The 71,630-nt window shown below is 38.9% G+C and overlaps 3 protein-coding genes across 5 annotated transcripts in view; all 3 read left to right on the forward strand.

Moving 5' to 3' along the window:
• The window catches only part of CCDC126 (coiled-coil domain containing 126), a 14,204-nt gene extending 8,361 nt beyond the window's left edge, over positions 1 to 5,843 (forward strand). The window contains exons 1-4 of one of the 3 annotated variants that reach the window (XM_027895923.1): positions 198 to 1,867; positions 2,452 to 2,581; positions 3,207 to 3,607; positions 4,252 to 5,843. In XM_027895923.1, the coding sequence (XP_027751724.1) occupies positions 3,370 to 3,607; positions 4,252 to 4,433 (420 nt within the window). In that variant the 5' untranslated portion in view covers positions 198 to 1,867; positions 2,452 to 2,581; positions 3,207 to 3,369 and the 3' untranslated portion in view covers positions 4,434 to 5,843. Of the gene's footprint in view, positions 1 to 197; positions 2,582 to 3,206; positions 3,608 to 4,251 lie in introns of those variants that run through there. The other 2 variants (XM_027895932.1, XM_027895916.1) reach the window with 2 other exon arrangements.
• Positions 5,844 to 12,085: 6,242 nt separating this feature from the next.
• FAM221A (family with sequence similarity 221 member A) lies at positions 12,086 to 20,375 on the forward strand. The gene is made up of 7 exons (XM_027895944.1): positions 12,086 to 12,200; positions 13,754 to 13,927; positions 14,393 to 14,583; positions 16,660 to 16,866; positions 17,674 to 17,784; positions 18,471 to 18,559; positions 20,274 to 20,375. Exons 1-7 carry the CDS (start codon positions 12,145 to 12,147, stop codon positions 20,334 to 20,336), a joined length of 891 nt encoding a protein of 296 aa, XP_027751745.1. The 5' UTR covers positions 12,086 to 12,144; the 3' UTR covers positions 20,337 to 20,375.
• Positions 20,376 to 24,671: 4,296 nt separating this feature from the next.
• Positions 24,672 to 57,565, forward strand: STK31 (serine/threonine kinase 31). Its single transcript, XM_027896630.1, is given in 20 exon segments — positions 24,672 to 24,727; positions 24,926 to 24,994; positions 26,371 to 26,470; positions 26,684 to 26,730; positions 27,491 to 27,524; positions 27,526 to 27,603; positions 29,041 to 29,190; positions 30,895 to 31,009; positions 31,012 to 31,061; positions 33,951 to 34,097; positions 42,579 to 42,700; positions 43,311 to 43,372; positions 45,943 to 46,048; positions 46,050 to 46,170; positions 48,608 to 48,729; positions 49,731 to 49,847; positions 50,322 to 50,451; positions 53,547 to 53,641; positions 57,371 to 57,420; positions 57,423 to 57,565. Coding segments are annotated over 20 exon segments (1,914 nt in total).
• The last annotated feature ends 14,065 nt before the right edge of the window (positions 57,566 to 71,630 follow it).

Consider the following 71,630-nt stretch of genomic DNA (forward strand, 5'->3'; position numbering starts at 1 on the left):
ACTACCTCTGAATTACTGAAAACAGAGGTCCATTCTGAGGACAGGGTTTGTTTTAAACTGTAATGTTCAGGTAGAAAAGTGCTGACCCTTCAAGGCAACAAGAAGTAAAAGAATATTCCAATCCATTCGTCTTACTTGTTGTGCTCTTTTCTTCCTAATATGTACACCTGCTGCTCCAATACTCTTTTTTTCCTGCTTTGAAATCATGTGAGTATAAGCTTACTTTTGTTTTTTTGTTACTTCATACTGTGTACTCTTGTAAGGGTTGTGCACGGAGTGTGTTAGGGGTCACTAGAAGTGCGTGCTTCAGGGGGAAAGAGAAGACCAGATCTCCCAGAACTTTGAAATTACAGTGGAATTCATTATGGGGGAACGGCCTTTAAAGATACTTAGGAAAAGTACAGATGCCTTCATTTTGGTACACCTTGCTCCCAGTTCCTTTGCCCAGGGTCAGTATTTGGGTATTATGCCATTTTCCCAGCAGGTTGAGTCCTTGATTTCCGTTGGTTTCAGTAGTTAGTGTGTGCACTGTGAATCAGATACACAAGGCAAAGGCCCAGCCTGCAATTACTGCTGCTCCTTGGCAGGAGTTTATTCAATCTGTTCCTCTTGGCTAGACCTCTTATCCTGTCTTTGTGGTCTTATTTACGTTGTGGTGGCAGAATTATTTCCACTCCAAAGCGCTGTAGTGATATTGTCTGAATGCTTCAGGATGAGATATGGCTAAGGATCTTTGGAGAGCTGAACTTAATTTAAATTCTTCAAGAACTATCTGTTATTTTCAGTCTTTATTATTATTATTATTATTATTATTATTATTTTAATTAATAGAAGATGCAGACTTTTTGGAATGATGGTGGAAACTTGTGTTCTCTTCTTGAGAAATATTGTTTAGTCTTCTGAGCCATCATGTGAATGCCCTACTCCTGGGCCTCATATGTAAATATTTTCCATCATATTTGATACTGTTCACGGATTATGTAGATGCATAATGATGTGGGTGCAGTTTATGTTTTAAAGTCTGAGTGCAGAGCCATGGATTTGGCAGAGAGCTAGGGAAAAGTGCATATTTAGGGAGGATCTGTTTCAGGAAATCTTAAACCACACAATTCCAAATATTCATGCTGTAGAAAGTAAGTTTTATTGTTTTCTCTCTTATTTTTTGTACTTAAGACAAATTTTTCTCTTAAAACAGTTTTTTGGGGGATAAACACGTTCCTTGAAGAAAGTACATCCCACTGAATTTACAGTGGGAATTCAAATTATTGTTTGTTGGCTGTCTGTCCATATGCATGGTTGTATCCCACAGTGGAGGTGAAGTGAGCTATTCCTCATTCAGTGATTTATGATTTCCGCTTGCATTAGTGCACCCAACAGTAAAAGTAAGGGTTTATATACTGTCATTTACTATAGGGCATTTTACACACAGGAGCTTGTTACTTTACAGCAGCTGTGGTGTCAAAGTCCTAATGTTGCCCCTGCCTGGGGTTAATAATTTTCAGAATAATTTAGATACGTGTGTTGATTTTAGAGCGCTTCAAAAATTTACCACTTGAATCAGGCGCGTTGGCCTGCCTGTTGAGAGGATTATCTGAATAGTGAAGGTGAAGGGGAAGTGACAAGCCCTGCTGGCAGTGACACTTGTGTTTGCAGCAGACCGTGGTGTGTTGGCATAAGACCGCTTGAATGAGTCAGTGGAGGAGATGAAAAATGCTTTGGAGGCGGAGCTGTTTAGAGGAGAGCTCAGAAGCATGAGAAGTTCAGTCTCAATATTCTGATAAAAACAGAGACCGAAGTACCACTATAGAAAGTCTGGTGAGGAGCTCTATTCAATGTGTAACTTTAGTCTAAAAAGTGCTCGTGACAGGTAATACATGGGGAAGAACAGGGAGTAACATAAACGTAACAGGGAAAAACGTAACTATTGCATAAAATGAGTGGCTTTATCCAGAGTATGTTAAATGGTAGAAACTGTCATTGAAGAAAGTATAAAATAATTGGAGTAGTTTCAGAGATAGGTAAAAAATGAGAAGTATAAGGTGTATGCATGTAAAGAGACTGAAAAGATGGGATGTGTTTGAGGGGTAAAAATTAAGAAGAGAATGATGCATATGTAAATACATGTGCATTTTACATATATGATGAATCTGGACCATCTGCTGTCACTGTCTTATAACAGAAGAAGGAAGAAATATTGAGTGAGATTCTTACCAAGTTTTCTTTTAAAACTGTGTTGAAGTCAGTTACTGGGCATTTATATGTATGCATATATAGTAAAATGGAAATTAATTCTCTCTTCTTCCCTAAGAATTGCTTCAAGTTAGGTTTAAAAATCTATTTCTGTTTTAAACATATGTGGCTTGAAGCCCTCAACTTCAACCACTCCACGAGAAAATGAAGATCTCTTCACTTTGTTTTGTTTAAATCTTTTTTCTTTTTCCCCTGTTGCAGAGCTCCCTGAAGATATGTGGCTCATACTGCCTCAAACTATCTGGACATTTGTTGTTTAACTGCTGAAGCTTTCCTACCACTTAATAAGTGAAGCCTTAAATCTATTGAGGGATCAGATTTGGCTGCTATGGTAAGACATTTTTTCAAACTGTAGTAAAATGCTAAATGTGGGTGCAATATGCCAGTTTATTTTGGTTTTATTTCTTTATTCAGTAGCAAAACACCAAAACAAACAAAAACTCTTAATGGTGTACAAAACCAGAAGAGGAGACTTTGAACTAACTAACCAGCCAAGAAATTTTATGCTACATGTTTTCTCTTTATACTTGCCCTGGGCTTTTAAGTGAAGAATAAGAATAATGTGAATCATTCTACAAGATCTTTTTCTTGTGTGTAGATGTATGTGTATAACTCATCAAAATGTTGTCTATGAATGTTTTACAAGTCTCTTCTAGATACTACATTTTGTATGAAATGCATGTGGGTTTAACGGTAGTTTAAATTACAGTATTTAAAATACTTAAGGTGATTTGTAGAAGTTCTAATTTTTGGAGAATAAAAACTGGTAAAAATAGGAAGAGGAAATGCTGTAAATAACAGGTGAGATAGAAATATGATTGAACCTCTAAGTAGATAAAAATCCACAATTGTTTGCTAGATGATGATATAGTACTCTATGTAGGAACTGATACTTGTCCCTGATCTCAACAACTGCAGCAATTTTGAATAACCAGGTGATACTTTACAAATTTCAGGAATCAAGACCAACTAAAACATGAGGAGATGTAGTCAAGATGATCCAGCCAGAAGATTCACTTCATAGAAATCTTATTTTTGTTTAATATGTAATATAATTTGACAAAGCCAAATTCAGTTACTTTTCTTGAAATTAAGACACGCCTGTGGCCTTCATCAGAAATGTTTCTAACATTTTCAAGAAAAAATATGTCCCAGAAACTGAGTATGTTTTTACTAGTTTTTGGAATCATCTGGGGTTTGATGTTGCTACGCTACACTTTTCAGTATCCAAGACGCCAAAGCAGTGCTGAGTTGCGTGGACAGATATTAGATCTCAGCAGAAGATATGTCAAAGCATTGGCAGAAGAAAATAAAAATTTAATGAATGGTGGTGGTGGAGCATCTATGGCAGGATACGGTAAGAGGAAAAAGCTATACTAGTTATCTGAATATCTTCTTTTTTAAATGAAAGCTGTAAAGTTATGTTTTTTCTCTTTCAAAGTAGTACACACTGCTCTTAAATAGAAAAAACTCTTGTTTTTCAGTCAGCAGAGGCGTAAATAGATAGATTCATCCTCCTCCCCCACTTCACAGCTTAAATAATAAGCGATAAGATACTGTATCATAGCAGTTTTTCTATGGGCTAGATCTCTTATTTAGGGGAAAACTATTTAATACCTTTTTTATGTTGGAAAGTATTTAAATATGTTGTTGTCCAAGGCTAAGAGATGTTATAACTGTGTGTTCTAGTACTATTGACTGAATGAATTTTGCAATACTGCCTTTGAGTAGTCACTTCTAATGCTCCAACTAGTGATTTTGTTCTTACACTCAAATATTTAATTGTCTGCTTCACAGTTCCCTATTATGGTGGTATAAAATAACAAAGAAATGGTATTAAAGAAAAATCAAGCAGCTATACTTGTCTATCAATCTTCATTCCTTTCCAAAGCATACAGTAGGGAGGATAGCAAGCCTTAAGATGTGAATATGTTGAAATAGCAGTTCTTTTCCACACATAGTAAATAATAGTCTCTAATTTGTTTTTTCCATTATCTTTAGCTGATCTTAAGAGAACAATTGCTGTTCTTCTGGATGACATCTTACAACGCCTGGTGAAATTGGAAAACAAGGTCGATTACATTGTTGTGAATGGCTCAGCAACAAATACCACTAATGGAACTAGCCATCAGGCACCAGTAACTTCAAATAAACGTGTAAAACCAGCCAGCAACATTAGATAGCAAACAGGGCCGCTTTGCATTGCTACATCTGCGATGGGTAATATTTAAGATAAGCTTTTTATATGTGGCTAAGGCAAAACAGTAGTTGACTCTAAAAGAAGCATAAACTATGCTATTATACAATGTGCTGGATCTGTGTAGGCCTAACATATGTGCTTAGGTTCTCAAAGCATTGTTTCATTGCCTTTGAGCAGTACTTCTGAAGTGATCTTTGTCGTCTTTAAAGATATTTTGATATCATGATTTGATGTAGTATGCCATTGGATAATAAAACTATGTGGAAAGCAATGGGGAACTTATAGGTAGGTTTATAAATATATTTATTTAAGTATGAATATAACATATCTTTTGGATAGGTGAGAAGCATTGTAGCTTATTAATTTTTTGTGATCTGCATTTAAGCTGAGGTAACTGAAGAAAACGCATTGTTAAGCAGATGTTAGAAAATGTGTATACTTAAAATATTTTGTTACTTAATTACTAAACAATATTAAATTGAGGATAGCATTGGTGGTAATATTTTAAAATTGCGACCCAAAGAATGTCTTTATTTGCACTATCTGTCAGAATAGTTAAAGCGAATTTACTGTATATTTAAGGAAATTAATTATAATAGGAGAATATTCTAGGTAGTAACACTGTCCAGGTTTATCTTTGTGCCAGAGTAAGGGCAGTTAGATTGTCAAAAGCAAATCATAATCTGTGATATCTTAGATCATTGTTTCTTACAAAGATATTTAAGTGTATGTATTTTGTAATTGCAGATGAAATTATTTAAGTGACAGAAATAAGTTTTGGATATGCGAATACGGTTTATTTTTATTTGTTGCTGTTTGTTTTAACAATTTAATACCTTGCAATTTGTGATGAGTATAGCACACAACCTCCTTGAATTGCTTTCTTGATCAGAAGGAAAATCAGTGAAGGGAAACAAGGCATCTCTGCATTTAACAGAGTTGTATATACTAAGGTTGTCTAGTCATGGAGTATTTGAGAGGTAAGGTAATATTTGCCTTATGTCTAAGTCTTACAGCAAAGTGAAATGCATGCAGCATGGATGCACTGTATTTCAAAATGTTCCTGAAGTCATATTTAAGTGCCACTGAACCTGTTTTTTAAAATGTAGTGAATGTTTGGTGGGGACAGAGGATATATTCAGGGACTTTTGCCAGAAGTGTCCTGCGAGTGGGGTTTTGGGGGTGGGTAAAACCAGAAGTGCTGGATGATATACCATCCAAAGTTATGTGTTTTTTCTTTTCTTCTGTTTCCGTGCTGATATTCTTGATGGTTATAAAAGAAAATACACTTGCAACCTTCCTTAATGTCCAGAGGATTTTTTTGGTCACATTGTGTGTAAACATGTACTCACTTCAATGCAGAAAGAGAAATAAATTTTTAATTGTACTTGTAGATGTTCCTGTTTTTCTTTTTTCATTATTATTATTAAACAGTGTTGTCATTTTTGCTACATGTGCTCTGTTTCTGGATTGGGAAGTTGTGTGTCTCTGAGGTTTAGTAGTGGTCTATCTGGTATTCTTCCTTCCGAGTCACTGAGTTCTTCTGCTCTTTAAATTCTAATGCCCCGAAACTTTTTTCAGGTTAGACCTGCAGGAGGAAAGAATTGAAAATAAAATAACTAGTTTCCATCTGTAATGGTTAAGACTTTGGTTAAGCTCTTTAACCTAGGAGTAAAGAAGATAGGTGCTTAACTTCTTTTGAGTCTGCAATTCTCTAATGACGGTGTGAAGATAAGTTTTTATATGTCTGTCTGTCTGTCTATCTGTCTGTATCTATCTATCTCTGATTTTATTTCCCAGATACTTGACTGCTACCAACCAGAACCTTGTTCTTGTATACGTATACAAAACTGACTCTTTTTTCTTGTAAGGGTATGTGAAACAAAGTTATTGAGGACTGTTAAACGAGCATAAAAAAAACTTGCAAGGTGAGTATTTATCATTATGTGCACAGGCAGGTTATTTTATGCAGGGATTTTGGAGACTGATACATACAGTCATGGTAATTTATGGTGCCATTAGCAAATAGTTGCCTTTTTTTCAGGTTTCAGTAGCACAATGGCTCATGGGAATTAGCTTATACTTGACAAATACATAGAGAAAACTGCAAACTACCTCTGTTTTATGGCACAAAAGTTCCATTCATGAATATAGTTGAAAGAACTGTTTGCCAAGGAGCAAGTTAAAAATGGTCTAGTAGCATCCTACTTCTCACTTTGCCTGAAACCAGCATTATTAGGGGTTGATACAGCATTACATCACTGTCCATGATATATCTCGCCCCTCTTTTTGTGGCTAGTCTTGTTCTGTGCTGTATCGCCATGCCATGCCTCTGACTTGAGTTCTCCCTTCACCAGCTACCTAGCACACTGCCATGACTTCTGTGCTCCAGCAGTGCAGAGGATAGAAGCTGAGCTTTATCCTTTTTTGCTCAGATGACAACACTTTTCAGAATAGGAAAACCAGGAAAAGAAAGGCAAGGAAGGGATAAAGGGGGAAGGTCTTGGCTGCCTTTCCTATTAACAACAGTAGCAGGAGTACATCTGCGTGTTCTGGCCTGCAGCCTCCTTTATGGGACATGTGAGAGGTGTGGCAATGACAGGAGGTTGTGTAGAGAACTTGAGGGCTTGGGTGAAAAAGAAGCAAGAGAAAGCCTACAATGTACCCCGGGTCCAAAATGCTTGATAGTTTCACAGGATTTGTTTGTGTTGCCAAATGTATTTAATTTTTTTTCCTGAGAAATATGTAAGTAGTGTTTCTACTGTGCTACAGTTTTAATGATGCAGCTGTGCATTTCCCATTTCAGACAACATCACAATCCCCACCAAAGCGACCTGCTTCAATTTTTGTAATATGGAATCTTCTTAAAGCTGGTTGGTTCTTAGGCTGGATTGGGTTTGGTGGTTTTTTTCCCCCCCCTTTTCTTTGGAGGGCAGGGGACCATATAACACCTTATATAAAGAACTGCTGATTTGAGGGAGTGGGGAGTGTTTTGGCCTTGAAATCTTTCGGTAAATTATGAGTCTTAAATTTTCCCAGCTGTAATTTGTCTCCTGAGTGTTTATCAGCTGATTTCACCAGGTAATTGTCAGTACTTCTGTGCCTGAGAATGATTGCTTAACATAGGTAGCAAAAAATGTTCAAGATCCACTCCCAAACAGAAGTTCTAATGAAGAAAAATGGAAAGAAAAGAGTATATATTGATTGCTATCTAAACAGACAGTTCTTTTTGTTGCTTTCTTCATCTAAATAAATAATTTTGGAATTTCACCATATAAACCGTAACGTAATTAGGATGTCCAAGCATTGTCTAACAATTATTTGGGAACAAGAAGTTTATTTAGAAAAATGATTACATAAAATTTAACATTGCAGTTTATTGTGTTTTCTTAAAATCTTTTTAACTCCTAAAAACACTCAAATTTATTGAATAAACTAAATGTCTTGAACATTCTTACTTAATTGGTGTAGTATTTTTAAAGGTGATGTAGAGTGTCAATTGATGTCTTTAACAATTAATCCAAAGATTACCCTCCTTACCTGATGCCCTTTCGTGAGATTGTACTTTACAAAACAAAGCAGTCTGCTATCTGTGGGGTTCAATTTAACATATCTGATAGTATGCTGCCTTCAAAGGCAAGAGTGAAATGGGAGACTTTGCTTTATAGTAGCTAAATAAGCGAATTAGGCTTTTTTTATATTTTTCATTTGGAAAAGATGTTTACTGAATTGGTACTTCACTAACCTCAGTTTGTCAGGAATGATGCGCATAGGTATTTGTATCTGTTTAGGTTATTAAAATTAAGCCCAAGTTAAAAAAAAAATCACGTTATGTTCATGGAATCACCTCTCTTAAACACTGGTGGCATCACATGCTGCTGAATTATCTCTAAGTGATCTTAATTACTACAAATTTCCCAACTATGTTTGTCAATACCTGCTGCAAAAACATTTCATTATTAATTGGCCCTTACTTGTACATGAGCTTCCATATTCCCTTTGACATTCATCAACTTTTTCTGTTTGTAGATGTGTAATCATTTTCTGTTTTTCTGATAGTGAAACTGAAGAGAAACATGCTGTCGTTTTTAAATACTGTAAATTAGGATTAATAATACAAAAACTAATTTTTATTGTAGCATAATGTATAGTCATGGTTAGAAGTTTATAAAAGTAAGTACAGCTTCGATTTGCCTTCAAGTATATCAGAATATTGGTTACAAATATGGATGGAGGGAACAATTTAATGAAAATTGTTTATGTTATTCTTTTTGCCACTTTAATTCTCATTTCCAGAATAGTTGATTAGAATAGTCATTGACCAGATCCATAGAAATAGAATGACTTACTACTACTTCAAAATAATGACTTGAGGTCCAAAATATAACATTGTTTTCCTAAATTATTCATTCTTGCATTAATAAAGTGGCTATCTTCAATTTGCATAGGTATTTCACTGAGAATATTTTTAAGCACTTGTCAAAATTGTAAGGGTTTCAAAAAATTTAAAGGGTCACACATTTTATTGTTAACAGAGGGTGTTGAGAGAGACTGTCAACACCCCATGCAGCATTAAGCTGTTGCCTTTGATGTGTAGGCAGTACCTTAGGTCTCACAGAACTGTACTGTAAGTGAGTGTCCATATGTTCAACCCACTTTGATGTGTTCAGAGATCTTGGGCCAGCAGCATCCGTATGCTACATCACAACCACAGGAGGTAAAACATGCCATCTGGATTCCTGTTCCTTTTACTTACCTTGTGTCATGGCTTCTTCATGGGACCAGAAAGCCTTTTCTTTTTCTTCCTTGCTACTCAAAATTATTTGGTAGTTTAGCATGAAAAATCAGGTTTGACTCAGTCTTTAATGAATTTTGAATTTATATTTTGGATGTCTATTAACAATCTCTTAGAAGAGATGAGAGACGGGAGAGGCTTTTCTGAGTCCAAAATGTACTCCTATACTCATGCTATGACAGTAAAACAGTGAGTGTTTGAAATACCTTTATTAGCAAAGAACTCAATTTCTCAATTACAAAGTCTTTCACCTTTCATATCTGTTCCCAAGTAAGTCTACAGATGCAGATTTGAATTCAAGCAGATCTTGAGTGGGGTCTTACTAGCTGATAAGACCTGGGTGCTAATAAGCTGAACACTGTCTGTATTGCATAAAACGCTTGCTGTGATCAAATCCAGAAATAAATCCTCAATTTTTGTGATGGGAGGTAGTTCATAGGACAGATGCCTCACAAAAAATTGACTTGATTTCCTGCTCTCAGTAAGTTCTCACTGACTGTTCACAGGTAATCTGATGCTGAAGTGCAATATAGACTAACATTTGGAGCCCTCACTGAAAGCTGCCTTATTCAGAAACCTGGCTCTGCTCTCCAAACCCAAACGGAATTTCAGAGCACTGTTTTTAACAAAGATCTTGCACAGATGAGGCACATCAACCCATGCCATAGGAGCTCTGCTCATTCTGCATGAACCAGGCTTGCCAGAGCTCTTTCCACCCCTTCCCCCCTTTACTGACAGTTCTGGGATCTTTGGCACCAGCAAAATGTGCATACAGACAAGGTATCTCAAAGATCTTCAGTTTTGTGCTGTTCCTGTGCAGCAGTGTGTGCCTTGTTATGTTCAAACTCCCTGTCTGCAGAGCTTCTTGTCCTGCTTTCAAGGTCCCCTTTCCCCCATCTGTTTATTTCTCAAAGTTATGGTCAGAGGAAGAATTTTCCCTGGAGAAATAATCCTGATTTTTTTTTGGTGGGATTTTATTTTCTTCTATTAGCTTACTTGAAGATATATTAACTGCAGTGAGGACTTGCTCCCATATAATTTCTGCCTTTAAGAGTGACCTGTTCATGTTCAGATCTCAGTGTGACAGAAAGTGTGTGTTGTTTTGCAGTGCTGTCTCCTCTGCTGAAATTCCTTATACATGTGGCATAGCCACAGGACAAATGCCCAGACCATATGCCCTGTCACCTTATTTGGATACTGCTGGACACCTGAGGGCGTCCCTGTTGTTTCATCTATCTCTGGGGAATGTTTTGGCAAAACACTACCATCGTCCTTGTGACATTCCTCTTCACCTTCTGCTTCATTGCTTGTGGCTTGTCCAGTTCAAAACAATCTGGAGACTTCCCTGAATTGCTGTACCTTTTTATTGCCAGGCAAGTGTCATTGTATGGAATGGAAAAAGCCTCTTCTTGTGGGTCTCAATTGGACAGTCTGAGGATTTGCAGCTCATGCTAGCAGGCAGAGCACAATTTAATGACCAATTTCCTAAAGCTCATAAAGAAAACATATTACATATTTTCCTCATATATTTGGTCACTTTGTGGCCAGATTGTTTGTAGCAAGGTGAAGCAGAAATTTACACGGATAGAGCAGTACTGTGGTGTATTCACTGCAGCCCTCAAACACATCAGAGGAGTTGCTATAATGTGGTGGCATTGCTTGTGGCACATGGAGAGGAATTGGGAATTGCAAATTGCCAGTCTAAAAACCGCCTTTGGTTAGCAGTGTTTCCCAAAGTTAGCCTCCTGTTGTCTTGAACTATGAAAAAACACATTTTGCAATGGAACATATATTTATTTTGTAATGGGAGAGTGATGGGGAATCAGTGGCCAACCAAAAACACCTGTCACTTGCTCACCAGGAATGTAGTGGTCTAAATAGCAGCAGCAGCTGAGGACAACGCGAGTGCAGAGCAGGTACCTTGAGGGCTTGCATGGACACAATGTGCTGCATGGTTGGTGGCACCCGTGATTGTGGATGCTTTTCTGAGGCACCTCAGGTGCACGGATCTGCACACACACATCTGTGGATGTGCATGTACCCGTGCCCCGGCACTGCCGCTCAGGGAAGGTGTCCATCTCAGAGGCATGGGGGATGACTACCATTCCTGGGGAATGTGTGCACCATGTATATATATCCTGTCCTTGATATCAAGCCCCTCAAGATTTGAGCTGCTCCAGACTTGAATCAAACTTTGCAATTTTTTTGTTTGTTTTTTTGTTTGTTAATCAGTAGCTGTAGCTAGACAGTTATGATTAAGCAATTGCATTGTGAATGTTGTATGTTTGGTGAATCTTTTGTTTTAAGGAAAAGAGAAGACAATCCCAAGATGAATGGGTCGTCTGGACAAGAGCCACCTGTAGTGAAATCAGCAGAACTGAGCAGTAGCGCCGGGAAAGGTAATTCCAGCAGTGCGATCGTGACCACCTACTCAGAACAGACCCCAGACTGAAATGGAGAGAACTGCCCCTGTAGGCTAATTCTCATGACAAGAGAGAGATGTAATTAACAAATAGGGGTTTGAGTGTTAATAGACAAGTTATGTAACTTGTAACCAGTGAATGCTGATGCCCTTGTTAAAGTGTATAAACAGTGTAAAGTCTTGATGACCGGTAAGCCTTTTGGGGGTTACCACCGAGCTCCCTCCGTGGCGCGAACGGGCTCGCTGTGCCCGTGTACGCTGCACACGCACCCCGTACTTCCACGCACGTTTCTCAGCAACCGGTGCGGTGCGTGCTGCGGGCGACCCGCCCGCCCTGCCCTCCCGCCTGCCCTGCCCTCCCGCCTGCCTCCCCCTTGCCCTGCCCTCCCCCCTGCCCTGCCCTCCCGCCTGCCTCCCGCGCTCCGTGCGCGGGCGGCGCCCGGCGCTCCCGGCGCTCTGACGGCGGCTGGGCCGGTCATGGAGCGGCTGCAGGTGGAGCCGGAGGCCCTGGAAGAGTACGCGGAGTACCGGCGGTGAGGGCACAGGGGCGGCGCGGTGGGGGTCGCTGGGGCGGGTGCCGGCGGCAGCGGTGCCGCATCGCCCGCGTCCGGCCCGCGGCCCGGGATTCCTCCCGAGGAGATGCTCGCGCTCGCCTCCCGCCCTCCGCTTCGGGTTCTGTGGCGGCTGCGTTGGGTCACATCCACCGCCCGCCGTTCACTGTCGCAGCCGGAGGTGCCGTGGCTGGTGTGCCCCGGTGCGGGCATGGCGTAAACCTTGTATCAGCAGCGAAGGAACGCGTCGTTCATCGCATTCAGGCCCGCCCGGCAGCGTGTCTATGTGATGTGCTGTGAGAGGCCATATGGGCTAGCAGGGAGGTTGGAACTAGGCGATCTTTAATGTCCCTTCCACTCAAGCCATTCTGTGGTAATCTGACAGCTGTATTGCTCTTTCACAAAACGTGGACTTCCGTGCATCGTGAGTTCTAGTTTTGCACTCTATAAACCCCTCGTACTACCTTGTGCGTCTGCTAATCTCGCCAGCACTCCTCTCGAAAGGCTGAGCAAAAATAAACATAAACACAGTCATTGTGCTGAAATGCAATCTTAGCTTAGGAAAACCTTCAGTAAAACACGAGAGGAAGGCACAGTAGTATTTCTTATATAAGACATACAGTGATTCAGTGGGCGTTGGCTGGGTTGATGTGCAAATCCCAGCAATATGTTGGCACATTATTCTGGTGCTGTACAGTACTGGCAATGCACAAATCCACAGAATATTTGACACATTCAGTGTGTTTTAGCGCACCCAACAAATAATAACTGAAATATTTACAGACATTAATTAACTTCTAGCATAAGTAAGTGCTGCAATTAAGTCTTAGTTGTATTTTACAGGTTTTGCTTACTGTCATCAATTGTTTCTATAAATGCAGAATGTGGATGCTGCTCTGGAGTTCCAGATATTCAGTGACCTTGAATTTGAACATAATGATAGCTTAAGCACATGGGCCTGTCTGAGTTGTGGGATACAGCTCCCATCAACTTTAGCTACACAAACTATCATAGCCTTCTTGCAAGTTGTCTTCTAACTTGGATGTGTTGTTTGTTACTTTGATGGCAGTTTAGTTTTCCTGCTTGCAGTTACTCTCAAATTAGACTTAGATTAGATCACTTGATACAAGCAAGTCTGCAGTACAGTTAGGTGTAGATGGGTGAAGTGACTTGCCAGAGATCATTCAAGAAATCTAAGGCAGAGCTGGCTGGTTACATGACCCTTGATACTCATCGCTTTTTCTGCCATATGAAAAGGAGTGCTTTGCAGTTGCCTTTATTTTTTCCTTTTGTCTTACAAAACTGTTTTTCAGTCTGTCAGAGCAATTTTTTCAAAAGAGCATTATTCACAAAATTTCTCTAAAGATCAGCTATAGTTCTGTTAAATGTATATCACTAGAACAGTATTATGAAATACAAGATTTTCTTTTGCATTTACAGCAAAAGTACTGTTATATATTATTTGAAAAAATATCTGGAGAAATCTACTTTTATTGTCTTCATATCCTTTGGTTCTTTTTATAACATGTTTACAGAATTGTAGGTGATGATGATGGAGGAAAGCTCTTTACTCCTGAGGAATATGAGGAGTACAAAAGAAAAGTACTACCCATTAGGTTACAGAACAGGTTGTATGTGAGCTGGAGATCACCAACTGGCATGGACTGTAAGCTTGTGGGACCAGAGACACTGTGCTTTTGTACTCACCGGTAGGTAGCTTTTCTTTTCTCATACCACTATATTTTTAAAAATCAGGAAAATGTGAAGAATTTCCAGATACATTACAGTACCACATAAACAATTTAATTTAAGGCCTGGGGGTTGAGAAACTAAGGTTTTAGATAGTAAGAACTGTTTTTAAATCTAAATCTCAATAAATTTTTGAGACCAAAATGGTTTTGCAGTCTTCAATAAATTCAGCTTTAAGGCATGAGTTATTGTAGATTGTATTGATTCTGATAGTGGTGTCAAAATGAAACATAAAGATCTGTGATATTTATGTAATAAATAGTTGTAAAAGCAGTTGATACTGTGCATTTCATTAAAAAACTACGACAGTAATATAATTAAGGATATGTAAAAACCAAATTTGTGAAGTAAATTATAAGCCTCTCAGTTACATTTCTGATAAATACTAACAAAGTTATGAAAGCTATTATTTTTACCCATTTTAGGTATAAACAACACAAAACGGACTATGAAGTGCTTCCCAAAGAGCGTCCTATTTGTGTGCCTTGTAGAGTGAGATGTTGTCTGTGCCAGTCCTACCACTATGTCCCTCTGAATGGCACACAACCCATCCGCTGTAGATGCAAACACTTTGCTGACCAGCACAGTGCAGCACCTGGATTTCCATGTAACTCTTGTAAGTTACGGATGGGCTTGCAGCATTCTTTGCTAGGAAACTCAACAGAAACAGCGAGTTAGGGATCTGTGTTCGTCCCTGAGTGTGAGGTGTATGCTGCACTTGTCACTGATGTGTATTGTGATCCTAGAAGAAGGATGAGAAGTGGGAAGGAAGACATCACCTTTTGCAGGAAGGTTTAGAACAAGGACCTTGATTTCCCCAAGTCCTGTGAAGGAGCGTAAGTTTCTGAATGGTTCAGTTAGGTGCTTATGGAGACAGATGCCAGAAGTCAGGCAGTATGAAAGCACCGCACTTGCAGTTTGTCACTTCCACCTGCACACCCATGACTTTTCTACCTGAACTTTGTAGTTTGAGGGAGAGAAGAGTTGATCTCCATTCCTCTATTGCCTAGTTGAATATAATGTTGATGAACCTTTTCTCAACTCCATAGGAAGTAGCGCTTGTTCCCAAATAATACTGTTGTTAGTGCTCTAACAAAGCAGTTCCTGAGCATAGAGGTTGTGGGTCCAGAAATGCAAATGGGAATGGAGTTTCAAGGAAGAGCTTTGAGGAGGGACTAAGAGGAAGTTTTTTGCTTCAGTTGTTTGAGGTTAATGTTATGAAACAGCAGTAGTTATTAACCACATAAAATAAATAATGCACAAAGATGTTCTAGTTTGAAACCTCAAATTACGTAAGCCAAATGTTTTTTTGCTAGAGTTCTGTTGGTAAATTTCTTTCATAAAACATGTCTATTTTGTACAGGAAAAACTGTAAACAGCTTTTACTGTTTGGGAATCATATCCCATAGAACAAATCGTAAAATATTCATATGACAGCCTTTCAAAACTTTAAGTAATGCGAAAATCTTAAAAGTGCAATTGGATGATTCAGACTGAATCCATAGAACACAGTGTTTTCAATAATAATTTATATTATGCACTTTTTTTAGTGTTTCTCAGAAATACTGGATACTTCTGAAAGATTCACTGATGTCACAGAGAAGTGCCAAGATTTGCTTCTGTTTTGGACTTGTGTTGTTTTAATGTAATGGCCTTAGTCTAGTTCAGTGTTGATCAATCCAATGTGATAGATAAATTATAATCGAAAACACTGCTGTTGCCCTTTATGTATCATATACACTGCATTCTGTGTCCAAACAGAATACAGAGCTCTGGTACCAGGGAGTGCCCAAAATTATATGAAAAAGCCTTTAACAGTCTCAAGAATATGATCTGTGAGCATATTATGCAAGACTTAAAAAAATCTTTCTTGGTGCTCTGCAAAATGAACTGTGAGTTGGAAACATTTGCAAAATCAGTTCCTCAATTTCTTGGTCACATCGTTGCTCCAGCGGGGCTTTGACGACAGTTTTGTCCCCGAGTTTAGGGCAGATAGGTAACTTCACTCGGTTTCTGAATGTCACGTGACATTTGTATAACTATTTCAGTTGCATCCTATGACTATATACGGTTAAAAACCCCTGTGAAAGTCAGTCTAACAGTACTTTTGTGTAGAACCCATTTTGCTGTTACCACAGCCTCTGTTTACTACTGAGATACTTTTGCTAATTTAAAACAACATTTAAATTGTGATTTACATGATAAATTGTGATGTGAATTTTTTTTGGCCATTCAACACTGTCATGTGCTGTACAACTCTGGGGGCAATACTGCCAAAATGCTGGCAGGTTGTCATCTTTACCCAGTGTCAGAATTTCTTATCCTTTTGTTCTTTGTCAGTGGATAGAGAAGAGTGTTGTTAATGGCAATGGACACAAGTTGCAACATAGGAAATATAGTTAGATATCAGAAAAGAAATGTCTGATCCAGCATTGGTCCAGGCTGCTCAGAGAGGTGGAATCACCATCCTCAGAGGTACTTGAAGCTTGACTCAATGAGACCTTGTGACCAGATGGGCTCTATGATCTAGTCTCCACAGTCATCCTTTATGTTTATACAATTTTTTTATATACCTGGATGCTTTTGTAGTGAAGGAACTCTATTTTTTTACAAGGATCAGTTTAGGGAAATCATATTGTCAGCAATAAGGTATAAATGCCATTATCATCTCACTCCTTTATCTTTTTATTAGGTTCCAAGTGTTCAGGCTTTCATAGTTGCTTTACCTGTGCATGTGGTCAGCCAGCGTATGCTCATGAAACAGTTGTGGAAACCAAAGAGGAGCGCTTAGCCCAAGGAAAGCCTGTGGGGCAGGATGTTCCTTATGCTGCTATGGGAGGACTGACTGGTTTCAGTTCACTAGCAGAAGGCTACATGAGACTCGATGACAGTGGAATAGGTAAGTGCGGCTGACCTGAGGTGAAGTTTTAGTTCTCCACCCAAGTAGTTTTGAGAAGCACTAAATCAAAATAGATTTTCAAAGTTTGAAGGCAAACTGGATCAATAAGAGTATGAAGGCAGACAGATTTTTTTTTTTTTTTTCCAACAGTCTTTTGGTGTGTCAAGATCACTGTGACCATGTTGTCCAACTTGCAGTAGTGAATTGATAAAATGACTCTTTATCAACAGTTCTGGTATTCAGCCCAGTTGCTTTTGGTTGAAAAGCAGCATATCTTTTAGGAAGAACTGTAACTTCTCTTTTTCTCTTAATACTTCCACATTATATTTATGTTAATCCTTTAGCCTAAATGTGCCCAGGAATTTCTTGGTTATATATTTATAGCATTTTTGTTTTCAAACTCAAAGGTTAATAGCTGTTCAGCCTAAAAAACCAGAGGGAATTCATAGAACAGACATGTTAGTCTTGATACTTCTGGTATTCTGTGATTTTGTGCCATTTAATAATGGACATATTTTGTCCTGAAATACCGTTTTATCTATAATTCTCATATATTCATTATTTCTTTTTTAAATTCTGATCTGGTTTCCTGGATTTGTCAGAAGTTTAGAAACTATGGTATTGCCATAGTAACTAAAGAAACAAAGCTTTCCATTTCTTTTGAAGCCAGCTTTGTAGTGCTTTTGTTAACTCGAGTTTATGAGGACTGCACTGAGAATTGTAGATATGAATCTGTACCCGTCATGTATATCAGAAATCTGTCTCATGAAGTTAATTATTGTTTCCACTTGACTTTTTTCCTAACAGGTGCCCCTTCTGCTGAACTTTTAGAAGCTCCCATTACCAGCATGGATCATCCATTTCTAAAAGCATTTCAGGGGCCTTCTAGTTCCACTCAAACCATCTCACAGAGAGCAGGTGATGTATAAGTAGGATAATACTGTTATACAAAAATAATTTAATATAAAATTAAATTATTTTATTAATGAATTGAAGGATGATTAGGGCTAAAATAAAAGTTAAACATTGAATACTGAAACCTTGTTATGTGAAAAGTTAGTACAACATTCGTGTACTTGAAATGCTTAGAATAACTGTTTTCTTAATGCTTGTTATTTTTGCTCATGATGTGGTTTTTACCTTAAATGATTTTCTTCTAGGATTTGTAATCTTCCCCATTAACGGTGTCACATATTCATTGGGTCAGTTTTTAAAATTTTTAATTCCTACTAGAAGCTCATCATATCTGAACAGGTTGCACATATTCAGCATAATCCTGTGAAACTGCCTTCTGCCAGAAAGTCTTTTCTAGGTGGAATTATAGATCAGTTGTGCCTATTTTATGTCCCTTGTTTAGTATAAAAATTTAGCAATTACTATAACTACACAGTTTGTAATAACTGCTAACCTAGATTAAAGAGATTTCTCTTTGATCCCAACTGCTGCGTTTTGTACTTGCCTGTAAAGATGAGTTCTCATTATACATGTATTTTGCCAAATATAAAACATAACTAATGGAATAACAAATATCCTTAATGAAAAAGGTTTTTTTTTTGTTGGGGTTTTTTTGTTTGTCTGGGGTTTTGTTTTGTTTTGTTTTTCAGGTAGTTCAAGTGCTACAGGGCAAATTTCTTATGGAAAACCTTCAGAAGAAGATGACATGGCTTACTTTGAAAAACGTTATCAAGAACGGGCAAGTTACTACATTTGTTGCCTAATTTAAATACACTTTCACAAGAGGATGTCTAAAAAAGATACATGTGTGATTTAAGTAGCATATAAATGTGTCCTATAGTTCCTTCTCTTGTTTCTGTAAGCACTAGCTTCTTAACATAATATTTTAAAAACAGTTAAGAGCTATTACAGGATTTCAGAGGTCAGTCATGCGGGATGCCATTTACCTTAACTGGGCAGATGTTAATTGAATTAACCCGCTCTTATAGAAAACCAAAATATTTTACTATGTGACAAAAAGAAACAACAAAGCAGACTCACAGAAAGTCCCCTGTGACATTTAGGTCTGTGTGTTTGTTATGTCATTTATAAAATTCATGGTGTTCTTTTTTTTAATGAATGTCTGAATAAGTTGGGCTAAATCTGGTCTGTTTCTTAGATGATCTGTGTCACTCCCTTAGAGGTGTCTCTTCCACCCCAGTGACTATCTTAAATTTAAATGCCTGGTGCTATAGGTTGCTTACATGCTTAAAAAAACTATTCTTTCCCCACATTAGCTCCTTAACTCCACCATCTCAGCTGAAGTGTGTATCGACTGTTTATGAAATCTTTTGTAAGGTGGTGTTGTGTAATTAACTTTTAAAATCGAAAGCTGTTATGCTTGGTGCTTGCAACAAGGTGTTTGTTAAGGAGAAAGCTTTTCTAGCTTTGTGAAATGTTAAATAGTTTTCCTTATTTTGGAAATCATCACAAAATATGGTCAAAAATATTATAGTAATTAATAGAAAACATGTTACTATCAAACCCAAATTCCTCCATTTCTCCCTCCCCCCTCCCCCCCCCCCCGATTTTATTGTATTTGCAAAAGGTAGTAGGAATTTCAGCTATAAACTTCAAGCCTCCAAATAAGGAAAAATGTTTTAAAATCAGCTCCTGTGTAGACCAACAGGATTGCTTAGCAGTGAGTTCATTTGTAGGGACATCCAGATGAGGAATGAGGTTTGACTTCCTTTTGACATTATTTTATGAGGGAGAAAAAGCATGTTAATTTTTTTGGTTGCATTTTTGTTAGCAGTGTGATATCTAGTTTAGATGCAAAAGTCCATGCATTCTTTTAATGTAATTACTCTAAATATAATTTCATTCATTAATATAGCAATACTTGAGAACAACAGATATATTAGTTTGGATTAATTGTCTTACTACGAAATGGCAGAGTTAAATGTATATGTATTGTTAAATCATATCATGCTGTAGGAGCCTACTGTTTGGAAAAATCTCACGAGAGGAAGTCGTGAGCTTGTGGATCAGTGAGGAGACACTGAGACGGTGGTTTAGTGTCTATCTCAGCACCAGTCCTTTGTGACTTTGTGCATGCTGTTTCATCTAACTGTATCTGTTAGACATCTGTAATAAAGCTGCTTTACCTTTCACTGACACAAAGACAAACCCATGAACATTTGTGAGGCACACTGGCCTTGAGGGATACGTAAATACCTAGACTGCCATTATCAGAAATAAGGCAGCCCTGGTTTGAGTTGGGGAGGAGCAGGAGAGCTGTGGAAGTGCTCCTTTGTCCTATGGTGGAAACATGGCTAATAATGCTCTGTAGCTCTCTTCACTGAATGTATCACTCCAGTAAGTTTGTGGCTGCATGTAGCAATTTATACTGTGTTGTTAGCTGACTTGCAAATTAGTTCTTCAACCGCAGTTGATGTCTTTTCTTGTTACAGCTGAAAATGGAGAAAGCTGCTAAACGGAGAGGGAAAAGCCCACTGCCATCAAAGAAGCCATGAGATTAATAAATAAATAAATATTTATTATTTGGCACAGTGCTCAGCATTGCATTGAGTATTTTTCTCTGTGCCTACCTGCTTACTTGTGTTTATTGATTTATTTATTCTGTTTTGTTATTTTGCTGAACTTACTTTTTAATTTTCTTGTTATAATAAAATTGGTTTTTTAATCAATGTGTTTCTAATCTCCAGAACTGTCACACAGATATTTCTTTGGGAATAGAAAATCACATTTAGAGAGTTGCAGAACTGTTATTTAAGGTCTGAGAGAATAATCATGTATGGAAATATTAGGTTGTCAAAGGGCAAAGAAAAGAAATGTTTTACTCTTAGACTTTTATCATGTATTTTCTTTATTTGTAGAGCCCTTTGAATTCATCCTGTTGATGGATTTTTACTTGTTAAGATTTGTTTTGTTAATACTGACATTTTAATATGTCCTTTAAATTTTTTTCCCTTTCTCTTGGTTTCATTGCCTTTACATAAAATTCAAACATACCCTTCACGTTTCTCTAGGCTCTGTTCTTGCCATCTTATAAATATTTTTTTACATGTGGCGTTCTGTATACTTGTAAATCCATTTCCACACTTATGGGCTACTTGAAGGGATCTTGCTTGTATACTTTATCCCAGATTTCTCTGGTGGTACCATTTTCCCAGTTCTGCTTGTCTGTTACTGTCCATAACAACTATTACACTAAACTTCTGAAAACCTTAAGTGTAAATGGATTTGTTATTTATTGCATGTAAATAAATAATTGTGTAGTGTTTGATACAAACTTATTTATCCAGCAGAATCATCATGTCTAATCCAACATAGACTGAGGAGATGTGCTTTTGTATTCTTTGTCCGTATGCACAGCTGTGGCAGCCTATGTTGTATTAAAGGTAGTGGACAGGAAAATATAAACTTGGTGACTTTGTGTGATGGTTTAATTCTGTGAAGCAGCACAGCAAGAACTTGGTACAGAATAACTGGCAGAGGGTGCAGCTTAGGAGGTAAAAGCAGAGCCTGAGCTAAGTTTTTCTCCTTTGAAAACAGAGTGGTGTCAGTCAATCTGTCCTTAAAAATACTTGAGGATGTCTCTTGGATGACTTGAGGATGACTGGAGACTTTACAGATAGTATGTGTTTACTGAGGCTTTACAACATGAACTGGGAGAAGCTTAGAAAGCTTTGTTTCCCATCAGACAGAGAGCCTCTATGTGCCTGATTGGCAAAGGAAAAGAGGTGAGTTTGAAGGCATTTAATGCAGGGCAACTTGCCTTTTTGTTCAGATATCAGCTGTGCTAGGGAAAGAGAGTTCTTAGGAGTGCATGTGGGTCATACAGTGAGTGATGGAGACAGCTGGAGTCTGAGTGAGATGGGAGTGGAAGGCTCAGTTGCTGAAATTCAAAGATTTAAGAAGGCCATTTGCCTTAATTGCTACCTATACAACCGTTACTGCAGATGCAGATCGGACAGGCTAATCTGTTACATTAGTTTAAATGCATAATACATCAAAGAGTCTAATTAATTATAAAAGTTATAGAAGTACCTTTACCGTTACATTCTATACAGGTACATGCTACTTTAGCCTAACAAGTGAAAATACTAATTTGAGCTCCCTCTTCTGGCCCTGGCTGGCAATCTGTTCTACATATCCTCTGCTTGGCCTTGTGAGTAAATGGAGATTTCACAATGGAATCACAAGGAAAAAAAACCCCAAATATAAATAACACTGGTAAAAAAAAAAAAAAAGGTAACTGAAAATACAGAAAAAAAAATCAGTTTTCAGAGACATTATCACAAGCTTAATAGCAGAAGTTTATTCTAGTTTTGTATATATCCCCGTGACTATACCCACTAGGGAATGCAGTTCTGGAAATGTGTGTGTTTCAGGGATGAGCTTTCTCACAGAGAAATATTGTTAAAGGCAGAGGTTTTAATAGTTACAATAAATTTCTATTTTGTGTTCGTTTTTATACTGATAAGACTGATAAGTCTTAGGAAATAATGTATTGTGCTTTTTTGCCATTATAAGTTGAAAATATTTGTCAGTTTTAAATGTTAGCTCTGCCAAATTCAGTCCTACTAAGCTGTATTTTTATCATCATGAACTGGTTTTGTTAAAATAATTTTTAAAAATGTTTATTCTGTGCTTAAATTTATTTAATATTTGCACTTAAATCATATGAAAACATTCCTACATTTATTTTATGATATTAGTTTTTGGAAAACATGTTGAATTATAAAAATATCAACTGCATTTAAGTATTGCTTAGGAGTTCTGACCACTTTTCACTCATGTTGATGATGTCCAAGAAACTCAGTTCCTTACTAGAAGGCATACTTTCAGCTTCTTGGTATTCACATAATACTTTTTTTTCTGAAATTTTATTTATATCTATAGATGAAAAACCAAGCACAATATATCTCAATATTGCTGGCTGTGAAAAATAAACACGGATGTCATGTCTTAAGTGAAAATTGAATTTATCTTAAAAAAAAAATAAAATATGTAGGATCAAAATTACAACCTCCAATTCTGTTGAAAAATCTCTTCATACACCTATTACAAAATAATTTTTTTTTAAATAATGTAAAAACAGAGACCAAATGCTAGTGTGTTTGCCATTAACAGTTGTTATTAAATAAAGAGCTCATTTTAGCTGGTACTTGTTGACGGTTTGTTTTTCCAAGAGCAGCCATGAACTTTGAACAAAATATCATAGAACAGATAAGTTACAATTCATGTGTATGATTTATTGGTGGGCGTATATCAGTCGTTCAGCTAGACACATTAACGCTTTCTGACCCTGATCCAAGGAATCAGGCATGAGGGAAAGGGTTTGTTGTCATACACAAGAGTGCTCTAAACTGTTAAAACCTAATTGTATAGGTCTTGGGCAAAGCGTAAGCATGTCTCATTTTTAAAATAGCTGGCACTCCAATCAATATTTTGCCATTATTATCACACTCCTAGAGTGTAGAATAGCATTTTTTCACTAGTATTAATCATCCTGTGAAGAGGCTTAGATGTACCTTGGCTATTTGTGAGAATGGACACGGGTCAGTGATCCTAAGTGGAGGGCAAGGATCTCCTTCCCATCCTGTGTGTTTCTGATGCTAAATATAAACCATGTCTGTCTGTCTCAGGTTTGGGAGGAAGAGGAATGTGATGTGTGAATTCACAACCAGTAACAGCAGATTTACTTTGTCAAGCTGTCAGTGTCTTTACATCATACACAGTGTTGTGTGTATTAAACGGTTGGTGATCTTGTGGCTGTACGTCCCTGGAGCCTCTCTCTTGAAGTGGTCTGTAGCCATGTGGCCTAATGAAAAAAAGAGACAACTTTGCAGGTAGTGATAGTATTTTTTCTTAGCACAAAAGTAATTGAAAACAAACCCAAAGTTTTTCCAGTCTAAAAGACCTTGCACAGGTGTACCTGTTGTCGGGTGTTTTTTGGGTAACTAAATGTGCTACTTTTGCCTGGAAGCCTACTCTTGCTTTGGAGTCTTTAGCATTTGTCTTCTCATGGAGTGAATCATTCCTTGCTTCATGCTGGTTTTACATTCACTGTACCCATGCTGTCTGGCACAGCTGGGCATTAATCCCACGGGTTCTTTCCTCACTAGGGAAGGTCCCAGGCTAAACCATAACATGTTGCCTATGAAATGCTGTGTCACGGGCAGAATAGGAGCTTCAAACAATGTTTATTAGAGAAGCCTTCCCGCTGAGTCACGAGGTGCAGCAAGGACCCCTTGCTTTCTGAACTGCTCAGAGAGGAGTCTAGTTGGGTCTGGATCCAATCCTAGCCCCAGACTTGCTCAATGTTTTATGTCTAAACAATCATACAGATGTAATTGAACTTTTGTACAACTTTATCCCGCAGAATTAAGGATTGCAAACCAGATAAATTTATATATAAAAAATATTTATTATGATAAGGATTAGACTAAAATATCCTAATCAGAATTATTTACTACACAGTATAGAAGCTGTAAAGCAATATTGAATCGGTTATATTACAGCTAGCAAAGACAGTTATTAAGTAGAGACTGGTGCTATTCATGCATACCAACAACTGTGGGGAACTCTCATTTGCTCAGACTCACTCAAGGGAGTAAACTCCACACGCACTCCAAAAAGGGATATGTTAGAAGACCCTGCTATTAGAAAGTGGGACTGGGCTTGACTGTCAGTCAGTGATTGATTGACTGTCAGTAAGATGTCTCCAGGCCAGCTGTGTCAGCTCAGCCTAAGTTCTCAATAGTATCACTTGTTTGTTCCTTTATCAGGCATTTTATCAGCTCTGCCACACCTCACCTTCAGAATGTTTAACTTTGCGGTTGATGAATCAGACTCATCAACAGATTTCAGAATCCTTTGTCACAAATAGAGACACTGAGTACGAAAAAGGTGAAGTGGGGTGTTTTTTGAAACAAACAAGTACATAATCCTATGCTTGAGGAAAATGTATTTTTTTCTTTCCCTCAATATCACAGAATTACAGAATAGTTTGTGTTTGAAGGGCTCTTAAAGATTATCTAGTTCCAAACCCCCATCATGAGCAAGGACACTTTTCACTAGACCGTGTTGCTCAAAGCCCCATCCAACCTGGCCTTGATCATGGTGTGGGCTGCCATGCTGAAGAAGCTGTAACATTTTGGGTGCAGGTTAATTCAGAAAACTATTTGATTTTAGCTGAGATGTTTAATCTTATCTCCTCCCCCTCAGCAAGTTTCTGTATAAGTAAAAATACTCGATAGCATTTGATGTTGGAAAAAGAAAAATAATTTAATTTAGATTTCAGAATTACAAGTATAATTACTCCCTTTTAAAGGGAAGTTATAAACAGTTATTCTTTTCTGAAGTGTCAAAAAGAATTTTCATCCGGTGAACGCATGATGAATGAAAATATGTTTGACAAGTAAGTTTGTAGCTACAGTTTCTTGAATACTTGGTAAAAAAAAAATTGATGACTAAAATACTTGCTATTGACTGACAAATACTGTAGGAGGCAGTTGGAATCCTGATGGGGGTAGATCTCCTACCCAAAAAGTGTCAGTTTTTGTGTAGGTGGGGAGAGCGAGAAAAAGTAAAAAACCCCAAACAATTAATAGTTTTCTTCGATGAGGGGGAAGGGGGTGTAGTAGGGAGAGGGGAAAATCCAGATGGAGTACCACAGCTTGCCTTTCCTGTTTGGTCTGCAGGCTCATCAGTGTGTGCATATTGGTCAACATCTGTGTAGCTTTGAGCCAGCTGGTGGAGGTAATGCTCCTTGTCATGTTCCAAGTAGGAATTTGGGAAGGGGGACCAAACTTTACTCATTCTGTTTATGGAATAGCTTTTTCTAATAAAGGGGGTTTTATATGTAATAGTCATACTTAATTCTCCCCTGGCATTCTGAAACTCAGTTGCAGTGTTTTATTTAATATTGTAAGGTACAAAAGCTAGGAGTGTGCTTCTAAGGTTAACTAAATGTTTGGTTGCACGAGTGTTTTCTTTCCAGCTCTGAGCTCTGGATCCCTTCTTTTGAGTTATGAGTAGAATGGTGTCTACTGAAAGCCATGTTACTGGAATTGACCTAGTTTTACAGTGGTTCAGATAAGTTGTAAGTGGAAAAACTCTTCTCCTCTCAGCCAAACCAAAACCCAAGTTTGCATGTAAAGAGATCGAGGGGTATGGAAGAGCTGTTGTCTTCTTTTATTAAGGAGTGAAAGAAATCAGATACCACATGAATACTAACGTTTGTGAGGATTGGTAAGTAAGGTCTGCAGACAGCTAGCTGGTAATTAAACTGTTAAAATTGTTCTTTGCAAACTATTTCTCTGGGGTACATTACCTGCCCAGATCTGTTTCATTAATTCTCGGAAGAAATTGAGAGCAGGCTTGCAAGTGTACCTAAAATCATGAAGACTGAAAGATTAAGGTGGGGCATTACTTGTCTCAACAGCTGTGTGACTGTTTTGATTTAATTTTTGGCTGTTATAAGCCATCAAGTATCTATTAAAAATGACAGTTAAGAACTTCATGCTCTCTCCACACTTTGAATGTCAGTAGATGTAATGACCTCTTGAAAATATGTTGTGTGCTGGCTGAAGCTTGTCCTAGGATTAATGCAGTTTTTGGCAAACCTGATTTTAGTAAGGTAAGTAATTTTTGTATAGGTGGAGGGTTTTTTGTTTGTTTTTGTTTGTGGTTTTTTTGTTTGTTTGTTTGTTTTTGTTTGTTTGTTTTTTCCCACCTGGATATAAAAGCTTTAATTCTGTGCAACCACTGTTTAAGATATTTTCTTTATCTTTGATTATGCTGTGGGCTCTATTCGCTAAGTTCTCTTTAAGAACTGTTGGCTCTCCTAAAGAAAAAGCTTATTTTGTGTGAGCAAGTTTTGCTGGGCTTCACACTTCAGTAAAATTATGGAAACATTGTTCTTTTTTTTTTTTTTTTCCCCCCAACACTCATTAAATACTACAATAAGGTAATATACAGAATGCTGAATTGTGTTTCTTTGTCCACTGTACCTTACGGTTTTTTTCTTTCACAAGAGGGCAAGACTTTATTTCAGAGAAGTGGTTCTTTACTCCATCTCAAGAAGTGTGAAAGATCTTTTAAAAATCTGTAATGTTGAATGTGCTGGATGAAGTACTCTTGAGGAGATAACCAGGACATATTTAGTAGCAGTTCTATGACAAACATCCAAAGGGTAATGGCATGATGGAAATGACCTCAAAGAGTTGCTAATCAGCATTATGAGACTGATACAGAGGGCCAGTAGTTCCTATTTAAAATGGTCATTTCTAGACAGGCTATTTGGCATGGAAACATTAGGTTACGTATCTGGCCATAAAAAGTCTTCTATATTGCTTGTTAACTGTAACCTTTAGAGAAAATAATTGCCAGCAGAGATCTGTTTTGTTACTTCGAGTTTTGTCACTAAGCTTTTAGACAGCTGCCAGCTTAAGAGATTTCTCTAACTCAGTTCCTTTCTCTGAAGTGTATCTGGGCTCAGTACAGAAGATTCTGATCTCTTCATCATGCTTATATTCTAGTAGTTGTCAGTGCGCATTTCTGTAGGAGGTTTGCATAACCTCTGCTGATTTATATTTTATCTTATTATGCAGTGTCAGGTGTTGTGCACTGACTGTGGAAAACCTTAAATTCCGAATAGACTGAATGCAGTTAAAATTCCACCAAACTTGCAATGTTTGCAGTGTTGGTGAGAAGTACAGACTCTGAGCACTGCAGAGACCAGCTGATCAGAACTTAAACATGTGTGACCAGGTGAGTAACAGATTTTATTTTATTTAGATTACTTGACCTGAAGCAGATGTTGCCAAATACCAGCACAGTGTTCCCAGGAAGAGTCCTCTGTTTAACTGTGAAGGTAGGGCATGCTTGGAAGGTCTGTCTGATCTGTTGCTGTGAACCTACTCTAGAAATTAAATGGTTTTGTCAAAAATGGTTCAGATCGTGCTGGGGAGGTGATTTTTAGAGTGCACTTTTGCTATCTTCAGAGCCTCAAGTCTATTTCTGTCTGACCCAAATTCTCTTTCTGGCACTAAGGAAACAAAGTACCTCTGTTTCTTCCCCTTCAGAGGAAAAGCACACTTCCATTGGTCACAGAACCTGTGATAAATTCACTTACATCTATGAGCTACTTGAATGCCTGGGTGCTACGCACACTTTTGGTCAAGAGAAAAAATAGCAGGTGGGAGTAGGAACCCTGTTGTTCCTGGCCGGCACTGAACGTGAAAGTCTCAGGAGATGATGGCAACAGGACTGGTAAGTTTTACTAGTGGTGTTCTCATTTTCTGGGACACCTTTAACAGTCATAGCCTGCCACTTCAAGGGTTGTCACTGGCACTGCCTGTGCTTCACTAGCCAGTGGCTTGGGAGTGGATGTTGCCAGAGGAGGAGGAAGCAGGAAGCATCTGTCCAGCTTGCCTTGTCTATCATATAGAAGAGATCCCAAGAGACCTTGAGCATGGCCTCATTCCCGTGCTCCTATTGACATTACTAAATATGATTTCTTAAGACAGATAAAAATCTCTGTTGTGAATTCCTTGAGTTTTTTTTTTTTTTTTTTTACTAATAGTTCTTATTGCTTGAGCTAAAGCTTTATTTGCTTGCTCTGTGTAGCTTTCCTGATCCTACAACTTCCATTCTTAATTTTTAACAAAACCAACTGGTTTTCAGCTGGTGGGGAAATAAGAAGAAAACTCTATCAATAAACGATAACTTTCTTGCAGATGTCTTGCAAAGAGCTTGAATACATTCCCCAGTCTTTCCAAACTGTTTGTCTTTGGTGAAACTGGTGTCTGCCAATTATGGCATTTCCCAATTTCTGCATTAATAGTTTGAGTAAAGCAGATTTATAAAAGAATTGGATAACCCAGTTGCCAACTTCTATTGAGAGTCGATGGGACTTCGGATTTCTGTCAGTTATGATACGAAATTCTTCAAGGCTGAATATTGAGGGAGAGCTATTGATGTTGAAGTCCAGTCTGATGTTGACAGTGATTAGGTCAGGTACAGTTGTAGTTATACAGATAATAGCATTGTTTCAGAATAAATGTGTTTAACATAGGATTTACCTGTGCAGCTATTTGGGTTTTGTTTTTAAAGATGCCATCTTTTCCTCAGAAGACAAATGGTGGATTTCAGCTTAAACTTTTCAGAGTGTCCAGTATACAACTTCATTATATCTTTATTTTAGAGGGGAAGAAGTTTATGAGCAGCCCAGCTTTTGAAAAAGAAATAAAAATACATCACAAAGCCAAGCATAAAGACGGTACTGTTGTTGCCCAGGCAGAGTACAAAAAAATAGGTACTGGAGAAGAGGTGGTCAAGGCAGGGTTTACTAAAAATGCACATCTCCAGGAAACACTAAAGATGAGGGGAAAAAAAATAGCTGTCACACAGAAGTAACATTGGAAGGTAAAAGTTTCAATTTTACAGTGGATAAAGAAGTCTGATCAAACACTGTACAGCACCCCAAGAGGACACCCTGACTGAGGAGCTGCCAGCTCAGGGAATCAGAATTTTTCTGGAAACCATACGTTTGGCCCAAAGCAAGCCAGTGGAATGTCATAGGGCACCTGGTGTAAATGATCTGATTAGCTCAGTTTCCAGGATGGTAGCGTATCAGAAGATGGAAGTGGTGCCTAAAATACAAATTTAAATTCTTCTCTTTTCAGCATCAGGTAGTACTGGTACTCAATGGAAAGGAAATACATGTGTGTATGTGTGCATGCTGTGGTTGTGGGAATAAGGACATTAATCTGTAGAAAACTATACATTAGTAGTATTGTTGGTTGGAGAGCTTGCTCTTCCCTGTTTGATTTTGAGAGACAGTTCTGATGTATCTTAATGCAAGATTTTGAAAAGAAGGAAGGGGTAGCAGCTTGTAAGCAGAAGAGAAGGTACCAGAAAGCTTAGCTGAAAGTGAAGGTTGCAGGACATTGCAGGCATCTAAGCAGATTTTGCAGTGATAGCCAATGCAGGGCTGCTTGTTTTAGTATCTGTGTAATTTCCATAGGCTTGTCCTTGAGCCTTTTTGGAGCTATCTCCTCCTTATTTATCTCTATTAAAAACTCACTGGAGAAATATATGGATTGTAAAAGTACATTTACCTAGCAGGACAGACATATTACGGTGATTTATTTGTGTGGGAATGTAAGAATGTGTGCTTATAAGAAATAAAGCCAGCAATCACAGTTTGAAGTAAGCTTTAGGGGATAATGGTTTGTCTGCAACTTGTAATTACATTGACAAGAGGTGGTGGTAAGTTGGCAGATACAGTTGTTGTCAGAAATCTTTTTAGAGAGACTTGCCCCGCAGTTTCTAGGATTGCCATGGCAACGGGCTGCTGAGGAAAATGTTTGTGGGTGGGAAAAATGTTACTTGGCATTCAGAAAGTTGAGATGGTGTAAGAAGTATAATGTTCTCCCAAAAAACTTATTTAGAATTTGCCAGTGTTCCATAATATGATCTTCTGTAACATTTTAGAATCACCTGAGGGCATGCCCTCCCGCTTGCCATCACAGTATCAAAGCCTGTTTTTCAGTTAGATCAGTTAGGCAGGTCTGTGTTGTTAACATATACTAGCATGAAATGAAGTGTGCTTCAAAATAGTCCAACTTCAGAGTAAAGTGTCTCATCCTGAATTATATTGATACTCTGATCTGCCCTGTTTTTTGAGCTACAGATATGCTGTGAATCTGATTTTAAAAAAAGGAAGAGGGCTTTTCTTCTTTTTGGCACACAGTGTTGAGGCACGTTTGTGTACAAAGTTGTCCTGACTGGCCTTAGAAAAACACCTTTTAGGGTATAAATCCCAACATTGACCCTAAAATGCTTTGGCTTATTTATTGGATAGGAGGTTTGAGTTACAATGGAGTTTGACTTTTGTGGGTTAGGTATTGTAAATGCGTATTGTAAGATGCAAGTATATTGTAAGATGCTTTTTGGATGGAAAAGGCTTTTCAGTTAGTGATGGGGAAAACATACAAAGGGTTGTTTGCAAATTATGTGATTAAAAAAAATTAATTCCTCTTAATTAATTTTTAAAAGGAAAATATTGTAGCTTCCACCTCAGTGTCAGACAAAAGCTTGGGACAAATAAGATCAGATCAGAAGCTGTCTGAAGAGAAACAAGCTCTCAGAAGGAGAAATATAAATCTCTTGCAGAGCAGAAGGAACTAGAACTGAAGGTTCAAGAGCTGAAATGTGAACTTCAGGTATATGGAAATGTAAAGTAGATACTTTTCACTGCGAGTGTTTCTGACAATGCTTCTGTCTTATAGTTTCATCATACTGCAGTTCAGCTCTGAACTGTTCTTTGGAAGAGAGAAGGAATTAACTGGTTGAGTGAAGGCTGTCTTGCCCTGGTGCAGGGAGATGCTGACAATAGGTGTTAGCACAGGTTTTTCAGTCCAGGTTAGACCTGAGCTCCCCTTGGTGTATATGCTGGCTTGCCACCACACTTGATGAAACTTCTGGTTTGTATGAAGGTTTTCAGGTTAATCACTTGGTGATTAAAATCATGCTTTGTGTGTAAGGGTGTGATCTTTGCCTTTCTTTTTGTTTTGTTTTTTCCTCACTTAGAGGGAAAAACAGTTTTCTCTGTCTTGGGCTGAAAATTTATAAGCACCACAGAATCATAACAGATGTAGAATTTTAGAACTGCATAAAAATGTGTATTTCCTTAATTGCTGCTTAATAGAAAGGATCCTTCTTTTTATCTCCAGGGGAGATTCCTAGCATTCTAAGAGAAGCACAATACTTAGTTACTGATAGGCTTAAGAAGGCTGTGAATGGTGATAAATGGCAGAAGTATGAAGAGATTGTGTGAAAAAAATCATGTTTGCATGAATTCGGAAAAATGTTGTTCAAACTCTTATCCCTACAGATATGAAAGGAAAATCTGCCATTTTGTAAATCCCTTTGACATCCCCAAACCCCAAACTTCCACCCAACTGTTTCTTTTTCTTGCAGACTAAAACTAGTCATAACCAGCTTTGTTACTTGGTTAACTTTTCCTAGAACATCAGATTCTGCATCCACTGAAGATATGATGTTTGTTTCGATGCAAACTAAATTAATAAGCAACAGAATACATGATTGCAGCTAAGAAAAGCCATTTAAATGCAAGAAAATCTTAGAAGCATTTCTTACATATAGTGTGATGATTTTTTAAAAACAGCCTGTTTTCTACAAATTTTAATTTCTATTTTGTGCTGATTGCACATAAACTATTTTAAAAGAAAAGATTGTGGATATTCTTTTAAGTGAGACAATATTTCCTCCCTGCTAAAAACACTATGGTAGGCAACGATTTATTTGAGAAGGGTGATGTGTGGTGGTGGCTTTGAGGGGTACTTCAAAAAACACCCTGCCGTCATAAGACTTTGGAAGCATATCTGCAAATACAAAACTCTTCATATCTCTATATGTCTTTGTTTTGTTCATTTGTTGGCATTTCTGTTTGTTTGTTTTTTCTCATTTAATATCGTCAAATGAGTCCGAAAGGCTAAAAACATTTACAAGTCTGCATTTCATTACCTAAACTGGAGTTTATAAAAGCATCTCTGTGGAATCAGGGCAGGAGTTTTCAAATTTAGGTTGCCCCTGGAGAAATATAGCCTGATGTGGTGCTTGTGCTTTTTTGGGGGTCAAGAATATTCCTTATTTTTTCTTAAGGATACTCCTTGTAGGAAGGTCAGGCTGGTTGTAAGTAAAATGAAGGTTTTTCTTCACTGTTTAGAGTTGTGGCTGTGATGGGAGTGAGGAGTTTAAAGATTTCCCTGGGCTTGATTTCCCTGAATTAATGAGTAGGCATTTTTACACAAGGGAGGCAAAAAATTCCATGTTGTCTGAAGACTTGCTAGTAAATATGGAGTAATTGAAGAAATCCACTACTGAAACTAGAGGAAGGAAATTAACTATTAAGCTCTGTGAAGCTAATAATAAAATTATTCTCATTGGTTTGTATGTCTTTCTAGGCCTTTTGTCAGTGTTTTGAGGAGGGCCAGCTCTGTGTGTATTTATCTCTAGTTTTCAGAAGTCTAAATTATGGTCTGCGTGTTGGTAGCCTTGGTTGACTGTTGTGACTTTTGATCTATCTTTCTCTCACTTTGTTGAAACACTGTTTCAAAAATGATAAATAATTCATAGAGAAGGAATCATCTAAGAAAATGGAAAGCTTTGAACAACGTACTTGCAGTGGAATGAAAACAAGAAGTTTGGCTGCTGGGGTGAAGGCACTGAAAAAAGTTAGGTATGTATTTCTTTTTGGTAAAATAATACTATTAATCATTGCCTTGCTTATCTCTCGAAGCCATGCATGCTTTTTTGTTTCCCAAACGTTCTGTTTTCCTAATTTTCTAAGAAAAATGCAGTGTTCTATGCAGAGGGGAGTATTTCCCAAAGGCATGTCTGAAACCTGGGTGTTTTGGGAGCTAACACTGGAATTTGCATGATCTGTTTCTCGGTGTTTATCAGATAACTTTGGTTCACTTCTGCCCTTTTACCATCACTGTAGCAAGAAGAGTTTTCAAGTCCATCTTCCAGGAAGATGCTAATTAGTAAATTGATAGAAGTGACTGGGTAGTCAGAGCTCCTTGGGTATCTCTATTGCTGGGAGAGGTGTATGGCTTTGGGTAGCCCAAATTACCTTTCTGCTTTTAAAGAAGTGACAAAAGTGCAATGGGAAGAAGACTTGAAATAGCAGTGACCATTATTTCCTTTAAAAAGGAACGTGTGAATTGGTGCATGTGTTTGTGGAAGATGAGTTAAAAAAATATACCAAAGGAGGAAACAGAACAAAAGGAAAATTAGAAGCAGGAGGGAATTCCCATGTACAGCCTTGTCAGTACTGAGGTATAATGAAGGTATTCTTGATCCTTCCTCAAAAAAAAAAAAAAAAAAAAAAAATTAGAGCTGAATGAGACAAATTGTGTTACTTTTTGACTTTTTGAAAGAAACTAGGCTATTAACATGGCAAGTGCTATCTCAAAATCCATATATTCAAGGAGTCCGAATAGTGTTAATTTTTAAACTGTCCGAGTTGCGAAAATAATCCTGGTAAAATGTTGTTTCTTCCTTATAACTTAGGCAGATAAAAAAAGAACAGTCATTTTGGGGAGCAGCTCTCACAAGCCATAAAAATGGTTGCAGATGTTTCTCTCACTATTCTGTGTTCCTTGGAAAAGCTGTAGAAGGTTTGGACAGAATATGACTTGGCTTAAAGGAGGATTCGATTATGCAGAAATATGGTAGGTTGAAATTGTTTTTTTCTCAGAAGCTATAATTTGGCAGCTACTGACAGTGTCTTTCAGTTTTGTAAGTGTAGCTGGACAGCATGAGCACAGCACGGAAACATTTCTCCCTTGCTAGATGACATTGAAGGCTTTGCTACATTTGCCACAACTGATGTACTTGTGGCAGGGTTTTTTTGTTTTTGGTATGTGTGTGTTAAACATAGACTTTCTGGCACCCTTGATTTTACAAAGAAATATAAGGAAATCAGAACACGGTAGCTTAGAGGGTTCTGTGCTGTAATAGAAAGCACTTCGGCTCTGCAGCTGCGTTTCCTGTCTTCAAAACCTCCTGTTGTAGCAGCATGTCACTACTTGGTGCGTGCTTCCCTCCTGTGGAGAGCTCAGGGGCAGCGGTGTGGAAATGCGGTGCTATAGGAAGATGGAATTGTACAGGGGAAAGCTGCCATCTAGTGCAGCTTCTCTGGAGCCACAAATCTGAAGGAGCCTGCGTGGGTGTGCAGGCTTGGCTGTGTTGATAAGGATGGGTATGTGCTGCTTTTGGGAACGCGAAGTGTCCTCGGTCTGTGGCAGGATTTGTGGTAAGGCAGGGAAGGGATGGTAGTTGTGTACCCAGGAGAATGTGTTGTGGCTATTTTCAGGTATAACTTAAACCATTTTAAACATGTTTGCTTACGAAGCTTTGTTGTGTTATACTGAATTTAGCAGCTTGTGAAATGGAATAGGAAACACTGAGCTATGAGGAGAACCCAAGTAAGTTCTGTTTTTGTTGCCTGTGCATGGAAAACATCTAGAGCATGGCATACATTTGATTCTTGTTGGTGAAAAGAAATTCCTTTGTTTACTAAAACGCAGGTCAGTGTTTAAACTTGACACCATTGAGATAAGTGTTACTAAGCAGATGAAATTTTAATGTTGCATCCTGTATAGGGGAGTAATGTGTAGAAAAATAGCCAGGTTGCAAGTTACCCAGGAGGCAGGGCTGCTCAGGGACCCCCTTACACAAGCTTTCCTTGTACGAATTCCTCATGTAATGATTCCATGTGAGATAGTAGCAGTTTCAGTTTTCTGGAGATTACATGAGACTGTAGGAAGAGAGACATTTCTGGAAGAATTTGTAATGGGAAGTTAGAACTCGTTTCACTAGGACGACTTCCTTCCTAAGGTGGTGGCTCTTTCTCAAAGGCAGTTTCAGTGCTCCCCCTCCTCCCCCCTGCACAACAAGAGAAGTTCTCAGCCTTGCTCTCTGGTATGCAGAGAGATAACATGTTTGTAGACACGTACGTGGCCTCCTCCGGCCAGAGAGAGAGTGAGGGAAGAGAGAGAGAAGATACAAGAAGCCTTGAAGGAGGAGGTGCTTTGCCTCTTGCTCTGGGGCCTGATGCATGCATGATTTTTTAAAAGTCGTCCTTGCATGTGAAATAAACCTTTTTTTTAATCCTTCCATTGCCTTGGCATTCTTGGGAAGTATACCTGTGTATCCTTACAGGATGATTGAGCTCAGTGGGGTTGTTGAACAACAGCCCGTAAGTAAAGCAAAGCCATCTTAGAACTTGTTTTCACCCCATTGGCCAGCTTTGCTTTGACTCAGTTGAGACGGAGATTGAGGAAAAGAAAACTTTTAATGTGGACCAAAGTTAGGCTGGATGCAGATTCTGTGGTGTGACTAGATAGTCTCAAAGGTATTTATTTAATAGAGGAGATGATTTCTTTGGTGCCATTCTGGTGACAGAGTATGTATGAGGTATTTTGGGCTTGTGGTTTTGTTTTTGTGTTTCCAACCCCAGCAAGCAGCATTTTTCCATGACAAACATAATGAAAAAGTGTTTCATTCTTGAAGACTATTTGAGTGATGGACTAGTTTCTTGGAATATGTTTGACGGTCTGGACATTGTCATCCATTTCAGTTGTGAATGGCTAACAATAAAGTCATCTCTGCATGATGAGCTGTAGTGTGTTACACTGCCAAAATACTCAAAATACTGCTGAAAGGAGCTTACAGCACTTTGCTGCTTCTGGTAGCTCCACAAGTGTTTGTGTAGCCGTCTTGTTTTGTGTGATCAATGTGTGGCCTCATGTGTGGCTTAAAAACTATTTTTGTTCAGAAATCAACCCCCTCCACACCCCTCCAGGCTCCCCCACCCATTCTGATATTATTCCTGACCCATTCTGATATTATTCCTGATTGCCTAAGAGAAGATGCAAAGGAATGGTGGCATGAAATCTTATTACTTTCCAAGAACATGCTGCTGTAAAAATAATTCCTGCTATCTGAAGTGGGGAAGTTGTCATAGCAGTGTCACAAATATTTTAAATCGGGAAAATTAAAGAAGGCGGAAGTTCTGCAGGATGTCAGCTATCCCCCAGAGTGCCCAGGTGCTGCAAGGGTTATGCAGGTGGGAATGTGTTTGGAAGTGTGGAGCTCTCTGAAGAATTAATGTAGTTTTCAAGATTAACAGGTAGCAGCTGGAAGCAGGACACCTTAAGGGTCTTGTGGAGTTGAAGTATTTTCAAGTATTTGGCAAGTGAAGGATACAGAATAAGAGTTTTGTTGGCATCATGCTAGTCTTGCAGTGCCACACAGATTACAGAATCACAGAATATGCTGAGTTGGAAAGCACCCACAAGGATCATCGAGTCCAACTCTCAGCCCTGCACAGGAGCATCCCCAAGAGTCACACCACGTGCCTGAAAGTATCGACCAAATGCTTCTTGAACTCTGTCAGGCGTGGTGATATGACCACTTCCTTGGGGAGCCTGTTCCAGTGCCCAACCACCCTCTGGATGAAGAACCTTTTTCTAATATCCAACCTAAACCTCCCCTGACACAACTTCAGGCCATTCCCTCAGGTCCTGTCACTGGTCACCACAGAGAAGAGATCAGTGCCTGCCCCTCCTTTTCCCCTTACAAAGAAGTTTTAGACTGCGATGAGGCCTCCCCTGAGTCTCCTCTTCTCCAGGCTGAACAGACCAAGTGCCCTTAGATGCTCCTCATACAGCTGCCCCTCAAGGTCCTTCACCATCATCATTGCCCTCCTTTGGACTCTCTCTAAGAGCTGAATATCTTTCTTATATTACAGTGAAAAAATTGGCCACAATATTCAAGTGAGGCCACACCAGTGCAGAGCAGAGCAGGACAATCCCTTTCCTCGACCAGCTGGTGATGCTTTACCTGATGCCCCCCAGGACATGCTTGGCCCTCCTGGCTGCCAGGGCACTGCTGACTCAGATTCAACTTGCTGTTGACCAGGACTCTCAGGTCCCTTACCAGGATCTAATTTCCCAGTCTGTATGATCACCTGGAGCTGGCCCATCCCAGGAGCTGAATCCAGCTCTTTCCCTTGGTGAACTTCATATGGTTGGTGATTGCCCAGTCCTCTAATTTATCAAGGTCTCTCTGCAGGACCTCCCTTCCTTCGAGCGATTCAACAGCTCCTTCCAGTTTTGTGCCATCTGCAAACTTGCTTAATATCCCTTCCAGTCCTGCATCCAAGCCATTTATGAAGATGTTAAAGAGCACAGGGCCGAGGATAGAGCCCTGTGTAAGCCCACTAGCGACAGGCCGCCAGTTCTATTGCCAGACCCCATGCACTATTACTCTCTGTGCTCGACTCATGAGCCAATTGCTCACCCACCACATGATGTGTTTACCCAGCTGTGGGCTGGACAGTTTGCTCCTGTGAGAGGCTTTACTGAAGTCCAAAAAGATGACATCAATTGGCTTCCCCTGATCAGCTAGGTGGGTTACCTTGTCATAAAAGGAAATCAGGTTTGGTAAGCCAGACTTTCCTCTCATGAAGCCCTGCTGGTTTTAAGCAGTGACTGTGTTGTCTTTCAGATGTTTTTCAGTACCTCCCAGAATAATCTTCTCCATATAGCTTGAATTGAGATTGACAGGCCTGTAGTTTCCGCAGTCCTCCTTCTTGAATATTGGGACCTTTGCCAACTTCTTGTCATCTGGGACCTCTCCAGATTCCCAAGAACACTCAAAAATCATCGAGAGAAGTTTTGCAATGACATCAGTTAGCTCTTTGAGGATTCTTGGATGAATCCCATCAGACCTCATAGATTTGTAGGGATCCAGCTGGAGCAGCAGATCCCACAAAATCTCAGCTTCGACTGGGAGCTGATAATTCTCACAGTAATGGTCCTCCAGCTGAGGGCACTGAGACTCCCTTGATCCATCAACTGTTGAAGACAGAAGCAAAGAATGTGTTAACACCTCTACCTTTGTCTGTCCCTGTTTGTGAGGTGACCATCCTCATCCTGTAATGGGCTGATGATGTTTCTCTACTGCCTATTACCATTAATGTATTTGAAAAAACCCTTTGTATTGTCCCCACATTTCTGGCAGCTTCAACTCCAGCTGAGCTTTGGCTACACAGATTTTCTCCCTACAGTGGCAATCACCATCTCTGAACTCTTCCTGTGTCACTTGACCTTGCTTACACTGGGCATACACCTTCTTTTTTGTCTTATTTCCAAGGGAAGATTCCTGTTCAGCCAAGCTGGCCTTCTGCATCGTCTGCTGGATTTCTGGCATTTGGGAATTGCCTACCCTTAAGAGTTCGTGTTTGACCGTCACTGATGGGTGCCAGCACCTGCACAAACATTTGCACAGGGGACCTTACTTACCAAAACCCTGAGCAGCCTGGAGTCTGCTTTCTTCATATCCAGAGTTGAGGTGTTGTTGCCACTTTTCCTCCTGTCAGAGATTTTTAAGTTGATGGCTTCATTGTTGCTGTGGCCAAGATGGCCACCAATCTCCACTTCTCTCATGAGATCCACTCCAGTGACAAGCAGCAGATCAAGGAAAGCATCTTTCCAAGTTATGACCTAAAGTTGTCATCCAGGTCTTTAGGAATCTTCTGGCCCAGGCTGTACCAGCTGTGTGATGCACTCAGTTTCTGGCAAATTGAAATCCCCTGTAAGGACAAGCACAGTTGACCTGGAAGTTTCCCTTAGTTCTTCAAAGAATAATTTATCAGCACCATCATCCTGGCTGGGAGGTCTATAGCAGACTTCCACAATGACATCCACGTTACTTGTTTGCCCCTTGATTCTTATCCAGAGGCTGCCAACTGTGCCAGTGCCAACTGTGAGCTCCATACATTCTAACACTTCTATTACATACAGTGCCCCCCTTCCACCTCTCCTGTCCTGCCTGTCCCTACAATGTGCGGCATAGTGACTTAATTTTTTATTTTGCTGAGAGTAATTTTGATTTTTAAGGATCTAGTTTCTCTGCTGTACCATGCCACAGTCTTGGCTACTGTATTTTCAAATACAAGAAATGTCCCAGATGCACACAGTAAATGGTGTGCTTGTTAGTCTGCCTGTCATACCTGCTTAGATTATACTGACTGTAGGTTGGCTAGCAGACATTTTTGATATGCATTTTGATTAGCAACTAAGTGTGATGATGTCACTGACTTAACTTCCTGCTCAGTTAAAATGTGTAAATCCATTGTACAGGAAGCCCAGTGAACCCAAACAGATGGATGAAATAGCTGGCTATTAAACTAAAGCAAACTGTTTAATTCTGCTCAATCTGTTAACCTAGCTGCCAAAATTGCCTTTACAAAGTTAAATCTTGCTGTTCAGCTGCCTAAGCAATGTGCTCTTCCTTTAACCTCCCTGAAGTGCTGGTGTCCTCTCTCACTGTCACAAGGCTCGTTTGGAAGTGAACATCTTATCTTGGTTTGGGGAAATGTAATGCATCTCAAACAGCCATCCCGGGTGTGAGTAAACACAATAAAGTTTGAGTGCAGAGTAAGTGGCATTATTTCAATTTTCATTGTCTGTGCTTTTATAGTTGGTTTATGGTGGTTTAACTGTGTCTCTCCTAGATATTGTCCCAGAAATGAGGATGGGCGACTGGAATATTTTTTTAATAAGGTATTTATGGAAATGCTTAAAATACATTCAAAACTAATAATAGAATTTTATGTAAATTCTGTGTCCAAAGAGGAATGTAGTGGTGATGATCACTTTACCAGCTCTCCTACAGAAATATTACCGAAAGGATTGTATCTTTACAGATGAAAAAACAGGGGTAATTAGAAGTTCCCCTGACTGCCATGGAAGCAGGTACTTATAGGGTGTAATATACAGGCTGACTTCTCAGACACTGTAGTTAGTGTTACATGGATGTGTCGTTTAATTTGTGATTTCAATTTTGAAACTTACTGGAGACTGTAGTGTACATATTCAGCTTTTTCTTTTTTGCTGGGAAACATGAAAAATAACATGCTAATGTATAAAAAAGGGGACCTCTTCATTGCTCATTAAAAAAAAAAAAAAAAAGTGGGGGTTGCTGGGATAATTTGAACAATTTAAGGATGGATGTTGATGCCAGACCTACCTTTAGCTATTCCACATACTGCAAAGTACTAACTTATACTAAAGAGAGCCAAGTACTGCTGTTGTGGACTTTCATTAGCATTGCTATACTCACGAGAAACAAGATGGTGAGCCAGATTGGCAGCTCATATTATCAAGTCTGATGGTTGGTTATGTGGTGTTGTTTGTGCAGTTGTTTGTGTGGTGGATTTTGTTGTTGTGTTTTTTTTTTTTTTTAATGAACTAGATTTTGTAATTTGAGAAGCCTTTGGTCTGTTTTAAAGGAATTTAATTGTAATGTTTGCTACTGTGAAGAGCTTGTATCGTTGTAAAGCAGACTATTAAAAAATACTGCTTGTGTACTTAATGCTCTGTGAAGTTATCTAATGGGCATTATCTAAGCCAAGAAGTGTCCCATGTACACAGGTTGGAAGGAAATTTGTCCTGTGGCTCCTGAGCCATCTGTTGAGCTCCTTGATTGTCATTTAGTCCTGTGCAGACTGTTAAATTTTCTCTAGTGCTTTAACTGGTATTAACTGGAGTTTGGTTGCCTGGTTGAATCTTCTGCTACATTAAGTCTCAATTGCTCTAGTTTTTGAAGTGATATTCTGTAGAAGTCTTGGAAAGTGTTTTTATGACAAGGGGTCATTATTTTTTATGCAGCATGTTACAGAACTGGTTTACAAACTACTCCTTGCCTTTTGCAGGAAAAACAGCAGGAAGTCTCCAGCGATGCCCAAAAGTGCAAGAGTGCCTATTAAATCTTTTCTATTGTTGTTGTTTCGTTTTTTTAAGTGCTAAAGCAATACTTTCTGTTCACCCTCTGTAGTGCAATTAAATCCACTGATTTTTATTATCCAGCCTAATAATGTGTGGCTGAATTACAGCAACTGTTCAATTGCTAATCTGTTTTTAAAGCAGTGTGTGCTACAACTTGGGGTTTTATTTTTAGTTGGAGCTTCTCCATCTTTCAATTTCCAACCACTGGATCTCATTCTGCCCTTGTCTGTTACTGGTAAAAGATCTCTAGTCTATGGTGGATACTTAAAAATTGCTGATTAAGTCCATTTCTAAGATTTCACTAAATAAACGAAATTTAAGACCACATTTGAACCTGTGTTTGTGTATACATATTGATATTACAGATACATTTATATGATATATTTCTTTTTAGTTGGAGGTGTTCATTTGACTGTTCTTTGGCTCTATGTGAAACTGTTATTAGTGCCATGGTTAACTCTTCTATTGTTTTCTGTTTCCTCACTAATAATTACCCTCCACACCAGACTTTCCAAGGTTTTGAAGCAGCATGTGTGTGATAGGGAAGGGAACACACATCAGGACTCCATGTTATAGCTACTTCAATCGTTTTAATTTTTTAAAATTTATTTTTGGAAATGGATGCAGAAGGAAATAGCAAACCTTTACAGTGGGTTCATAAAGCTGGAGCTTGGTTTTCTATGTTCATATGTGTTTTCATATTTCTGTGGGCATGCTGAGTTAAATCACTGTGAAAAGAGCATTGCAACAAGTTTCCAAGTATGAATTTTTAATTTCTTTCACCCATTTCAAAAGATTTGGTTTTGATAAGTCTGATAGGTACCTTGTCTGTTATGAATATGGAATTCCTCTCCTATTAACGTAATTAATCCTGCCAGTCATTCACGGGAAGCTTTGGGGTTTTTTTCTACAAAATTTTCTTTAGTTTAATAATCTTTCTGCAGATAATCAGTAGGGAGTTCACAGGTCACCTGCCTTTCCTACTAAAAGGCAAGGATTTTTTTAATTCTAGAGCATTCTTTTCCAGTACGAAATCTTTTGCAGTCTGACTCTGTAGATGTAATTTTGGATGTATGGAAGCGTGGATAGTCCAAATTCTGATTTCTATAATTCAATCAAAACCCACAGGACAACCAGGACATTTTACATTTTCAGTGGCAGTTAAGATTCCCGCTGTTATCAACAGTCATGCAGCAACTATTTCTTTAGTTGTCTGATCATGTAGTCATATATTTACACTGTGAAGGGTGCTGTATTTGTGCAAGGTAGTCATGCCATAGGAGTGGAAGTTCAAAAAATTAGCCTTTTCACTCATTTTTGGGTGAGAGTTGCTGACTTACTTTTCTTTCTGCATAGGATGAAAGAGATGAATTGATTATCTTGCAAGATGAGGTGCAGCAGAACTTGTGTTCAGCAGTGAAAGAATTAATTTTGGAAGTGGATCAACTGCCCCCTCTGAGCCCTCAAGAGTGTTACAGGTAAGGAGATTGCTCTGATCAGTAGAGATTCTGAAACACCAAGAACCTGTGGAGGGCAATTTTTCAGCATTAAACATTTTATAATTGGAGACTTTGACAGCAGCAGATGAAGTTTTACGTAAAACTTCCAAGGTAAGTTGTACATCTGACTCCTGTAATACTTAATTTACTTGTGATATTGGTCTCCTAGATATTTTGTTTCTAGAGGGAAATTATTATCTAGATCCTGGATTTAGGAAACAGCTTTTGCTTTATGGAACTGTGTTTGGTGATTAACAAGACTTCATAGAGCACAGAATATTTAATAGAAGATGGCTGTTAATGAGATTAATTACAATTACAATTTTCTCTAGTGCTTCAACTGGTATTAACTAGAGTTTGGTTGCCTGGTTGATTAATTACAATTACAATTAAAACATCAATGCAGTTATCCTGTAAATTGTGGTAATGTGTTGTGTGATTGGATTACCTGCTTTCCTACCAAGAGTCTCTTTTCCTCTCAGACAACCCAAAACCACAAAGTAAGGATGTAGATAGAGAAATAAGCTCTGTAGAGGCAGTAAGGACTTTTGCTATCAGAAATAATTTATTTTCTTCTTTTTAACATCAGAAATATTACTTACCTTAATTTTGACTGTGCAAATGTGTGTGGAGAGGTGAAAAAGATTGTTGGTATTTGGGCAGCTTGTCTGTATGAGTTCCAGAGATTTATTCATCCACACATATATGAGATTGAATTCTTATGAATAATTGCCAAGATTGCACTCTGCACATAAGTTTGTATAAGGCTGGAGCAGCATTAATAAACTGAAGCAGTTAAATTTTCATGGAATTACTCAATTTCCAATGGAATTATTTTTCAGTGCCATTAAAAATGTTTCATACTCTTTTTTTTTTTTTTTTTTTTTTTTTATAGCGTGATGTACAGATTGATATCTAATTGGAAAAAGTTAGTGCATAGGTAGCATTTCATGCCTTTTTATCACTGGAGGCACTGTGAGAGTCCTGCTCCTTCAGATAGAAGAAAGTTGTGGTGTGTTATTTGTATGTTTTTTTCTGCTTTGTGGTTGGTTTTGGGATATTTGTATGAGTGTTTAAAGGCTATGCTATGTGAATCCACTAGGTGGTAGGCATCAAGCATCTTCTGCATAATTGTACAGAAGTGAAGTTTTAAAAGTGTTTAGAAAATGTTTGAAGGGGTAGTGAAATGTTGCTAAATGTGTTAATTAAATGTTGAGCTTTAGCTTAACTGTGCTGATGGTCCTCTCTTATGTTAGGAGCTGGAAGACCAAAATAGTTTTCCCATGTAGGGAAAGTGAAATAAGTGTTTACCAAATATTAGTGAGAACCTTGTTTGCAATTTTATAGAGCTGAAGTGGTCATGCTGTGCTGTCCTAGAGAAAGGAGTATTTTTCCAAATTCTCTCAGAGGAGAATTTTGGGAGCTAATGCCCCTCTCACAGAGGCTGTGCATTGCAAACTCTCTTCTTCGTCAGACATCTCTTCTGACTTGTATTTTATACCTTCTGAATTGTTGTTGGCCAGTTCAAACAGCTTCAGCCACAGCTGGGTTCAGCTGGCTGGGACTGAAATAACCGGTTGATAAGCTCCATGCTTTCCAAGTGACAATACTGCATTGCTTGAGAGGAAAGCCAAGAGTGTGGGTATACACAGAAATTACCCTAAAGCAAACCAGGGTGTGAGCTGAACAGCTGTTATCTATCTGTAAGCAAGTTTCCTTTGCCTCATGGATAGCGTGCAGTAGCTTGTTCTGCTCCCTTTGAATCAGCACGCTTAGAAATAGTGGCTGGGACAAATGCACATAGGCCACTGAGACATCTTCATATGGTAGGATGTTATCCTTCTGGAAACTGCTTCTGTACCCCTATGCTGATGAAGTTGCTAGTGTTTTAGAGAAATGTGTTTATAGTATGAAAAATAAATGGGGTGAAATAGGAGCTAACTTATAGGATTCTTTCCTTGAGGACAGCCCGATGGAATACATGCAGATACTATCCTGGTGTGACTAGTGCTATGATTTTTGTAAACAGTGTGTGATATTGGATATGAAACTGTTACTGAGCACTTTTCTCTGCTCTATTACCTGCTTTTGCTTGCTGTTAAATTGGTTGATTTTTTTCCTCCCTGCTTCAGACTGTTCCATTTGAACCCAGCTTTTACCTTGCTGTGCCATTTTCCTGTCTATGTGTATCCTGGTGTACTGAATCCCATCTACTCAGAAAAATGCGAGAAAATCCTGTTGTGCGCTTGAATGATTTCAATAGCCTCCATAAATTTAGCACAGACCTTTTCCTGGTATTTGCTTGTAGACAAGCAGATTTGTACAAAGCTCATGTCACTTGGCTCAGTTGAAAATTGCTGTTTAAACAGTCTATTATACTGAATGAATGTTGTTCATTGTAGTAGCTATTGTTATGAAAGTGGTTTTGTAATTTTTATAAAATGCTGTTCAGTGGAGGGTTGGGGTTTTTTGTTTGTTTTGGTGGTTTTTTTTTTTTTTTTTTTTTGATCACTGTATTTAGTTAATTATAACGTGAGGAAATTCTTATTCTTTTGGCCCCAGTCTGAAATTTTGCTATGGTGTGTTTGTAGTGCCAGGTCTGGTTGCAGGATAGTCATGTGTAGTCCTATAAAACTGGTTAAAGTCACTTCCTGACCTTCACGGTACCTGCAGCCCTCAGCAAGGGGAGGCCATTGCTGTCCCTTTCCAGCCTGTGGTGTCAGTCGTTTTTTTTGGTGTTCCATTTGGTTGCTCAAGGGTCTAAAAGGCTCCTGACAGTGACTTTAAATTCAGAAGCATTCCTTGGCTGCTCATCTTGTTTCCTAGTAAAAATTCACTTTGTTTTCTGAAGCTGAGCAGCTCTATAAGGAGTATTATAAATTGAACCCCATTTTGTTCTTTATCCTGACGAGTGTGACTTTAAAGTCCACAGCGAAGAAGTAACTGGAATATAAATGACTTCTTATGAGCTGTTAAGTTTTTTATGGTGCCTTTTTCAAGGAAAAAAAATCAAACTTGATGATCTCTGTGTGAGATCCTTTTCTGCACTGCATTTTCTGGTAGACATACTGGCACTTGATCTCAAAGGAAAGTGGAATGTAAAATATACTTCAATGGATATAGAAAAGACCCTCATAGTAAAAATAATTTTATACCAGCAGATAGTGCTATTTTTTTCTATGTTAAATATCTTGATTTTTGTAGGTAATACATGGTCACAGAATTCACCTTGTTTGCAAAACTGTTTTTGCTGGATTTACTTGACACACAGAAGCTGACAGCTTCTCTGGGGATGATGTATGGTCAAGAATCTGAAGCATATGACTCAAGAGGTATTTCAACAGTTCTTTGAGTGGAAGAGTGTTAAAACAAATAAGTTTAATTGTGTCAGAAATAATATGGACACAACTCTGCAAATTCTTGAGGACCAGTTCAGTGACACCTTTAAGGTAATGCGAACAGTCAGTCTTGTTGGTGAAAATGATGAGGTATGACACTGTCTGACTGAGGCAGTGAGGAGTAGCCATTAGTGGGGACAACTACTTTTGGCAGGGAGATGGTGCATGTGAACAATGGTTCTAAACAAAAGTGCCTCAATACAGAGGGAAAGTTAATGCACTGAGGAATAGAGTGTTACCTTTACTCTTGGTGCAGTGAGCTGGAGTTTATACAAAAGACGTCCTTTTAGAAGAAAGCAAAGGCGTCAATTCTTATATGGAAGTATAACTTTGGGTGTGCTTTTCTATCTGTTCACTGTATGACTGAAATGCTTTAATTAGTCCTTTCAAGAGGCCTTTGCATAGAAAGACTTCAGATTTTAAAAGGTTCTAGTTCATAAATGCTGCTGAAGGTGGTGATGAGAGATTGGCTGCAAAGAAACAGCCAGTCTGACTGGATGTGATGTAGGTAAAGGCTGCAGGCAACTATGCAATCGATTTTTTTTTTTTCCTCATTAAAATGTTGAGTGTGGAAAATTTGTGCAAATAAGTTGTCTACCATTCTGCAATACCACTCTGATGTTCTGTATCTCTCACTCTGAGTTGTAGGAGGTTTGGAGCATTGCAGTTGGGTGTGGGTTATTTCTCATAAAAGGAGATGGGTGGTGCCATGGTGCCAGTGGATTGCCATCCATTGAGTTCTGCCTATAAAGAAAATGCAAAGTAGGAGGGTAACTGTGACTTTCCTGTCTCTATGCTTGATATCTATGTTTTTACTCAGTTTAGGACTCTTAATCTTCCTGGAAGGACTGTCAGCTTCTCTCTCTTCATTCCTGCAGGCTCAGCTTCCCTGATCTCCTTGTCATGCTTGCATGTAAACGTTCTCAGTTTGTGTCAACATAACCTTCCTAACCACATGAATTATACATAATGCACAAGGTTTGTGCCCTTTCGTAGTGAGTAAGTTTTCTGCTCTTGCATTTCTTTGCACCCGGAGCATTTACTGTGGCCAGATGCTGCTATGAGTATCAGTGTTCTTTGACCAGGTGATAAATGATGTGCAGCAGCAGTGTAGACTTGGTGCATGCCACGTGGAGTATAATGTTAATGAATATAATTACTTACAGATGTTTATAATCACGTCAGTTATTAGAGGGGGCAAACAAACCTGCAGGTGGGTTTCTGTGATTGCTATTCAGTCTGCATGAAAGTGACTCAAGTTTGTTAGTACAGCGATGAGCTTTGGTTTACGTATTTCAAATCTGAACTTTTCTGCAAGTGCTTCCTTCAGAGGTAATGTACAGACTTTTGGCATGGGTTGGTAAAGCACTGGTAGATAGGCCAAGAAAGAAATTTTCATTTATCTTCTTAATCACTTTGACTTTTGATATGCAGTTTTTCTCTTGCAATTTAAGTTCTACCTCCTTTAAAAAAGAAATAAGTGAGCAATCATGTAAAGGAAATGTTTCTTTGAAGTGTTTCCCTTCTCTTTATTTTAAATACATACTCCTTTTCCTCTCTCTCTGAGTCCAAATTAATCTACTGTAGCATCTGTGAGAATATATACAATAGGAAATGGGTCGAAAAGGAAATTTTCAGAGCCTGTAGGACTCCAATATACAACTCCAGGCTTTTGGGAGCAAGACTGTTTGAACCTGAACTGTTAAAGTGTGTGTTTGTTTGTTTTAGCTCCATTAAGATTAAAAAAATAAAATACTTTCACAGTATTTAGTGGAATACACAAGCTTGTTGGGTAAATAAACCAGATGGGGTTTGCAGGTTTTTGTTATGACTGGTATCTTGCATGTTAAATATGGGACCGTATTTTTAATTCTGCTTCCCAGTGTAATATCTCTTCTTCTGCAGATATGAACAGCAAAACTTTGCTAAAAATAACAGTCAGTGTAATTATAAGCTGATCTTACTGATTTTTCTCTGACACCTTCTGCACCTTATATCTTGAAGCAAAGTTATTTCTGACTTTTATGAAAGCACTTATGGTTTCCTGCTGAAGTCTTTAACCTTATTTCACACTTGATAAACTGTGAAATAGATCCCAGGATGTGTCTTTATCTCAGGCTGTAGCATATAGGAATGGAAATCTCATGTACCACTGTGTGGGCAGCACACATTGATTTTTTTGACAAGAAACTCAATGGGAGGGTTTGGATTCTTCTTCTTTGGTTTCATTTCTGATAAAAAGAAAAATGAGATTAGGAAAATAAAGCCCAGTCAAGGCAAGAACCAACTTTATTTTTGCCTAGTGAATCTTAACTCGGTTAATTCTAGACATTGTTATTTTACTCAAGCATGAGGTGAGATCTGACACAAGTCCTGATTAGATTTCCAGTAGTGCTAACTCTTTGCATTTCTTACTTGTTTTTGCTGTCTGCTTGTTGCCTTCTTATTTTCAGTTGGAAGGCTGATTGTTTCTTTCTGCTCTTTGAAGTGTTGTAACCTGATGTTAGAAGCATTTTCTGATTTAGAGCAAGTGGTTGGCAGTGCAGATTAAATTCTCAAAAAGGTTGAGTTGGCTGTTTCTGAAGAACTGGATATAGAATTAGATGTAACGTCTAATCATGCCAGCTCTGTCGTGACTTTTATATATTTTACATATCTTTGGTTTCAGTTTAAAACTTTCCTTAATGTATCAGACAAGATATTTGGTGCAAGGCAGCTTTTTTTTGTTTTTCTTTTTTTGTGGAAATGTGATAGAAAGCTGCTTGGGTTACTCCCCAGGGACAAAAGAATGTATTTTCCAGGCAACAGGCAGGAAAGACAGATTTTGTTACAAGAACTTAGCTGTATGTACAGCTGGCCTAAACAAGAAATACTGGGAGAGCTAGTTCTTCCCTCTCTATATGCAGAGAAGCTTTCTTTGAGCCTTACCAAGTTTTGGTGCTTGTGCTGAAAATAGAGGTGAAAATTCCGATTAAAATGATGGGATTGCCTCTCTGGGTGAATGTGTGTGGATAAACTTACTTTTTCCAGTCTTAAGAGATGAACAGTTTTTCATCACTTTCATTTTGCATGGGGTAAGTGTTCTTGCCTCACTGATAATCTTTGTCTGTGATGGTGCTAGCCTTTTTCTCAGTTATTTATATTTTCTGATAAACATTTCCTCCATTCTCTTTTTCTGATGCTGAGATACTTTCATTGTCTAAGTTACATCTGTCCTCTGATGTAGCATCATACTAACAACAAACCAGTAGTTTAATCTGCTTGTGATTGCTCTTGGCAATAGAACCAGTGACTCTCGCTGGTTGCATGTTCTAATGTTCCATATCTATTTGACTGTGGTATCCTCAAACAGAATTCTTTTGTAGCACGTGGAATGTGAAATTGGACTTCTATGTAGAAGTGCTAATCAATTTTATTCTATTGAAACTCTTGGATGAACTCTTAGACTTGCTAATTTCCCTTTTAAAACCTCCATAAGAAGAGAGAGAAAAATCTGATAAATTGTTTCCCATTAACAGTGGAACTTCTCAGTAAAGGTTGTACATCTTAAATGTTGGTATGTATAAATGAGGAATGACTATCAATATTTAATCTCCCTCTATGTAATTCAGTCATGAAGCAGAGAAAGGAATAATTATAAATACTTACAATAAAGTTATGAATGAAGTTCATCATGAGCAAAGTATGATCACCGTCATACGAAACAGATACTTTGCCGGTGCTGAGGTATGTTTATGCCTTATCTATTTCTATGACACAGATCTCTGCAGGTAACCCTTTCTAACATAATTTCTTTTTGATAAGTGCTTCTATCTTTTTATGAGAAAATTCTAGGGGTATATTGATGATGAGAGGTAGGTTGGGATAAAGCTTAAGATTTCCACTGCTACATTACCTTAGCCAATGCTTCATTTCAGTTAAATACAAAGATACTTCCTTAAAAAATAAAGCAGTGGAAGCTGGAATCTCTGGATTCATGACAAATCAGTAGAATGTAACTTAAGGTGACTGAGCTCGAAGTAGAATGTTGGTTTTCTGAAAGATTGTTAGTGTACTGAAAACGAAACACAGTCAACTCCCTCTTCTGTGGGGAAAGAAGACCCTGAAAAGCTAAATTTGAATAGGCTCCAGGCAGTTGGACTAAAGCATATCAAAATAGAAAGCTTTAACTTTTCCTGATTTTTGTCTTTTCTTCCTAGTCCAAAACATCAGGCAGAGGAATGACTGAATAGAAGACCTGATATTAACAACTTATTATCAGTTAAGAAAATTGTGAAAAGCTTAAAGGCCCAAATAAGGGGGAAGCTGGTTGAAAAGAACAACTTTGAGGAAGTATGAAAATGTTAGTGTGTTGGTATTTTTGTCTGTTGTTTTTCAGATTGGTTTAGAAACATTAATTTAGTCTATTCCAAGTAAGTGGTAACTACTTGGATATACAGTTGGGTTCACAGCATGATAAGTTTTGTCCAACTCTTTTTACTGTTCTGGTTGTGTATTACTTTAACTTTGTTGCTAATGTGTATGCCTCCTCTTTTGTGACAGAAGTCAATGTCCCAGTTTTCAGGGTTTCCCACTACCCCTCAGAGAAGTTTAAAGAATGTAAATATTTCTTCATCTTCACTGGTAATATTCACGTCAACTTCACTGCTGTTTGTTTGATCGTGCATTAATTATTTTGATGATGCTTAAGGGAAAAAGGAACCTGCATGTGTGCCTCAAAGATTGTAAAGGGGCAGTAAGGTCCCAAGAGGGATTTAAAAGGAGATACACTAATGAAACCTATTGGGAAAAAGATTCTTGAATAATGAGGCAACATGAAAAATGTGCCTGTTTATGAGAGAAAAAAGTCAATGAATTATAGAACCTGGTGTTGCTCGTAGATGAATGATGTTGCTATTATGGTTATTGGTGATCAGCTAATTAAATGAAAAAAACCCAGCCTTTTGATTTGGGAAACAAGTTGGCAAAGGGCTACAAACATTTGGTGTGTCACATAAATGAGGGGAACACCTTTCTCAGTGATTAGGTTTTAGGGGATCCTCTTGGGTTTCCAGGAAGGAGACTGAGGAAAATATGTGTTTGAGAATATGTTCAGTTTCTGAATTGTGATACAGAAGCTGGTTTTTAATCCTGATATAGTAGGTTACTGTTGCTTGGTATGATAGCAGAGTCAGAATTATACACAAACTTTGCTATTCCTAATCCTGATGATTACAATGAATTTGAAATGACATCAAAAAACTTCCTCTTCCACTTAACATAAAATTAAATTCCAACTGTTGTAGATGGGGAACCTTACAAATTTTGGACAGCTGAATTTTCTGAAAGGTCAGACTCATTACAGATGATGTAATTGTGAAAATTACAAGAGCTGAGGAAGACTGTCCTTCTCTTTAGTCCTTCCTGCAGGTATGGGCTGTGCTGAAAGAAGCAGCTTGCATGATAGAACAGGAAAGTTTCACCCATTGTTCACAGTCTGGGTCCAGTGTGTGCCTTCTCTGTAAAGGTGTCAGTAATGCTCAGGGCTCGCACTTTCTGCGTGATCACAAGCGGAGCTGGTAACTGATGTGTTACCAAGGACTCCTGGCAATCTGCAAACTAGTCTTCTCCAGTCTGTCTATAGCTGGTGCTGGCTGCTGTCATGGAAGAGAATAGAAACTTGGTGTATAGCTCTTATTTTGGCAGCAGACAATTCCAAAATATACTGGAAACAAGGTGTGGGGAAGCAATTAGTTCCAGGTTAAGAGCAGAAAGGCAGAGAAGAAAAAATAGGAAAGCTGGAAGAAATAAAGTTCTTCAAAATAGTGCTTCAAAATGTCTTTATATATTTGTAAATTTTTTTTCTTACCTGAGAGGTTTTGCAATTTGTATTCTTTGTTACCTTATGAGCTTTAATAGTTTCTTAGTGGGTGGTATGCTAGGGAGGAGAAAGCAGCCTACTTTCCTTCATTAGGTGGTATGTTGGACAGCATCTCATCCGTGTCCTTATTGTTTTCTGGCACTCTATTGCTGCCTCCCCAGCTCAGGCTGGCAGTGCCATGTGTTCTAAATGGGAAAAGTTCAAAGATCCCAAACTTGAAAAGCCACAAGCTACCCAGCAAGTGCTTATGTTCCCGTGCAGTGATTTTGCACGAGCAGTTAATATATTGGAACCGGTTCATTGAGTATCAGGTGGAGCTCCAGGTATATGGGGAGCTTCCTGGGAAATACTGGCAGTTCTTTCATCTGCACAGGTTCAGCTTCAGTAATGCCTTCTCTGCTGCAGCATTTTAAAAACACTTCCTAATAGTGCAAGTTGATAGGTAGCCACTGTCAGCTACCTGGGTTGAGAAGATGAAGCTGATTCATATAAAAGTCACTCTTCATTATGCTTTATTCCCACTTTAGGAAGCTGTTGCTTAAAATGAAGTCATTTTTCTACTCAGATGAGTAAGCAATGAAATAGATGAGCTAAAGTGTAGCTTGAAGTCATAGATGTTTATAATTTATTAACATTGTAAGATTTAGTTAGAACACTTCTATTACCATTATCAGATCTTCATCTGTTCTAAACAGTTTTGTAAGTAGAAGTGAGGGCAAAAAAAAAAAAAAAAGTAAAAAACCTCACCCCAAACCAAACAGAAACCCCCAAGAAATAAAGGCTGAAACAAATGATTGACTCTGCTTGAAGAGACTATCTGGGATGCAGCACAATTGGCATTCTGAAGGCTCATCCGAATTTGCCAGCTGAATTTCAAATTGCCCCACATGTAACTATTCTTCAGCTCAGCCTTGGTCTTGTATCACCTTTGATGGATAATTCTAGCTCAAGTGTTAGTATTACGTTCAGCAGTTGCCAGTTTCACGTTAGGCATCTGAAATTGTGTTCTCCTTCATTAAGCAGCAGAGACACTTCAAAAATGGAGACAGTGATTTTTCCGAGTTCTCTGCTGATCTGTGTCCCGAGAGCCCAGCAATGACAAAACACATGCTTCCTTTTGCTGTCTATGTAATTGTTCAGAGGGGAGGGATTTTCAGCTTAACCTGCTGGCAGTGTCTGGAAAGTGCTGTACTCAAACATGTTTCTGTGCGATAGTGAAGACTGGGGGGATTATTCTTGGTTTGTGGGTACAGAGTTCACATTTGTCTGTTGGAGTGCACTTACCCCTCAACGTTTCTTAAAGAGGATTATTTAATTAAACACATAACTTGGCCATGTACTTTTGAGTCATATTTTTAAATGTCTATTTCTTCTGACCCCTAAAAGTTTCTTCTGATACTATTTTTTCCCCTCTTATTTCTGTGTAAGGGAAACTTGAGCACCTTGCATGTTTTACCCTAGTTTAAAATTAGAAAACAGTCTTTGCCTGCCATTTTATTGTATTAATCCATTTTCATTTGAAACCTGGTGAATCTCCTTGACTGATGTTTGATTTTCCTAACTAAAGGGGAAAAACCCACCAGTGTTATTAGAGCTTTGCATTCAAAACCAGGAGTTTGGCATATAAGAAGATGGAACACCTGAGGTAGATGCGGTTGCCATGGTATGTCAATTGTCAGACAAGGAAGATAACACTGCTCTTGCTTAGAAGTTGCTGATCAAATTTTAAAGTCAAATATTTCATTTTAAGTGCTGGGTTGAGAAATGTTCTTAATTGACTATTTGCATAATTCTGGATAGAATGCACAAATAAAATGATGACTGAGAAGGTCGAAAGCCCCAGAGTTTTCTTAATATTTAACTCAGACCTCAGAAGGAGCAACTTCTTCACCATTAATTGAATGACACAATATACAGACTTGGGGAATAAGTCATTGAGATTCAGCCTCAAAGGAGGTGTTTTAATTAGAAATCTATTTTTTTACTGAAGTGAGAAAGCTGACTTTGTTCATCTGTCTTACTGCATAATGACTGCACATTGCTTGAGCATTAATAAAAACACCAAATTCCATTTTAATCACTTAAATGCAGTTGAAAAACTGTACTGTGCCCTCTATTCTTTGGGCTGAGTTTCTTTTTTGTAAAACAAGTTTTCCTATACCTCCGAAACAAATCCACAGATATAAGTGAACCCTGTATGATACAAATATGTGTCACTGTTTTCATTCTTTCTACTCTCAATACTGTTATTCTCTGTCTACCTTATGCCAGCAACTATTTCCCCCCTTAACTCTGTTTTCAGATCCTTTTTTTTTTGAAGCTTATCCAGTGCCCCAGTGACTATTTGAGATTAAGATCTGTGCACCTTCATGCTTTACAACTTGGCTCTCCAACTCTGAAGTTGATCTTTCACAAACTTATCTTTCTCTTGGTTAAGCACCCAATTTTATATCCTCATCTCTGTGCATCCTTTACTTGAGTGCTTGCATTTCCTTGGGTTTATTATCTTGTGTAACTGCCATTCTCATAATCTTTCAGTCTTCTGGCCAGGAATTAAGACCAAATAATAAATCCCTCTTTCTTGGTAACTTGTGTATTGATGATTTGCCAGCTTTACAGAGATGACTGTTTAAGATGGAGTTGAATTACTGGAGTTGTGTTCATTATGAGCTTAGTGTAACCTGGTTACTGTCTTTAGGTTAAGAAACTGTCATGATACAGTACCAGACTAACACAGCTATAATGGCTCCAGTGTCCTGGCAGGGTAGTTTGTGTATCAATGTATAACACAGCACTGCAAATAATCTTGCTTTATTAGATGACTCCTCTACAGTATGTCTTTTAACAACTTCACTTTGACAATGTTCTGAAAACATTACTGATAATGCACAGGACTGTCTACCAAATCCTTCTGCAAAATTGTCTCCAATGGGACACTACTATGGAAAATAGAAAAATAAAACATGCAGCATTTGAGCAGGGAGGTGATCCTGTAAATGCGTATCTTGTAGCTCATTACCGTTGCCTGATTTTTTTTTTTTATTAAAAATTAGGTGAATCTCATGAAACACACAATACTATAGGAAAGAAGATTTGGTACTTCATTATTGAACATTAGGGCCAGCTAGGGGGTCTTAAATGTATTTCATGAAATTTGTACAGAGCCATCTGCCCAGTGCAGCATTCAGGATTAAGCATAATAATCCTTAGATACTAAAACTCCCCAACTTTCTTTCATGTTTAAGGGAAACTTAACTGTTCAAGGAATTAGGAAAGATTTCTTGGGACATTAAAACTAGTTGATTCACTTCTCTTTTCCATAAAATTTGTGTTATGATAATGCTTTACAAACAAAGTCTGAAGGAGACAAATCAAAGTTTAAATGGTTGGTTTCAGGGTATTATATTTCTGTGTTCTTCTGTAGAGAAAACAGCTGCTTTTGTTTCAAGAACAATTAATTTAGCTGGTATTGTTTTTAGCAGGAATGAATTAAGAAGAGCAAATTTCTTTTTTTTATTTTCCCCCGATGAAGCAGCATTGGATTTTTACTTTATTTTTAAGGATTCATCCTGCATGCATGTGCATGCACGTGCCTCACCACTAAAGCCCACCAGTAAGCAATCTGTGTTGCCTGCAGTGCTCAGAAATACAGATGAGGGTTTTACTAAGAAATGTAGTACTAATAAATATCTTTCAGCTGTTTCTTGGGGAATCTTTTAGACCTCTGGCTGTTAATCCTTGTCCCAGTTCTTGGGGAAAATCTATTTTGCTTTAAAGTGCTTTATCTATAATCAGCTTATTCAGAATTAATCTCCATGCCCATCTGCAGGCTCTTGACAGACCATAATTTCCCTTCCATCTCAATCTCGTGCCCAGAGGAATTCCACGCTTGCAACCAGTAAAATTTTTATTGTTTTCAACAAATGCAAAACTGCCACAGGAAAATAACATAAAGCTTTAAAACAGGGATATTAATGGTAGGTAACTGTTGAGGAAAGGCAATGTTTAGTGAAAAGGTCTTGCAGCCACTCAGTTAACTATGTCAGCCTTCAATGTTAAGTGTGTTTCAGCATCCAGCTTTGTGTATTAAAATAAAAAAAAAGGAAGTAAGATCAAACAAAATGAAATGGAGTAAACAAGATGAAATGTTGTCCTACGGCAGTATTCCTTGTGGAATCAATTTTCAGTTTCCTCAGTGTAAGAAGGTGATATTTATTGTTGATAGACATTTGACAGTATCTCAAAATGCAAATACACAAGTACAAAGCTTTTCAAGCTCTTCAAGTGCTCAGATTTTCCTCACTTTGTTTTATAGAGGAAGTATGTGGTCATGGTTCACTCCTGTATTTCATTGCACATCCCCTTAACTAGAGATTTTCTTTTGAGTATTTAAAATGTTTTACAGATATTGAACAACCCTTTATGCCTGCAAGATTAACAGTTTTCAGATCCCATCTTTTAGCCCAGATTTCAGATTATTTGGGGAGTGACTAGTTCTCCAGAGTCACTCTGATAGTTAGTGAAAGAATTAGCAATTGCTTGTTTCTGTCTTCAAGTTTTTGACTAGTTGTGTACATTCCTTTGCATCACAGTGATTCTTCTGTCTGGATGAAAGAGGGATAGGTGAGAGGTGTACAGGTGTCTTATGCCTTGCTGTTAATATTGACCCTGATCAGAGGAGTTGCTGGCTTGGAGACTGTGAACAAGCAAGCCTTCCTATGGAAAAATTCTGGTCCTGTTGAGGTTTAGTAATCTAGATGTCTAGATCAGAATTTGAGATTGTCTTTTTTGTAGTCCCTTTGTCCAAATCCAGTGTGTTCTCTTTCTTCCTCAACAGCTCGTGCTTACGCGTATGTGTAGCAGGTGTGGATTTGTGTTGTGTCTATGGAGTCTAGTGATGTTAATGTGCTAAGTATTTAGGCGTGTAATCCCTTCTGATAAATCCAAAGAGTGTACTTCACTAAGTGTAAGTGATGGGTAAATAGCAGAATAGCTGCTGTTGACCTAGAGCCCAGTACTTTGGTTTTCTTTTCCCCCTATGCTCCCATAGAGAGATGAAACAATATGACAAAAATTAAAAGATGAAGTTATAGAGGGTGAATGGCATCTGTTTTGTTTCTTCTCAGTAGAAAGACCGGTTTGAACATTTCTGTAATTTATAGTGGTTCAGTGAATTTATAATTCAAAATTTCAAAACCTCATGCTTTCTGTGAAATCTACTGGCACCAGCTTGACAGACCTAGTGTTGAACATTTGATTGTATTTTGTTGCTAATGAGCATTATGACTGTCAGTGCTGCTGAAGCACTTAGAAGATATGTTCATCAAATGCTTGGGTTTAATTTGAAATCGAGTTTGTTTTGCTCACTGATTAAATCCTTCTCCCTCTATGGGATGATAAAGTTAAATCTCTTCTCTGGAATTTGTTCTGCTGGAACAGACTGATCCTGAGCAGGTGCTGAGGAATGATTGCTTCCTTGTAGTTGATGCAATTCCAGTTTCACTGCAACCAGGTGAAGAGTATGAGCCATGTGAAAAACATGATTATGAGAAAACAGATGAGCAAAAAAGAAAAGTGCTTAATTGAGGAGAACGGAGCAAACTCTGCTTAACAGATGAGAAACTTTTCCATCAGGAGTTTGATTGAGACTTCTGGTTTAGTTTGATTTTGAAATCATTGGCCTGATCTGAAATCTCAAAATATAAAAGGTTAGGTAGGTGCAATCATGTTTTGTGATTATACAGTCTTCACTATGTTTTCTTTTAAGTACATTTTATTCTAATTAAGTGTTTGGGGAAATAAGTATGATGTTAGTGATTGTATTCTTAGTTTGTCATCCTTTTTCTCTATGTAGGCTTTAAATTTACAGAGATTAGTCTTGTTAGATGCCAGAGATCTTTAAGATGAAGCTTTAGTGAATTGGTTTTTATCCAGTTTTCTATCCCTCTTTATGTTCTGATTCCAGTTAACATATTCTTCTTAAAGATGCTCTAGGGTATTTTTTTGCTGGAGTTTTGTTGTTATTGCATAGTCAAGTTGTTCCCACAGCAACTACCTTCAGGACTTAAGGGAAAAAAAACAGTGTACTGCTTTGCGAACTGGTGAAAGAAATGGTGAGCACCCTTCCTCTTTTATGTCTTTCTGCCTTTGAAAAATGGAATTGGCTTTCTAGACAGCAGTCATCCTTCTAGGTGCTACTTTGCAGTGCTGATGCCAGTCAAAATACTATACACACACATTAACAAAGACTGCTGCTTATTTGCTCAGCATCACTAAGTGTATATATCATCTGTTCTTAAATGTTGCTGGCAGTAGCTATAAAGGTGTGATTTTCATCAGGTTTGTTTGCCTCCAACATTTTGTTGTTGTTGCTATTGAAAGAGTTTTGTCAGCTCTTAAACAACAATTTCTTGTAAAGATAATCATTATGAAGGTTTACAATGCTCCTCAGAAAGAAACAGGTCAGAATGCACAGTGTTGCTGTAGCAGTATATTCAGCCTCTGGGTGCTGCTCTTGGACAGCGCTGGTGGCAGACTAGGATTTTGCAGAGGAGTTACTGAAGCTGCTTGTTGTCAGATGGAGAATATAAAAATGTGATATAGGCAAGCAGCAGCACCAGGGGAACTGGGGAGTCCTCAGGTACAATAATACAGTTCACAGTGGGTAAAAGACACCACCTTGGCAGACTCACCTCTGATGTTAGGCTTGGTTTTCTATCTTTGAACAAATTAGATTTCTGCTATGGAATAGCATGTAAGATGTTCCATCCTCTTTTAATTAAATATAATTATTTTTTGAGTTTTATTGTGTGTATAATGCTAATAAAAACTTTGTTAAAAGTATTTTTATATAGAACTTTTAGTTAATATTTTCATTTCAGAAGTCACACAGGAATAATACCTTGTCAGTGAATATGAACATTTTAAAAGTTTTGTGGAATGCTTTCAAAATACTGATTTCAGTCCTTCACTATTAATAAAATGTTAACTTTAATTTTAATTAATGTTAAACACTGAAGAAAGGTTAGAAGACTAACCTGAGGGTTTGTATCATGCTGTGTAACATATGTTAGAATAAATTTTTGCCCAGTTTTCCTGCTCCAGAGTCTGTGTAACCTAGAGTGTACTTAAATCCCCGAATTGTTAACCTTCTTGGTTTTTCTGAAACCAGAATTCTCTGTGTATGCTTGATTAAAAAAAAAAAAATAAATTGCAGACCCTTCAAAATCTCTTCACAGCTGTAAGTAATATGAAGCCTTTTGTTATGTATGAACCTTTTCCATTTAAATTAAATGCTGATTACAGTTTTAGTGTCACTAGTTCTGTTTGTTTCTACTTTGACATTTTCTATGGTAATTTTGTCGCTCTGGCTTTCTTTTCATTTCTTACTTGCCAGAGGCCCTAAGAAAATAGGTTGGTTGAGGGTCATGTTACCAAAGCTGAATACTAATCTGTGGTAATGGACTGCCTGCTGTGTAGTTCAAGACACATCTCCTTCAACTGCATCTCTTCTGGCTAGAAGGTGGGTACTTGGAGGATAGAGAGGGGAGGTGGAAATGATCATGTAGGAACCATCTGCCTCCTTTCTCACTTGCTGCTTTTTCTAAGAAGCCCGAAGAAAACTTGCCTCACTCTTCCTTGGTATCAGCATTCTGCAGCTTTGAGCAGTGTCCTTGTAGAGACCAGGATGGTGATGGTGGGGGCCTGTCAGGTGGGAAGCAAGGCATTGTGTTGCTGTCATGGGCCCCAGACACGTTTTCTTATGGCCTTTAATGGCAAACCAGCAATTCCAGCTCCAAGGGCTGACAACTTTCTTTCACGAGGACTGTTACCTTCATTACTTGTTTTTAGATTTGTGTTCTCTCTGCACTCACCTTGGTGTTCACCAGTTGTGACTTGGTATCAGTCTTGGCTTTTGCTCACGATGTCATACCCAGATTGGCTACTATCATTGCCTTCTAGGCTGTAGATCTGGTAACAAAGTCACCTAAGAGGAAATGCTCTCTTCAGGCACCTGCAAGCACTTCCTCTGCCTCTACCTAACCTAGCCTGCAGACCTGGTATAAGGCTGGTTTTCTTTGGGAAAAGGAGATCTTTCAGCAGATTGGGAGAACATCAACATTTCTTATCTCCATGGTTTGGGTGGAGGTGGGGGAACTGCTCTTCTAGCTCTGAATGCTGCATCTCTGGTCAGTTTTGGAGACTCCTGCTGTTCTGCTCACTGCCTCTTAATCTTCATGCTTATGCTAACATCCATAATAGTATTACTACATCTTTCCAAGTTGTTTGCTGCTCACTCCTTTAGTATTTAACAGCAGTGCCTGTGTAGTTTTGAGAATGGTTGGAGTGGGTGTGGTATTTTGTACTTCAAAGCAGTGCTCTTCTAGTACAGAGTCCTACTTATCAACACTCAATGGCATTTTAACTATTTTTACCTGCAAGTTTGTATAGCCTGCAGATTGAATTATATTCCTTCATGGGTAACTGCCTCAAGAACTTCCCCTAAATGAACAAAGATTGATTTCATTTTCAGTCACTCCATTTCCTCAGTTTGTAAGCAAACTGATTTCAAATCAGGAACCAAGAAGCTTGCAAGCTGATGACTTTCTAGACCATGGTGGATGTTTGAGAGCCAGATCTTCATTCACATAATTTATACCCCTGGTGACAACTTTCCTCAGATTTCTGGGTATGTACTGGCAGGCACTAAGATAATGCATCATACCACAGTTCCTGCAGTAGTTGTCTTGGAAAGTGTTTTTCCCAGCTGACACACTATAGCTAAATAGACCAAAAACAGTTGTCAAATTGTCCTAAATCTGCTGTTACGACATGTGGTAAAGCACATGGGTTCAGGTGCTGGGTCTATGTTTTGGCAGCTTTAGATTCAGGGACTGCAATACATCAAGATCACACTGTGTGGAAACCTAAGTTAAAACCATTTGAATTGGATTTTTCTAAAATATATTTTAGAATCCTTTTTGATTGGCATCTTTGTGTTAAAACTGTATGTTGTTAATACTTGGGGAGGAACAAGATTTGACCTGCTGTGTGAAGATGTGATGGTTTGCATTTTTTACCTGCTCTGTTACCAGTAGCCATTTAGCTGCCTCAGCTCTACGGGTGAGACCCCCTTCCACTTGCTGCATAGCAGAGATGGGAAAGCTTACCAAAACTCCCTGACTCACCTTTCCTTGCTGTGAACTTCCATCTATTCAACTATCCTGCAACCTTAACAATTAGTTGCATAGTCAAGCAGACTGGATCTGTTCTGTCTCATCTTGACCAGCCCAGTGTGGACTGGAAGTTTCTGGTATTCTGAATATGGTATTGCAGGTTTAATCTGTCAGCAGCCCTCTGACTTCTTTATGATCTTTTCCAACTCTATGACCTGGTGTTTTGGCAAAGCCCCGAGCTGTACCAGCTGGCATCAATATACTGGGTACTGGCAGATTTGATGGCTCTGGAGAAAGAGTCCTTGTTTGAAATGAAAGAAGAGGGTGCGTATTTGGGGCTTTAAGATGTAAGATTATATTCCTTTAGATGACTCAACAGCAGATTTTGCCCATGCCAGGTCTGCCTTTGGTTTTGTTTTCAGTTTTTTCTTCTTCCAGATGTGGCCTAGGACACCTGTGCTGTAAAAGTGCATGTTACAGCCTCATGATTAGTACACAGTTACACATACTTAGTTCCAGGGCTGAGGGAACTCCAGCACTTACCAAGCACTCCATGCATTGCTGCAGCTTGTCTTTCTAACTAACTTCTTGAGAACTTTTGTTCTTTCACTCTGGTAATAAAGTTTCTCTGTTGCTCTCAAAGACAGTCTCTTGTGGTGTCACCAGAACCTGAAAATCTGTAAAATGCAAGTTCTTAATAGTGTTGCCTAGTGTACCCTGTGGTAGATGAAGTTATTGTCTGCTCCCCCAGTCTTGCCTTTCCAAGGCAACAGTAGAGTAGACACAGGAGCAATTCTAGAAGGAGAAAAAGAGTTATGTACCCATAGACAGTCTTGAAATTTTGTAGAAGGATTTTTAAGCGGTAATTAGCACGCTTCAAATTTTTATGCAGTGTTTGTGTAACTGTGGTAAATTGCAAGCCATGCAAGTCCTACTGGCTGAAATACTGAACAAACGCACAAGAAGACTTGTGCAGCAAAAAAGTCACGTGCAATGTAAATGTGTATGGCCAGCACAGCTCAGAGGATTTCTTTGCGTACAAGTATTTCAGTTTACAGGATCGATGTAGTCTCCCTCAGGAGAGAAACTAGGAGAATTCCTTTGGAGCAAATAGATTGAAGATGCTTTAGTCCAGCTACTGTGATGAAAGCTGGGTCAATACTCCAGAGGAAAAGCCCACTGACCTCCATCTCAGAAGGTGAAGGCCACTGGAATTGGAGATATTTAAAAACTTCTTTTTTTTTTTTTTTTTTTTTTTTCCCCCCTCATAGAACTTTGGTTAAAGTTGAAATCTGCTGTTGGGAAATGCAGCTCTGTTCCGTAAGCATCTTCTCTTCCTTCTAATTTAAGATACTGTCAAAATGGTGATATCACAAAAGCAATGCCAACCTCTCTTTGATGGCTGGTTGTGACTTGCAAGAGCAATTAAGGTCACAGTTTCCAGTGCATCCCATGAAGGAAAGACATCTCAAAGTTGTTGTGGTTGGACAACAGTATGTTTACATTAATGGCTTTTTCCTAATACTCTTTTGAAATATTTTGTTAACTAGAGCCTGACTTTGTGTCATTACAGTGATGTATCTGCAAAGCTGTTATGTTTTTGGGATGGCTTTTGCTGTCGGGGCCTTATAGTTCAGTCACTGTGACTTGACAGCCTTTGTGTTTCAGTACTTAATTCCTTATGTTCTCTCTACAAATGTCACTGTTGTAGAGGGTGGGAATGGTTTGGTGCTGGTGTTCTCCTGGAGACAGTTATTTCTTTCATGGTGTAATTGCAAGTACCATGACTGCTAATGTGCTTCAACTTGTGAGACTGATCATCTGGGTATGTTGTACTGATTTGTCACAGAGTGGCCTGTTCCCCTCCAGCTTAATAGGCTTCTAGCCTTGTCTGCATGTGTGCTGCAGATTGTCCCAGTGTTTTACTAGGGAAGAGCTAATCTCTAAAGGTAGAATCAAAAACCTCACTCTTTTTTATAGCCTGTTCCTACTGCTGCAGACAGAAAGGGTGTGGGGAACTCAGGGAGTCCACTGGATACCAGTGACTTTGTTTTAGAACACCTCTTTGTCCTTCCTGGGTATTTCTGTTTCAGTGAAAGTCTCTCTAAAAAAAATGACAAGTTTCGATAAGAAGCTTAAGTAACATGCACCGAAACTTGCTCTAAGCAGTACATCTGAAGAGTATTGATAGCATCTGTACCGTCTCTACTATTTTAAAGCATGGGTGGCAGAATTAGTTCCTCTTGGTCCTAACTCTACCAGAAGCTATCCTTTTAGTCCTTTGCAAGAACGCAGTGTCAGGAAACAACCTATTAGTGCTGTTAGACAAGCCAAAATGCTGAACTTGGTTTACTGAATACTCAATATATAGAAAACTTTCTAGTCAGAGCATGCTGACAGACCAGCATGTAGTGTTAATATCTTAATACTATGCCTCAGGGCATTTATAAAGTTTAACTTTTGACATTTTTGTTTGCTTTTTGGCTCAAAATCATGATTAATTTTTTATCTTTTAAGGGTTCCATTTATGACTGTTATTTAATTGATGCTAACTACAAATTATATTGCAAAGCAATAAATAAAAGAAATGCAAGTAGTATAATTTGAAGCGTGGTAATCTTAGTAGCCTGAGTCATGAATTTCATCATTTGCTGCAGTAAGTATCATTTTATGATTCATAAGTCTATTCATTTCTTTTTTTAGAGTGCCATCAGATAAATACCTCAATAGTAAGATGTCACATTGGAGGCTTGATTGTTCCTACGTATACGTAGTAAATCTGTCCCTCTGACCTCTTAAATCTGCAAAACAACTTCCTGTGTTTTAGTGGAGCAGTAACTTATTAAGGCATTCAGATTATCAAATTACCACTACCTCAACCTAAAATTTGCACTTTGTTCAAATTGTTTTGAAATGCATTTGTTCATTTACTAAAGGTGACCTACCACCATGGATCAGTGCACAGACACTTACAGAGCAATCCCAGGCTGACTTAAGCCAGAAGCAATCAGCATTTGCTTAATGTTAAGTCAGTGCTACTACAAAAGTACGGTCAAGTCCTTGAATGGTTGATGTCTCTAATTTAATTAGAGAAAATGTACTCTTTCCATTACTCTCTGTGGGTTCACTTTCAATTTAAAATCCTCAAGCCGTGCGATTTGTTTTGGAATGTCCCCTCTTTCTAGGTGCCATACCAGCCACAGTACCTACCACCCACTTAACTTTGAAATTTCAAAAACCCTACAGAAAGGATCAATTTTTATATAGATAGGTAGGTAGAGATACATTATTAAATCAGAACTTGCATTAATCAGGAGAATGAATGTGCTCTAGTAATGTTTATGGCTTTTTCAGAAATCAGTATGGTGAGGAGAAACAAGTTATGAGCATATAAATATATGACCAGCATCTCTGAACCCATGGTCATTCATTATAAAATCAGTACCCTCAGTTTACAGAATCACAGAATGGGTGAAGCTGGAAGGAACCACAGTGGGTCATCTGATCCAACCTCCCTGCTTAAGCAGGGTCATCCCAGAGTTCATTGCAGAGCATTGCATTCAGGTGGTTCTTGAATATCTGCAGGGAAGGAGACTCCACAACCTCTCTGGGTAACCTGTTCCAGTGCATGGTCAACCGCACAGTAAAGAAGATCTTCCTCATGTTCAGGTGGAACTTCCTGTGCATCAGTTTCTGCCTGTTGCCTCTTTTCCTCTTGCTCAACACCACTGAGAAGAGCCTGGCTTCATCCTCTTGACACCCGTCCTGCCAGATGCTTATAGACACTGATATACAAATAGGCTTAGGTAAATGTCCTGCTAAGGTAAATGCCATACAATCTTGAAGTGCTGGGGTATTGGCTCAAAGCAGTGTCTTGGCAAGGTAACAATATAATCATAGTGTGCCATGAAGAGACAGCGCTTTTCATTGACCCAAACCTCGCTTTTATAAAATGCTTTCAGGTTCTCCTGCCATATGTCCATCCACTGTTAAGGATGGAGATATATATATATATATAGTATACCCTGTACTTGCATGTATACATGTATGCGTTCTGGTATTTGTATTTAGATTCCTCTGGGAATTCTGCTTCCTAGTTTTCATCTAATTCACCTACCTCTCTTTTCTGTAGGGCTCTGTGAAAAGTGGTTCAACTGTGTAATATCTGTGGGGTTTTTTCATTGTTTTTATAAGTCTTATTATGAGAACTCACTTCCATATGTGTAAGTTGCTGTACAAGATTGGGTCACTTCTAAAGAATATGGAAAATCACATATTTTGACCATGCACTGATTATGATAGCCTCAGAAACAGGGTAAGTCAGCTTTATCAAGTTAAGTGCCAAGCAGCTTCAGCATAAATCTATTGGAGAAGACAGGTTTTTTTGAGACTTGAATCATCTCAGATGACCTCTTTGCTATGATCTCTTTTTTCAGTAAAATAATGGGGAAACTCTTCTTGGCCAAGGTACATTTTCCAGATTTGGACATCATACATCAAGGAAGAATAAAAACTCATCAGAGACAGTTCAGAGAGAAATATAAGACAGTTGAATACCTACAAACCTGGATCTATGGATAAGAAAAAAGACATGGGCAAAGAGTGGAAGTTTTTAATTCTTCAAAGAGGTAAAACCCTAGCACAGAGGTGAAATACGGAGTTGTTATTCCTACTTCTGCCCTTTGGGGATTAAAAGACTGAGTTAAAGGAAGTTAAAGTTAGATAGGCTTCAAACTGAGAGTAGGTTTAGATTAGATATTAGGAAGAAATTTTATACTGTGAGGGTGGTGAAGCACTGGGACAGGTTACCCAGAGAAGTTGTGGATGTCCCATCCCTGGCCAGGTTGGCTGGGGCTCTGAGCAATCTAGTCTAGTGAAAGGCAGGGGGCATTGGAACTAGATGATCTTTAAGATCCTTTCTGACCCAAACCGTTCTATGATATTAGGGGAAAAAACCCCACTGTAATTCAGCTTAATTAAACTCTGCAATGTATGGTTTAGGGAGGCTTGAAACCTCCAGTACTGAGATAAGCAAGTATCTCCAGTAGTGAGATAAGGTAACTGTCTGGAAGGAATGACAGAGGTACATGTAATTACTATTGGGTGGAAGATGGGCTAGATAACTATTTTTCTGTTCTACTTGGCTCTGTCTTTAGTATATTTTTTTTTTAATGTATCACTTTGCCTTAAGCCATCACTATTAGTTAGGTTTGTTTCAGCAAGAAAAAAAATCTGTGAACTCAAGACTACCTTGAAGTGGGTAAATTAAAAGGAAGAAACCTGTGTCATAAATGCTCTTTTGCAGAGGGTAGGGAAAGGAGACCTAGGTTAACTGCATGTAATTGAGATATGTCAACCCCAGGAAACATAAAAAGTGGCTGGCATTTTTCCTTTATTGGAATCTGCACACAAGTTGCTCTGTACCAAAGGCAATCTGACCTGCAGGACCCAAATGAATAGGTTCTACTTTCAAGGATGACATCAACAACCGGCTTTATAAATTTTAAAGTTTTGTTTTGTACATTTCTAAATAATGTAAAAAAACTTGTCATCTATTTTATGCAAAGACCTGTTGCCCTTAGCTGGCTGTGAAATGCATTGCTCCAAGCAGCAAGGGCCTTTTGTGGCCAGAATGTTAGGAGTATATGATTAGTAAGATACTGAGCTTTGTTTGGATACAAGGCTGAAAACACCCACAGATGTCTCATCCTATTGGAAAACATTCTATTTAGAGTGTACTGTTTATATGTCTTGCATGGAGGAAGATTTGTGTAGTGGTTTTCTGTGGCTGGGTTTTGGTAGCGGGGGCAGGCTACAGGGGTGGCTTCTGTTAGAAGCTGCCAGAAGATTCCTCTGTCCGGTGGAGCCAATGCCAGCTGGCTCCAGGATGGACTTCCTGCTGCTGGCCAAGGCTGAGCCAAGCAGGAGTGACAGTAACAGCTCTGTGATAACATATTTAAGACAGAAGGTTGTGATGGAGAAAGAATTCCAGCCAGGGAACAGCAGAGTGAGAACATGTGAACAACTCAGGCACCAAGGTCAGTGCAGAAGGAGGGGCAGGAGCTGCTCCAGGCACCAGAGCTGAGGCCCTGCAGACCGTGGTGGGGCAGCTGTGCCCCTGCAGCCCATGGGGGACCATCGGAGTGCAGAGACCCCCCATGGAGGAGCCCATGGTGGAGCAGGTGGATGCATGAAGGAGGCTGTGTCTCTGTGGGAGGCATAAGATGGAGTAGGGTCCTGCTGGAGACCTGCAGCCTGTGGAGAGGGAAGCCCACGCTGGAGCAGGTTCTTCCCGGGCAGGACTTGTGGCCCCTGTGGGGGACCCACGCTGGTACAGCTCATTCGTGAAGGACTGCACTCCATGGAGGAGTGACCCATGGGACAGCAGTTTGGGAAGAACTGCTGCCCAAGGGATGGACTCATGTCAGAGAGGTCCATGAAGGACTGTCTCCCATGGGAGGGACCCCATGGGAGCAGGGGAAGGTCTCCTCTCCCTGAGCAATGGCAGAAACAACAACTGGTCATAACTCCATTCCCCATCCCCCTGAACCACTAGAGGGGAGGAGGGAGAACATGGAAGGAAGGAGGAGTGGGCGGGGAAGGTGTTTTTAAGACTGTTTTGTTTCTCACTCTTTGTCTCTTATCCTGTTAGTAATAAATTTAAGTTTTATCCTGAAAGTAATAAATTTAAGTACTATTTCTGCTTTGAGTCTGTTTTGCTCGTGAAGATAATCAATAACGGACCTCTCCCAGCTATTATATCAACTCATGAATCCTCAGCTGTTTTTTTTTCCCTCCTCTGTCCAGTTGCAGAGGGAGAGGGCGAGAGGGGCTTTAGGGGGCACCTGGCATCTGGCCAGGGTCAACCCACTACAGCTTGCCAGATACCGCACTGCCCACTGGTAAATTGTCACCGGACTGGGCAGGGAGCTGCATTTACATATCAGTATTCTTATGGGACACAACTCCCTCCCGAATATCTGCTTCAAAATGGGACTGATTTTGTCCTTTGAGAGGGGTTACAAAATTTTATAGGCTGTTTTTATACCTCTTCTTTTTTTAAAAAAATAATACCTGACTATGAAAACAGGGTCTCTTTCTACACAGTTCATAATCTGCTGTTGATTTTCCTCTGCTGTGCTTGTTTGGCATATCTGCTGCAAAGGTAGTTACGATGATCTAGTCATAGCTGACTTCAGCCAGAGAAACAAGCAACAGAAGGAGGGGAACTTCTGAGAAATACACCTCCTGCTTTTGTTCAGCTGTCCCTGGTAGGAGTAATATTAATAATAATAATACACAAGTATGATGCAAGCAGACTTGTTTTTTAAAGGGAGTGATGTGCTGAGCATTCCAGAAGAGAATGTTTTTGACCATTAGCTCATACTGAATTTTTGCTATTAGCCTGTTTATCAGGAAACCAGAAGATTGAAGGTTGAGGGGGAATCCTGATCAAGGAGGAGGTAAAGAAACCCACCTCATTCTTTGCAGGGGTTAAATTGTGTAAATAGGCACCAAAATCTCCTTTCTCTCACAGTTCATTTGTTGAGGCAGTCTTGGTAATGAGTATTTTTCTGTTCACTGCACCCATGCAATCAGGGTAGCATTTATCTTGGAAGAGTTTTCAGTCATCTGATATGACCCAAAAAATTCTTCTGAGTTTATTTAGAGTATGCACCACTGGTCTAATTCCACCATTGGCAGCGAACTCCATCCCAGCTCTCTATTCCTGAATGTGCAGTGTTTTCTCATCTCATCAGAAAGATTTTACATCAAGAATGCACTTCAGTGTATGTCTAAATGCTCTTTTGAGTGTAAGTGGATTGGATCAGGTGTTTTTAGAGGTTTGAACGGGGACCACTGTCAATGCTTCCCTTGCTGTATAATCAAAGCTTTTCAACTCCTATGTGACAAAGAGGTCTAATGCCTAGCTAGATTATGTTCTTCTGCTTTCTACATCAATGTGTTGATCTATGAACATGTAACTTTGATTGAGGATTAAAGTACTGGGGATGTTCAGAGTTCTGCACTGGAATGGAATGCATATTGTGTTGCAGACTCAGAGTGGAACAGTATGGATGAAAGCATATGTGTTTTCTTTTGAGCTACGGCATTACCATATATATGGCTCTTGTAGTAATTCCCAAACTACATATGCACAAGAAAGACTGTGATTTCCTGGAAAAAATTAAGATCAGTTTCTCCTGATTCAACTTTTCCAGATGGCAAAGACTTTATAATTTTTTCTATAACAACTGTGTAAAATGCCTATTGGAAACTGTGTTTGTAGTTGTTGATTTTTCATGAAGGAGGAAGGGTTTGCATCCTCATACCTCCTCAAAGTGCTGCTATGTAAAATAAGTGCAAAATTCTGGGGCGATGATTAAAAAACTCTTGCATGTGTATGTGTTTGCATCCACTTCTTTTTTGTGCTATGACTCAACTTGGTTCCTCTTCTCCAGGAGTCACTAAGCGTTACAGCAAAGCCTGTTTGCATCCAAGGTCTTTGTCTCCTAACTCTGCTGCTGACAAAGATACTAGCAAGACACTTAAATGTATCTAATTTAAAAGCTGACATTTGAATTTAATATTTCTCTAAATGATGTGAAACAACTTTGGGCAAGCCACAGCAGACCTCACAACTGTCACGCTGTGTGAATAGATAGATATATGATGTACAGATGCTATGAAAAGAGACCAAAAAAAGTTTATGATGAATTCATTTAGTCTGTGTATCTGTTTATGCGCTTACTCTCCCTGACTTTGACGTCACTTGCTTGTTTGAATATTAGGCTGATATTAGGAAAAAATTTTTTACAGAGGGAGTAATCAGACATTGGAATGGGCTGCCCAGGGAGGTGGTGGATTCACCATCCCTGGAGGTTTTTAAGATAAGACTGGATGTGGCACTTAGTGCCATGGTCTAGCAACCATGGTAGTGTTGGATCAAGGGCTGGACTTGATCTCGGAGGTCTTCTCCAACCCGGTTGATTCTATGACTTAGAAGCAGTACATCACAGAATCACAGAGTGGGTGAGGTTGGAAGGGGCAGCAAGAGACCATCAAGTCCTACCTCCTGTCCAAAGCAGGATCACTTACAGCAGGCTGCTCAGGACCATGCTCAACTGGGCGTTGAATATCTCCAAAGATGCAGATTGTAAACATCTCCAGGTAGTTTTTTCCAGTATTTGACCAGCTTGACAATAAAAAAGGGTTTTTTTCTTATGTTTAAATGGAATTTCTTGTATTTCAGTTTGTGCCCTTTGCATCCTGAGAATAGTCTGGTTCAGTTTTCTTTACACCTTCTCTTCATCAGATATTTATACTCTCTGATTCACCCCTGAGCCTTTTGGTTTTCAGGCCAAATTCTCCACCTCTCCTCATGTGTCAAATACCCCAGTCTATGTAGCATCTTCATGAATCTTTGTTGTGCTTTCTCCAGTATGTCCATGTCCCTTTTGTACTTTTAAGGCCAGAACTGGGCTTTGTGCTCCAGAGGACTCAGCAGTGCAGAGGAATTGGGAGGATCACCTGTGTCTACCTGCTGCTGATCAGCACAAGCAGGTGCTTCTCCTCCTGCCCTAATCAAGGGAAGATTCCAAATGAGATGTCTTGGATGAGGTGTTTTAACGTACTGCTGTGCACCTGCAGAGCTCAGTGGATTTGCAAACACTTTGTACACGTGCATGTACATGTACAAGCACCAGTCTTGGTAACTGATGGGGAAAGTTTAAATCTGAAAATACCTGGTATAGTTAAACTGAAAGAACAATCTTTCGCCACTTGAATGGCAAAGTATTGCTGAGGTGATCAGCTGCATTGCACGCGCATTCAGCAGCTGAATGGGGGGTCATGGTGATTAGGGGGTGTTTTCGTGATCTAGGGAAACCCCAGGCAAGCACAGAGTCCCATCACGTGCTGGCAGCTTGCACAAGTGCATGGCTGACAAGCCATGCGTGGGAACAGGGATAATGATGGCCAATCCCTACTCCAAAAAAGAGAAGCCCTGAGAAGGACACCAGTAGCCTTCCTTTCTATCATAAAAAAACCTCTTAGAGGTTTCATCTCTCTGTCTGAAATGCTAACAAGGTCATGCATGCTAATATAATTACTGAGGTCTGACACATAAAAACAAACAAAACACCCCATAACAGTGCAGTGCTTGTGCTCCTGCTCTCCACAGCTGGTTGGTGGATAGCAGGAACAGAATCTGGCTCGTACAGGTTGAGAGTCTTGCCTAAAGTGAGGCATCACTAGCATTTCTGTGATAAGCACCCTTCTTTGGTGCCTAATGTGTAATTTCATATTCTGAAGAACACCATATCCTTGGAGGGCAGATGGGAAGTAGGGGAAGGGTGAAATGACCCAAGAGACTTGGTACTAGGCAAGTCTGCTTTCTGCCCTTTTACTGCCTGCTAAGTCCCACTAAGTACTGAATCAAGTGTTCAGGTGTGGTTTTGCTGAGGACTAAGCAC

The sequence above is a fragment of the Empidonax traillii genome, unplaced genomic scaffold (assembly GCF_003031625.1).
Source record: "Empidonax traillii isolate 1590-97213 ecotype Southwest subspecies unplaced genomic scaffold, ASM303162v1 scaffold17:size2698205, whole genome shotgun sequence".
NCBI lineage: Eukaryota > Metazoa > Chordata > Aves > Passeriformes > Tyrannidae > Empidonax > Empidonax traillii.

Excerpts from the sequence above, each read along its gene's own strand:
- FAM221A (XM_027895944.1), top strand. The coding sequence starts at position 12,145 with ATGGAGCGGCTGCAGGTGGAGCCGGAGGCCCTGGAAGAGTACGCGGAG. Across the intron at positions 13,928-14,392 it reads CTGTGCTTTTGTACTCACCG|GTATAAACAACACAAAACGG; the intron begins GTAGGTAGCTTT and ends TACCCATTTTAG. Across the intron at positions 17,785-18,470 it reads AACCATCTCACAGAGAGCAG|GTAGTTCAAGTGCTACAGGG; the intron begins GTGATGTATAAG and ends TTTGTTTTTCAG.